This window comes from Mus caroli, chromosome 11 (assembly GCF_900094665.2).
Source record: "Mus caroli chromosome 11, CAROLI_EIJ_v1.1, whole genome shotgun sequence".
Classification (NCBI taxonomy): Eukaryota; Metazoa; Chordata; class Mammalia; order Rodentia; family Muridae; genus Mus; species Mus caroli.
The window spans coordinates 85,582,095-85,653,940 of record NC_034580.1 but is presented as its reverse complement, the minus strand read 5'-3'; the positions used below and the strand labels follow the sequence as shown (position 1 = coordinate 85,653,940).

The 71,846-nt window shown below is 46.4% G+C and overlaps 1 protein-coding gene across 2 annotated transcripts; it reads left to right on the top strand.

Moving 5' to 3' along the window:
- The first annotated feature begins 14,086 nt into the window (after positions 1-14,086).
- Hlf (HLF transcription factor, PAR bZIP family member) lies at positions 14,087-69,652 on the top strand. Of its 2 annotated transcripts, none has more exons than XM_021177294.2 (4): positions 14,087-14,699; positions 16,821-17,156; positions 60,323-60,543; positions 65,264-69,652. In XM_021177294.2, the coding sequence occupies exons 1-4, from the start codon at positions 14,585-14,587 to the stop codon at positions 65,480-65,482; spliced, it is 891 nt and encodes a 296-aa protein (XP_021032953.1). In that variant the 5' UTR covers positions 14,087-14,584; the 3' UTR covers positions 65,483-69,652. The 2 variants fall into 2 exon arrangements, with proteins under 2 accessions (XP_021032953.1, XP_021032954.1); XM_021177295.2 differs by having other exon boundaries at positions 14,089-14,699; positions 65,267-69,652.
- Positions 69,653-71,846: the final 2,194 nt, after the last annotated feature.

Below are 71,846 nucleotides of genomic sequence, written 5' to 3'. Positions count from 1 at the left end.
TGTTATCATCTTCAGAAACACTATTTTGGGTTTTTTGTTTGTTCATGTAGCCCACTCTGGCCTCAAACTCATTGTATAGCAGAGACTAGATTTTTACGCTTGATCCTCCTGCCTCGGCCTTTAAAATGCTAGGATTACAGACATATTCCTCCATACCTGGCAGCTCAACACGCTCAACATTTTTATCGAGTCAGCAAATATTAAGTAAAGTTGTCTTCTGCTTCTCATATCCCCAGGAGTCAAAGGCTGTTCAACAAGCCAAGACTAGGATAACGAGCAACACAGGAAGTTTCCTCTCCATGGAGCGTGGCTGTTAGTGAAAGAGGCAGAAAATAATTAAGCAAATAGAAATTAAATAAGTTCGTGTTGGATAGAGGTAAGTTCCAGGAAGGGATTTCAGGGTGGTGCAATGGTGTGCCTGCCACAAAGCAGCAGATCAAAGGATGTCACTGCTTCTGTGGAACCGTGAAGGACCAGAAGAAGCCATTCACCCAGATAGTTTTTCTTTGTCACAGTCTGGGTACAACCTCTTAAAAGTCCTGCTAAGGAACTTCGAAAAGTAACTTCAAAATGGATCTTGAATCAGACTGTTTCTTGCCGTGTTAGCTGTCACACATGCAACGAAGCTCTCGTTGTTTCATTTGAACCCTTTCTACACAGTATCCACAGCAACTGCTGATGGATAAATCACAGTATGTTGCTGCCTTGCGCATAGCCCAACAATGGGTTTCTATGACAGAGAGTTATTTTCTCAAATTTCTTCTTCCTTTAGTAATGGAATGATCCAGTTTAGGCTGGACACATTTCTCATCTACATTTACAGCAAGTTTTAGCCGTGTCATTAACGTCTGGCGAATGGATGGGTCAGAAACAGGAGGGTGTGGACAGTGGTGAGGTTCTACTTGCTAAAAGAAGAAGACTGCCCTGACTCTTCCCTCAGGTGCTGGCTGCAGTGAGGACCCACAAAAGAGGATGCTGCTGTATGCCATGCAGGTGATGGCAATGCCTGTGGATGATAGACGGAGAAGAACCAGAACTCCTGGCTCTGTGGAGGGGTTGAACCATTTACGCTCAGATTATTACCTAGAGAAAATATTTCTGTGTTCTTCAAATCACTGCCCCTTAGGAATGTGAATGATGATCATATGTGGCATTTCTGGATTGTGAGAAGAAGGAGGAGGAGGAGGAGGAGGAGGAGGAGGAGGAGGAAAAGGCCTTGCCTTTCTTTGCCTCTGCACAATGGTAACAAAATGGTTGCCATGTTGGACTCAGAAATAGAAGCACCATCTTGAGGATGTCAGCATCATTACAGAGTTCCAGGCTGTGTATTTCTGGATAATTACACGAGAAAGAAACAAATTTGCTATGTATTGGCACTTGAGGATATCCAGAATCTTGTGGCCACAGCATCTTCAATTCTGTGTAAATGATGTATTCCTTGTCATACTTCAGTGAAATCTGAGGTTCTTAATTAGATGAAGATTGTGTCTCTCTCATAGGAAGACAATAAAGGGCCTGGGACAAGATAAAAAGGAGATTAGTTCCCTTCTCCGCCCCTGCACATGATTTTAACGCCTGAGATCAGTGTAGCTGAGTTTTCAATGGGGCCCTAATATGTGCCATTAGAAAAAAAAATATTCTTAAAAGGATAGCCTCACTAGACATGTGTGTCAGGAGGTGTTGTGTTATAATCTGACTTTTAAAAGGCTCCAGCTCTTTAGGAAAGTGGATATAGATTATGTGCATAACAGCTGTCATGGAAAGCTTTCTGTCCAATCTGCAGCTGATTTCCCCACTCCTCTCAGAGCGCCTAAAGGAATGAGTGCGGTAGGCACACAGGGGCAGAAGCTTGATGTGTTAGCAACATGTGGCATGGGTGCTTTGCATAGATAGCTAAAGCCGTGGATGTCAAGCCTGCTGCTAGCTCATCAATCAAAAGGCACGATGATCAGAGTCCTAGTTAGGGTGTGCATGGGACCCGGAAGACAGGCTCGACTCTACCTAGCTCCCAACAGATGTTGAAACTGCAGGAGAAAAAGGAAACCAATGGACTTTCAGCTAAATACCAAAATGAGACAGGTGTGTCACATGCAATATTCCCTTTACTCTCTCAAGAGTCCCATTTTGGTCCTAGCTTCATTGATGGGGAAATGGGTTTGAAAGCATTGGCTATTTGATTAGGAATAGTGAACAAAATGGTTGCAAAGCTGGATTCACTTCCAGGCCTGTATCTGGCCAATGTCTGGGATCTCCCAGCTCCAGCCCTGTCCCCACTCTGCCTAACTGTTGCCAGTGACAATGGGAGAGAGGAGTGACAGCTGTGGGTAGGAGTCTGGAGGTTGACATTTCTGTTACTTCTGTTCATGGCTTGGCGCACACTGGGCTCCAGTTGCTTTGTCTGAATATATGGGGTCCTAGAGTTGAGGTAGATGGTCTCTAGAGCCAACACTCAGCTTCTGTAGGAAAGAGCAATGTGTACTCTGTATTTGGCACAGGAGTAGAGCCCCACCTTAAGCATTCTGGACCAATCTCTGCCTGTTCTTGACTTTTCCCTCTTCCTTCCTCATGTCTGCACACACCCTCCCAGCACAGCTTTCCTGTGTGGTTCAAGAAAACCAAGAATTAGGTGCTTCAAGCATTTGATGTTTATTAAACAATTTCTAGAGTCAAGAGCATGCCTTATGCTTGGATGGAGCTGATAAACAAAACTCACCTGATTTCTTCCCTCATGGAACCTCGGTACACTTCAGTCCTGGACATAGGCCACTCAAGAACAAATTTAATGTTTTTTAAATGTATGAATCAACGAGTAAATAAAAAACAGAAGACAGATGGAGAGAAAGAGAGAGAGCAAGAAGAAAGGAAGGGCAGATCATTCAACGGGGTGACCTGTTTGCTTTGTAGATATGAGCTGAGTTCTAGTCTCAGAACTTCCATTAAAAAGGTGAATGTGATCATGACTGCCTGCAGACCCAGCACGTAGGGAAGAGGAGACAGGCAGATTTCTGGAGTTTGCTCTCCAGCCAGCCTAACAAAATAGCAAGTTCAAAGTCAGTGAGTGACCATATCAAAGAAAGAGATGGAAACCTCGCAAGGAACAACATCCAAGGCTGATCTCTGGCCTCTACATGCCGCACATATACGCACATACCTATGCACATAGGTAAACACAGCACACATACATATTTCACACATAACACACCACACCACACACACACACACACACCAGAACATTCCCCAAGTCATGAATCTTAAGAATCTTCATTCAGGGTCCTGCTCCGTTCATTTTTATACCCTAGCTGTTACGGAAGCTTCTGAGAATTATTGTTCACACTTTCAGTTTAGAACCTGGTAATTACACACAGCACTATTAAAAATGACTCCACATGCACTTCTGGTCACATAAAGCAGGCTACATGCAGAGGTAAGAAATATATGGAAAATGAAAATTAATATAGAGTGACTGAAGGCCTGGGGCACGGGGAGGAGGGACCAGAAAGGGGCACGGAGAACTTTAGGGGCAGGGTGGACCTTTTCTATTTTGATTATAGTGATGGTGGCGGCGGCGGTGTAGACAGATGTCAAAACGAATCAAATTGCACGTATGGTTTATTATATGCCAACTAAACGTCAGTAAACTATCAAGGAAGAAGAAAGTAACAACCGGTGTATTTGTTCAACAGCTGAGTAAGCTTGCTTTAGACTTGGGGATAGAAAAGGAAGGTGGAAATTAAAGGTGTGGCTGGGCAAGGAGAGCCAACTTAATCCTGTCATCTCATGTGACAGGAGCTGTTCAAGCGCTCACAGCAGAGTTGAAGGGAGTTGCTGGGAAGATCTTTGGCCATCTAAACATAGGTAAAAAACAAACAGACAAACAACCCCCCCCCAAAAAAAAACCCATCATCAACAACAACATTATCCACAGCAACAATAGCAGTGCAGCTGCTTCAGGGTTAGAGTAGAGTGGGCCACAGTTGTTTATGTTTTTGAGGTTGGTTTTTCTTGGGAAACTGTCCAAAGGAAAAGCCTCACACTTTGGTGTGGGAGTCTCCCTTACCCAACACCCCCCCACACACACCCAACCCCCGGTTAAGGGTGTCACATTAGTAATTTAAATCAGCCAGGGTAAGAACTTTGACGCTTCCCCAACCACCAATGCTGTAAAATTAGGGTTTGCTTACCCAAAGTGCCGGCTGTTGAACAGACATCATACAGATGGGACAAGAGTGTGATAGTTTCTAAATTCATACAGACTGCTTATGGTTCAGGGCTGGGGAGCTGGCTCAGAGGGTAAATGCTTCCTGGGCAAGTGTAAGGACCCTGTGTTCCGATCCCCAGCTTGTGTGTAACACCTAGACATGGTGGAAGGGAGTGGTTGACATCTCCCAACATCAACATCCATCCAGTCTGGACCCGCAAGTGTGTGCATGCTCAGACACACACACACACACACACACACACACACACACACACACCACTGCTGGAGGGAGGTGTTGTTTACAGTCCATACTCTGGATTTCATTTCTCAGACTCCATCCAGATTATGTGAGATTCATCCCTGAAATCTCTACGAGAAGAGTGAATCACCGCAGGGAGGCAACGGCAGGGGAGAGGAACAGCGAGAGGTTCAGAGGTGGCTTTGGCCAGAGCTTTGCTACCAAGGCCAGGCCTGAGTTTGGAGTTAACAGTGGGAAGGGAGCTTTGGGCTAGAGTCCCTGACTTGGAGGGCATCTGGGGGTCATAGCTTCTGGAGAACATCCTAGGACCTGGCCTTGCCTTCCAGGAGGAAGTGGAGGATTTACAAAAGGTAAACTGTGTCTTGTCCCAGGAGAGACAGCAAGGAAAGGATTTGTAACTGATAGTTGGAGGATTAGGGACACAGGAAATGAACATCCAACAGCAGAGAAAGGGGCTTTGTGGACGAGGCAGATAGCTGACTTGAAGCTGAGCTGCCTGTACGTTTGCAGAAAGAACCAGTATCAGTACAGTTCCTTGGTCTTTGGTTTGAATCAGAATAAGAAAAGTGACCAAGGCACTGGAAGAGAAAGGAGAATCATAATCTCATTGTTAAAGTATCTTGGAAAGACTCTGGAGGTGGGGGTGGGGGTTGGGGTGTGTTCTATTGGTGGGATCTTTTTTCACCTTCTAACACACAAAATCCTGAATGAACTAAGAGAAGATTCCACCCGTGGCTTTGCGTTTGTTTATTCATTCAGAGATTTGCTATGTCATAGGCTTGATGTCTTTGGCTGGGAGATGTTACCTCCCCTAAAACTTTTCTGATGCCAGTGACTAAGAAAGAAAATACCAAGTGTTCAAGATCCAGAAGAGGGAAAGCAAGAGTGTCCCTTATACCTTGGAAGGAAACAAGTCTTTGTTGACATGTCCATTTTAGACCTCTTGCTCTCAAAACTGTAAAAGAAAGCTTTCTATGGCTTTCAGACATATCTTCAAGCAAGGCTGGAGAGATGGCCACTTGTTCTTGTAGAATAGTGGTTCTCAACCTTCCTAATGCTGTGACCCTTTAATGTTGTGGTGACCCCCAACCATAAAATGTTTGTTGCTATATCATAACTATAATTGTGCTACTGTTCTGAATTGTAAGGTAAATTTCTGATATGCAAGTTATCTGATATGTGACCCCTGGAGGGGTCGAGACCCAACAGGTTGAGAATCCAGGTTTGATTCCCAGTACTCACGTGGCAGCTTGCAGCCAGTTCCAGGGAATGTGATGCCCTCTTCTGACCATATATATATATATAATATGGTCATATGTATACATGTGTATATATATATATGTACATGTACATATATATACATATACATATTTATATATTGTGCTGAGATAGAGGTATACAAAACACTCATTCACATAAAATAAATCTTGAATGACTGTATATTTTTCAAAAGCTCATGTACCCTATGCCAGACCAAAATAGACTCTTTAAGCAGCAGACCCAAAGATCTGCACTCTGTAGTATTTCTCAGGACTTTGGAACAATCAGGCTTGACAAGGACTGGAAAAGAGAAACTGAGTATGCCATTGGTCTCTCTGAACTCACGTAGCTCAGTGCTGCAAGGTGTTTTTGAAATAAAAATATAAATTTCACAGGCTGCCTGCCATTTTCTTAACAAAATACCCAAGACGATTAGGCAGTGGTATGAGATACCTAGATTATTAGTTATTGGACCTCTGTAACTACGTCAGAGCTGACTGGTCAGCAACTGGAGGCCCTAGGCTACAAACACAGCAGCAGGTCTGGTTTGGATGGGAAACTATGTGTTTGGGCGTGTTCAGAAAGGGATAAGGAAGGAGAGCTGAATGGTCAGGACTAAGCCCCCGCAGGTAAACAGAAACCCAAGCTGGAGACACAATAGAGAATGTGGGAGGTACTGATAACAAACAAGGCTAACCCTCAGGGGTGGAGAAGAACTGACAGGCAAAGGAGGAAGGAACAAACGTCTCTGACTCTCCTGGGAGTTCTCGTTCCTTCAGAGGTGGCCAAGGAAGAACAGTTAAAACTGGAGAGTGAGAGAAAACATCCCTTCTATAAACAGATCTGCCCCAAGTGAGCACAGGACCCAGGCAGATGACCCTAAACTTTGGCACCACCCCCAGTAGAATCTGTGTATAACTAGACCTTCAAGCCATGATCACACGTCTTTTATGCAACTCCCATGGCTGGGAATACAGTTCAGCTGATGGAGTGTTCACCTTGCAAGCATAAGTGTTCAATTTCCAAGACTCTATATGAAAACCTGCCCATGGTGGCAACGCACCTCTAATCCCAGCACTGGTGGGAGGGAAAAGAATATTTCTGGGGTCCACTTAGTAGGGTTCAGGACACTGAAAGACACTGCCTCAGCAAGCATGATTGATGAAGGGGGCCCAAGGAAGGATATCCAGTGTTGCCCTGTGGCCAGTGCACACACACATACATACCACACACACCCACATGCACACACCACACACATATACATAAACACAGTTACATACCACACACATACATATGCACACATACCACACATTTACATACATACATACATACATACATACATACAACCACACACACATACATATACCACACACACATATACATAAACACATATATAAACACACATAAATACTACACACACATACTTAAACCACACATACATACATACATACATACACACACATATATGCCATACACACATCCATAACACACACACACACACAACCAAGGGAAAGAAGTTTCTCATGAATGGAGGGAATCCAAAGATAAGGAACTCTTGAACTGGGGGTGTGGCATGCCCCAGTGTGTATCTCAGGTGAGTTTGCAGGGAGAGAAGGAAGCGGCAGGAAGGGAAGCAGCAAGGCAATGCAAAGGCTGGAGGAAGCTTTTGATATTCGCCCTGCATTGCATCAGCCAGTTTGCCTTAGGTTGGTAGCTGACTTGCAGTGTTACTTTAAAGACAGATGACAATGTAGCATGCACACCTTCAGCAGAGTGCCTCATGGGACAGAGGGTCACAAGCCATAGCTGTGCTTCTTACTGTCCTCAGTTTCTTCTCCCTCAGGTAAACCTTGTCTTCCAGAAAGCTGAAAAGCTTGTACTTGGGACTGTACCATTGCACATGCCTACCCTGAGTGATCCTGCTTCCCATTTCCTGCCCCCAGAACCCACTCCTATCTTCAAAGCCTTCCCCACAGCTGCCCTATGAAGACTGTCAGAGTCTTCAGAGTTGACTCTCCTTTGTCCTCCCTCCCCCACCCCTCCGACTCCCAACCTCACCCCACCCCCACCCCCCGCCATTAATGGTAGATTGCCAGACTACAGGAACCTTATGACTAAGTCTATAGCCTTTATTCCAATCCTTGGGGGCCCAATGAATGCCTAGCCCAGAAATGCCTTCCAGTGATGGTGTGTGCATCCGTAAGACCATGATGCTGGCTGTCGTCTTGAAAGCAGTCCTGTTGAGAGCCCATCCATCTTAATGTTCTCTGCCTGGCATTAACAGATGGGGAACGGTGTGCTTGGAGCCTCATAAAGCAGAGGGAGGCTAAAACTTAGGAATTGCTGCCTCTTGCATGGTGTAGAGTCTGGGTGATGCCCCAGAGACATAATGAGCAGGGAGATGGTAACCTTAGAATGCGTCTGTCATATGTCCAAAGGTCTAAACCACTTCAGGCCACACAGGATCTCTCTGCCTTTGTCTCTCTCCTCAGTCCAGGTCCCTGTGAGGAATGCCCACATCCACACATTTGTTCAACTAGAGAGAAGCCAGCAACACTCTGGGCACCTGGTTGGCACTGCCTCACGTCATTAAGGTCGTTCCAGTCACTTCCTCTGCTCTGATTCCGTGCTTAGTGGAAAGAGCTCTCACAAAGAGCAGCCCTAGAGGGCAGGCAACCCACTGACAAGGGGACAGGGTTTTACTTTCTTTTTAAGTATTGCTTGAAGTTCAACATAAGTGGCCTGCTCCTTAGAAAGAATTCTGGTCTAAAGAAAAGCAGTGGTAGGCCAACCTGGCTGCACATGGGACAGCTACGTGTCTGAGTTAAACCAGCTTGTCCTGGCCTGTAATAAGGGAAGCGATGACCAACGATCCAACAAAGACACCAGTTATAGGCATCATGTCCGTTGGTCACTCATGACATGGTTCACATAAAACCCCAGGAACGCCATAAAGGATGGTGATGATGTTGATGAAGCAAACCATTGATCTTGACTTGAAGGCACTGTGAATGGAGGGTCTTGAGCTCCTTTGTGACTGTAGGCCATGGCTTTATATCTTCCCAGTTTCAAAGTTTCCTAAGCACTAGACTATACCCTCTAGCATTTTAGTCTCCTAGTGATGCTACAAGCCTGATGGGAAAGGGACATTTGTTAATATTTCACTCAGAAAATAAAAACAAAAACAAAATGGAGATCTGATAGATTATCCAAGGTCACAGAACAAGAGTTGAACCAGTTGGAAATTTCATGGGTTTATTAAATGGCCATACGTCGTTTGTTCTCCAGGTAGGGGGAGAGACCATGTGTATTAGAGTCAGGCAGAGCTCTTTTCAGCTCACAACTTGTGCATGTGCTAGCCAGCCACGGGAAAATAGCATTGCTCATTTCTCTAGGCCTCGTTGTCTTGTCTGTAACATGGGACGACGGTGCCGGATACGCTATGCCGTGCGACAAGTCCATGACTGAGATAGAGTTTTAGAGATTGATACTGCGCCAGAATATAGGTTAGGCACATGATAAAGATGCAGCTTCCGCCGCCTTGTTCTCCTTCTCCTCCTGCTCCTCCTACTCCATGCTAAGATGTTACTATGTACTGTTAAGATGTGCCCTAGTGACAGCAGTTACCCAGGTACTAATGTACAATACACCTGGCCCCAAACTGTCTTCTCACTCCATGGGATACACTACACTACATTATTTTCCTTTCGCTTTGCTACATATGTTTCCTTCCTTTCTTTCTTTTCTTTTCTTTTTTCTTTTCTTTTTTTTCTTCCTTCCTTTCTTCCTTTCTTTCTCTCTTTCTCTCCTAAACAATTCCCTGGTCTTCTGCCATGCGTGCATAAGTTCTACTATCTTTAAATACTCCCATACTGAGTGTTGTATTTTTATATCTCTCCTATTATCTGCCACTGATGTTCACCAGAGCAGCACAGGCCTTAGGGAAAGGATGGGGAAGTCTAGTCATTCTTGAAGAGGAATCTAGAGTTCCCCGTACTTGTCTTAATTTTGTTTTCTTCGGTTTGCATATTACTGAGCCCAGAGAATAAATTCTTCATAGGTAAGTTGATTAATTATAATTGTCCTTTTCAATGTTTTGGGGTGAGTTGGAGGCCCCTGGAAGAGGGAAAAGGACAGAGGACCCTTGCTTTGGCAATTCAATGCTTTTCACTGTGGAATTAATTCCCTGGATAAATTGGCAACAGGCTGAACAGGTTCATCTAGAGCTTTGGCTCCACTGTACAATGCACTTTATAATCTTAGGGCAGTCCTCCCAATGCACAGGTTCCCAGGCCCTGGGAGGACACAGGAGCAGGGCAGGCATTGTGCACAGAGCTAAATTTCACAGCTGTCAGGAGTCTGAAGCATAGCCACTACTCACATAGGACAAACCCTCCGCAGACCTTCAGAGGCAGGATGGCTGATTCCCACCACCTGCCCTGTCACATTCCTCTGCATGGCCCCAAGTCATTCCTACTGATCCGTACAGTTAAGTCTCTTGAAAGGACAACAGGTAGAAACCACTGGTTGTATGTACACGCATAAGGGTAATTTCCAAAACCAGAGAAGAGGGCCTTACAGCCAGCATGGAACCTTGCTTTCTATGGTCTGTTCCATTCCTCCCTCTCTGAACCACACACTGAAAGGTTGGAGGAAAGAGAATCAGCAAAGTCCCCCAAACTCTAAGGATGCCCAGTCATTGACCATCGGGACTCAGAGATGGGGCCAGGAAGGAAGAGCAGCCCAGAAATGAACCTCATGAATGAAGACAGACGGATATTGTGGTTATACCCAGCGTAGGACACTGAGACTGAGCTCAGTTTGCTTTATCTTTGCATCTCACATATGAAGCTGCATATATCATTGCTTAGAATGGCCAACAAGCCATACATTCAACTAGTGACTCATTGAACTGGCAGCCACAGGATCCAAGTAAAGTGCTTCTTTACTTCCCTGATGCCTTCATATGTGAAACCAGAATAGCCAGATGTGATAAATAGATCCTCTGGCTGTTGCCAATGAACTACTCCATGTCCTATGTACTCCCTTCCCTCCTTGACTCAGTCTTAGCCACACCCCTAATTTTGAATGATGGGACATCAGGCAAGTAAAGGCTTCAGGGACAGCATGTTGGGGCTTATCTACTTTGCTGAGAAAACCATTCAAGGAAGGCCAACTGAGAAGAGAGAGACCGTGATACTAACTACATGGAAGAAGAAGGAGGAGGAGGAGGAGGAGGAGAAGAAGAAGGAGAAGAAGGAGAAGAAGAAGGAGAAAGATGAGCCATGCAAGCACCCAGCCAACAGAAGACTGGGGTGATCATCTTTTTATGGAATTGTCTGGGAAAAAACCAAACCAAAACAAACAATAGCATGTCATGGAAGGAGCTCGAAAATGGACAAGTGCTGCTGGTAACTTAGGGTGTAGATGCAGGTGAACCTTCATGGTGATTTGCCACTCTGCATTCACTTAAGAATCAGCCTCAGGACTCAAGGGCCACCTTTCCTGGCAAATGGAGAGCCTCACAGAAACCCACAAGGGAACACAATGCCAAGATGATGGGGAGCATCCCTACATCACAGCTCCTACATATGTGTGTCAAGGAATGAACATTTCAGAAACAAGAGCTGAAGCATTGGAAGAGACGGAGTTCCAGGAAGTCTGCTTATGAGAGATTCTCTCCTATAATTAAAATTCTGGAACACTCGTCACACCCTTGAGGTAGAGAAGACAGAGGGAAGGGGGAGTCAATGTAGTAAGGGAATGGGGCTTCAGGTCGCCGATATCCAGAGATGACCAAGACCAATGAAAGTAAATGACATGAACCAACTTCTCAAGGGACTGAGCAGTCAGTCACCAAGCCAGTTTATTTTCCACAATGAGAACTACTTCAAAACCACAGCCTTAGGCTCTCTTGGGGGTTAGGACAATAATTGCTCCAGGCAAGCAGGTTCCTTGAATCAATGAGTTTCCTATGTGGAAACATGGGGAAGAGAGGGAAGGCAGAGAACTCTGAACATGGAGCCCTGGGGCTGTGCTAATGGATCATCACACTGGCCTCCTTTCTTATGCCTGGAATCTTCACCTGTTTCCAGTCAGTGTGCTTGCTCCTCATCTTGTGGATTGGTTCACAGGGCGGTGGAGAAATTAAGTTAAGGAGATGATAGCTCCCCCTCTCTCTGAAAAGAGCATGGAAGCTCTCCTGTGTGTGTGTGTGTAGATTAATATGGGCATCTTCTCTGTTTCTGAGACAGGGTCTCTCACTCACTCTAGCTCACTCATTGCCTAGGCTGGCAGCCAGTGAGCTTTTAGGATCTCCCTATCTCTACCTTCCCAGTGCTGGGATTACAGGCCCATGCTGCTCTGGAGGCTGTTCTCCCTCCCTGCCTCCCTTTTCATGTTGATGCAGGGGAATCCAAGCTTGTATCTTCATCCTTATGACCCAAGTGCACTTTAATCCACTGAATAATCTCTTCAGCTTCCAGCGAGTCTCTTCTTTTCTGAGAAGCAAACCCACTAAAGGGTTGGGGAGTTCATGAGGGGACCACTGGCTCCAAGCTCACCTCAGGCGCTTCTCTGCACTCTCCTTCCAGTAACAGATGCCCACATCAGCTCTCTCTGTTACTGGGTTTTGAAGTCCAGGCTTTGTTTGCTTCTAGGGCAGCCTTTCCCTGGTATAGCCAGGTCCTATCCATCACACCAGCCCCAGCCCAGTCAATGGCATGCAGTGGTGCTCACTGAATGTACACCACATCCACCCCAGAGGCTTGGGGGCTCATGTTTCTGGATCTGGCATCACAAGAGCATCTCAGAATGTCATCTTACCATTCACTTTGCCCAGGTGTTAGCAGGAGGAAATGAAGGCCACGGGGCCAGCTGTCCATTTACCTGGAAACTTCTGCTCAGAGAAAGAGTCAGGGCTACTTATCATGAACTTCCAGTGCCCTTGGCCAGGGACCGGAATTTCCTGAATTTTAGATTTCTCCTCTCTCCTTTCTTATCTCTCATTTTTTTGGTAGTGGGGCGGGGGAGAGGCATCCCAGTAATATTTGCACCCCAGGGACCCAGTCTATGTTCGCAAAAGCCTTTCTGTCTCATTGAAAAGCTTCTTGCAGACCCGTCCCCACAGGTCTGAGGAGACAGCTCACTGCGATATAGAATTAGCTAGACATGGATAAGGCCATACATTCAACCATCAGTACTGCAAAAACCATCCCACATGCTCCTCCACGGGACAGGGGGACTTAGTGCTGGATAGAAATGTGTAATTGGTGGGTGGGTGGGGGGTGGAAAGTGGAAAGAGAAGTGTGGAGATTCGGTTCATGTGTCTCAGTTCTCCTGCCTGGTGAGGCAGAATGCCTACATTCCAATCCATCCACTCCATCGCGGTGTTCTCCCCCACACCCTCAGCACCAAGGTCAAAAAACTGGCCATTCCACAGCTTCCAATAGGCCAGAGGGATGTGCTGCAGCCACAAACAAGATTCCCCTAATCTTTTAACAAAGAGTTTACAAATTTATTTTAATTAGTATTCAGACCTTCTAAGTTAGCCCAATTACAGCCATGCTGGGTCTTTTAAATACTAATATTCATTCCGTGTGTAAGTCTCTCCTGCCATCCTTCCATTGCAAGCAAATGTCTGTCTTGTTAATTCCCTCGGACAGCGTGGGAGACAGTTCACTTCAGTCAGCAGCTCCTGTCTCCATTTCTCGTTTTTGCACATTGTTTAGAATTCAGGAAAGTTGATATTTTAGGTTGGATATGCAGTGGGGCTAGAAGGAAAGTACTAAGCTCACCAGGAGCGAGGAGGAGAAATATCCAGAAGTCATTCGCTTCAAGTCTATCCAAAACTTGTCCTGGGGAGCTTTAAAAACATTGCTAGCCAGGACATCGCCGGGGGGGGGGGGGTGGTGGTGGTGTTAATTTAAGTCCAGAATGCCACTTGGCCATCTTTTTGTTTTTTCTTTTAAAATCAATTTATTTCCACATTGCAAACCACTGACACGAATTTCTCATTGTTCTGCTCACTCTGGGGGGCGGGGGAGGAAGGGCTCGCACGCAAAAGGAATCAGGGTGAGAGTTAGCGCGAGTTATTCCCAGCGCAAGGCAGTGAGTGAAGCAGGAAATCTGGCACCTGCGCTTTTCGCAGCCCACCAACGCCGCAAGGGCCGGAAAAACAGCGCGTGCGGCGATGCTACACACGCAGCCCTGGGGGGGCGGGGCGGATGGGCGGGGCAGATCTGGGCCCCGCCCCTGCACGCCTATCGGCGCGCGGTGCGGGCCCTGACGTCACTCTTGTCAGGGCAGCGGCACATGGACTGCCTGATGCGCTGAGCCCGGCGCCGCGGGGCCGCGGAGCGCGGGGAGCAGCGGCCGCGGCGGGGAGGGGGGTGGGGCGGGACAGCACAGCCTGCGGTGCTCGCGCGAGGGGCCGGGGCCCGCGCTTTGCCTTTTCTGCTCATCTGCAGCCGTCTACGTTTTTAAAAATTCTCTCTTTCCTTTTCCCCCCCTCCCCTCCTTGCAATTTTGAACATTTTGCAAGACTGAGTGTTGGAGGCAGGTGAGAAAGCATCCTGCACTGGGTCGGAGGAGTCCGCGGCGCTGGATGCGCCTTCCCTGGACTGTCGGCATTGAGAACACGAAAGTTTTTTTTTCTTTTTCTTTTTTCTTTCTTTTCTTTTCTTTTTCTTTTTTTGATATTTGTATGCTGATGTATTTACAAAGACAGAAGTGATTTTTTTCTTCCTTGTCTGCACTGTTTTTAAAGCGAGTACTTTTGGTTGGCAAAGGACGGAGGAAAAAAGGCTCATCAACATTTCGGGGCGGCGATTGGCCTTCTTTTTAAAAAGACAATTGAGTGCATCACGATGGAGAAAATGTCCCGACAGCTCCCCTTGAACCCCACCTTTATCCCGCCTCCCTATGGCGTGCTCAGGTCCCTGCTGGAGAACCCGCTGAAGCTCCCCCTTCATCCTGAAGACGGTGAGCGTTGCCTCGGCAGCTGGGCTCAGGGAAGGGACTACACTCCCAGGGACCCCCCTAGTCGGCCGGGAGGGCACCAGCATCTTTCTTTCCCTCGCCTTGCCTTAGTGAAATTGGGAGGCTCACTCCCTCTTTCTCCTCAATGCAAAGGGGATCCCTCCGGGGCAACATTTGAAATAGCGCTGGGAACCTCGCCGTCCTTTCTAGGTCTGTCCTGCAGCGCAGGTGACAGGTGAACTTGACAGGTCAGGATTGCTGCTTTGAGTGACAGGGTGTGCGCTTGCCTGGGAGACTAGTGTCTCTGGGACTGGAGAGGAGAAAGGGCGGGAGGTGGCTGGTTGGAGCCTGGCAGGGGGGTGGGGGGTCAAAGTAAATGGGGGTTCTCACTCGGCGGCAGCCTGAATATTCGGATTGTGTTACTGTTTTGTGTTGTGAACTCACGCGGCATGAGCGGAGAGGCGCTTTCTCCCGCAGACCCGCAATTCACAAAGCGGGGTGGGGGTGGGGGGAGTGGTCTGTCGGCGGGAAGCGGTGCACGCCTCCAGCGCTGACACTTTCCCGGTGCTCTCTTCCCGGTGGGAGGGGAGAGCTGAGCAGGCTCACGTGTAACCGCGTGCAGGAGCCTCCTCTGGCTTGAGCCCTTTCTTGGTAAGTCTCAAACCTTCTCTAGGCAACCGTGGCTTGGAGCTGAGGAGACGGTAGGGGGGGGGGGTATGGTGGGGAGTGTGGAGGGGAGGGGGGAGTAGATGCATGTGAGACCTAGCTGGGAACGCATCTGATGCCAGAACGGGTTTGTGTTTTGGGCCGGTGCAGTTTCTTGCCTTTGGTGTTATCACAGTGACAGAAGCAAATTATGCTGCTCCTGCATAAAATCTTGAAAAGATTATTTGGCTGGAAATAGCTTCGGGGTGTTTGCATCAATTTCCCTGGGAGAGAACGCCTGTTGCATTGCGAGAGTTGCTGGTGCTTGATTGCGCGTGCAGACCGCCCCCCACCCCCAATACCCTCCCGCACTGTTTCTTAAGGAGTAGCATTTGGGAGAAATCTGCGGATGCGATAGGCTTTTGTGGTCGATGTTTTAAAGCCCAACTCTAATGAGACTGCGGAGGAATTGAAGATTCCAATGGGTGGCGGTGGGGCTACGTTTCTCTAATGAAAAAAAAAAAAAAAACAAAACAAAACTCAAATTCTGTAATCCCTGATTCCACCCACACCTGAATATTGGCAAAATGCAGACAGCTCGGTAAAGACCAATCGGGGGTGCTGTATTTCCATGCAGGAAATAACTGCAATCTTGCCCTCAGAGAGTAGAACCCAGCACCTTTGCTGTAGTACTGCCTTGTGATGGGGTGCATAAATGTTTACTTTCTTTTTGTAAATTAGGTAATATTTAAATGTTTGGGGGAAAAGGAAAAAGAACCCACCTTCTAAAACAGACTTAGTCCTCTTGAGGGTTCTAAGCGAATGGATGAGTTCGAAAGTTCTTCACCTCTACCCTATCACCCCGGCCAGTCCCCCCCTCCCCCAGTCTCCTTCTATGGTAAGATCGCACCCTTATCTTCCTTGTTAATGGGGGATAATTGTAGGCTTGCAAGTTTATTGAGATAATACATGGAAAGGAATAACGCAGAAACAACACAGTATTAAGGAAAGGTGGGGGCGGGGACTGCTTACTAAGACTAAGCTTGCATCCCCTGGTTTGTAAGTCGGAATGACCTCAGATTCTTGCAGTCATCACTTTCTGAAAGGTAGAATCATACCAAGTTATCGGTGGTCCCCTAAAAAAATCCCATCATTTGTATATACTCTCCGGTGTTATTTTCCCAGTATAGATTTCGGTGACTTATCCCTTCAAATAACACACCAAGGAAGGATTATTCTCTTGTTTTCATTCCAGATCAGTCGGTAGCCCCGTCCTGTCCTACAGACCAGAAAGCTCTTTCTTTCCAAAGTAAATAGGAAGATGTCGAAACTCTAGATCCACCAGAGACAGCAGCCAGAGGCCTCGGTGCCCCCAGAAGTCATTTTGTAACCGATGGCAGGAAGGCTGGTGACAGACTGACCCCTTTTCTTTTCTGTTTTTAAAAAAACAAAGCTCACCTTTCCCTTTTTCTTCTTCAGCATTTAGTAAAGAAAAAGACAAAGGAAAGAAGCTGGACGATGAGAGCAGCAGCCCGACCGTCCCCCAGTCCGCCTTCTTGGGACCCACCTTATGGGACAAAACCCTTCCCTATGACGGAGATACTTTCCAGCTGGAATACATGGACTTGGAGGAATTCCTGTCAGAGAATGGCATCCCCCCGAGTCCGTCGCAGCACGACCACAGCCCTCACCCCCCTGGCTTGCAACCAGCTTCCTCCACGGCGCCCTCGGTCATGGATCTCAGCAGCCGGGCCACAGCGCCCCTCCACCCGGGCATCCCGTCTCCGAACTGTATGCAGAGCCCCATCAGACCAGGTAAATTCTGGAAGGTTCACTCGTGTTAGATGTGGGGGACAAGGCGGAAGTGGGGCGAGTGAGGTTGGCAAGAGTTGGAGATCTTAACACACATTTCTAGAGAGGAGCCCTCTCTTCCTGTTCTGAGGAGCCTTCCTCCTTTAGAGCATGCGTAGCTCTCACCTGCAGAGCCAGTTAGAATACTCTATGGACCTGCCCTTAAGAAGCTGATGTTTTCGGTGCCTGGGGTTTGAACCCAGACTTCATTTTAACCAAATCCCAGGGGAATTCTGAGTGCTTGATTCGAAGGCTATATAGTTTGTGATACTCCAGCCTGGAGTTAATGAATGGGCTAATGGGTTAATGTAAAACAAACATCTATCCTATCTCCTACCGCCTTCTCCTGGTCCCCAAACACAAGGGTAATAGAATCTCGCTGGATAATTTGGGTAGACCCCAGAAAGTTAACTCATATCCATTCTTCTCTGGCCTAAAGGGGTCACTATGAGTAGACATGCAGGGCTGTTCTTTTTCTTCTTTCTCTCTTTCTTTTTCTTTCTCTCTCTTTCTCTCTCTTCCTTCCTTTCTTTTTTCTTTCTTCCTTTTTCATCTTCTTCAGTCATTGACTCAGACCAAGACTGTAAGTAAATGCAGGTCTTCCTATTGCCTGAGGCTAAGCCTCCTTTTGCTTAGCACCCTGTGTCTGTGAGCCAATCTTCCTTTATATGGTTTTCAGTGTCATCCCATATCAAGGCTTGTGCCCACATAAAAATCCAGCCATGGTGGCACATTTGTAACCCTGGTGCTAAGGAGGTGGATACAAGAGGATCTCTGGGGTTGGTGGACAGCCAGCCCAGGCCACTCAGACACACATGCACCCACATGTACACACACTCCACCACCCCCCCCCACACATTCAAATGGGCTCACACATATACACAAATAAATGACGAAGAATGTTGAAAGAGACGACATAGAAACATCACCGGGAAAGAACTATGCTTTAAAAACCCATTGCCAAGTGGGCAGGGGTAAGGCCAGACTAAGGCAGCCCTGGATCCATATCATTCATACGCCGTAGCACAAAACAAGCAGGAAGACAGATCATTGTATGGACAGGTAGCGGGAACAAAGATTCATACGGATAAATTGACAGGAAGGTCACTGATCGGAAGGCGCTTAGCTGCAGGGAAAGACAGCAAACAGGACAATGAGAGACTTGTATTCACAGTTTCTGCTGAACTCTGTGCCCTCATGCAGAAATTTCTGTCACACGCAGAACTGGGAAGGAACTGAGAGGAGGGAGGAAGAGAACCCCTACTTTAATAGGTTAACCTGGAGTTCAAGTTCACCCTTTCATAGAACTCTGGGCTTTCAAATCTATTTTACGCCATCTCCAAAATCCACTTTAGTTGCCACAGGCTCTATTGGAATGAAGCTTTAGCCCCCAGATATCCCCAGAGGCGACATCACCCTCTTGATGTGAATTAGATGACCTGCTACGAGGAATGTGTAGTGTCAATGTCTTTAGTTTCTTCACTGGGGGAGGCAGCTAGCAAAATACATAGCCTCTCCACGCCAGATGTAATGATGTGTCACGGGGAGGGAGCAGAGTCCCAGAGAGTGGTCACCGGCATTCCTACATCCTATTGAGTATCTAAGTGACTGTAGCAATGACATAACCTCTTGGAGCCTCACTTTCCCCTTTAATAGGTAGATATCGTTTCGATTTGATGGGGCTATTTTGGTAAAGATAGATAATGTGCCAAGGTCAGATGGCTAGCTTCGGGTGGTCTGTTCATCTGAATGGTTGTAGCTGTCGCTAACTTTTACTTGTATGACCATCCTTGTCACATGAAATAACTTCCTGAAGCCACTAGATATGGTTACTCAGCCTCCCTTGGAGAGAAACAATAGGAGATTTTGTCCGGTGAGCATTGTCTAGGGTGTTCCTATTGAAAGTGAAAAAGTAGGATCTTCCAACTTGAGGCTCAGTCATTTATCAAAGCTCCTTAGAGGCCAGAGTGGTCTATGACTCAGGTGATGCTGATTCCCCAGTCAGAGTTGCTGTCTGTAGCAAGGGACTCCAGAGTGTCTGAGTAGCATTTTATTAAGTTATAGAAGATACCAAAGGATCTGAAAATAAGCCCTCCACTTAAATATTCTTTAAAATGTAGTAGAATAATATTGCAACACGGCTTTGTTCTTTGAATTGAAAACCAAGTGATACTCCTGCAGGAAAAAAAAACAAATCAAAGCTCTTTTTTCAAATGCCAATAGATTAAAAAAATTTGCATTCTGTCATTCATACAACATTGCTTATGATAAAGATTATACTGAGAAATGAAATTTTAGGGCCCTTGATGGATGTGTTATCTCAAACAAGCCAGAAAAGGGTGAAAGTTCTTGACCATGCTGCATAGCTCACAGGGGTGACCACAGTAGAAACTCTCAGTGAATCTTGCGGAAACGGAGTCTTCAGAACGAAAGAGCACAGATGTAGCCAGGGGCATTCTGGGAACTGTGATTTCAGTCTCAACTGAGGTCTCTCAACCTTGGCATTCTCCCTTGAGGGTAAGTCTTGTGGTGTGTGGCCTTGTGGACTAAAGGAAGTTAAGGAGCACGTCTACTCTTTTCTTTAGATGCCAGGGACACCCACAACCCAGTTGTGGCAAACACAAATGTATTGAGTCACTTCACGGTGTCCCCAGGGGAGTAAAATCACTCCTAGCTGAGAATTAATGTCCTGGACCTTCACCTTGGTCAAGCAAAATCTAGACTTAATTTAGGCTACTATCCTACAGAAAGGCTCTTCATACCCTATAATAATCTACGGCGAATGTTTTGAGACAGTTGAGAGACATTGGGTTGCCAAGAAAAAAAAAGTCATATATTAATAAGAGTGTTCTGCGCTTTTAGGGGATAGAATGGAGTTACCAGGGTAACCAGGGGGATAATAATGCCTCCCAGTTCAAACGTTTGCCCTCAACGGCTTGCTCAGTATGCGGCTTTTGAGTTATGCTCAATAGCATTGTGTCAATAGTGCTGCCTGTCTGGGTGAAAGGTACTGTGGGAAGCCAGACTGAGAGTTATGCAGAATGAGGTCTACCTTAAGGGTATCTTGGAATGGCAAGGCGAGCATAGTTGTGCATCTTGGAAACCATGTATCATGACTGCTCCCCCAGAGAGACCCTTTCCCTATGTTACACATTCAGATCAGATTCCTCCATGCAGGTGTGTGATCAAAGAATGACCCAGTATCTACAGAAATGAAAATGTTCCCACAGACCTATGCTAGAGACGAGTTGAAGGCTCTGGTGGGGATAATGCCACGGGTTGTCCTGTCCTTGAGGGGGAGGGNGGGGGGGGGGNCTTGGATGCAGGGACTCCAGGGTGTCTGAGTGCAGCACCCTGGCTCTTCCCAGACCAGCAGGAAGGTAAGACTCATTCTGTAGGTTTTGGCATTTGCATGTCAGATTGTATCAGAGGTCGTGGGGAGAGCATGCTCCTGGAGGTGGTATGCTGGGTACTAGGAAAAATAAGAATCTGTTTGCCCTAAGACTTGAGTGACTGCTTTAAGGACAGCTGTCCCTTTAGGGAAAGTCATCTGTAGCAGACAAAGGCAGAGATATTTTTAAACCCTGTGCTTATAAAGATGGATTTGAAACCATTTCTTCGTGTGTGTGTGTGTGTGTGTGTGTGTGTGTTTAAATAGCTTTTGGGTGCTCTGCCACTTTAAGGCCCAGATTCAACTGAGAATTGAGAAGGGTTTCTTTTTCAGTTCTGAGCCCAGGGACTGGGCTATGATGGAGGCCAGGCACACAGAAAAGTGAAAACCCTTCCATGTGGCCACACATAGGAAGAGGAGGACATTGAACAGATGGCAGTGAGAGATGGGGACAGGGGTACTTGCTGTAGGTTTGCAGCCTGGAGTTTGTGTCCTCTTCCCGCTTACTGTCCTTGGTGGTAGGGCTTGGACATGGGAGGGGATTTCCAGCTGTGGGATCTGCTTAATGATGTGGGGAAGCTCTGTGCAGGTGGATTCAGGACCATGGGAAGTCCCACAGAGGAAAACAGGCGAAGCTCACTTTAAGGATCTGCAGGTCATTTATTTTCCCGCCCAGCACATATCCACCTGCTAGCTGAGATCCCCATGAGTCATGGTGAGATCTATACCACATCGAGAATCCTAGGAGTTTCTACTGCATTTGGATCAAAGGAATCCTGAGGGAGAGAGAGGGAGGGTGGGGAGAGAGAGAGAGAGAGAAAGAGAGAGAGAGAGAGAGAAAGAGAGAGAGAAGAAGAAGAAGAAGAAGAAGAAGAAGAAGAAGAAGAAGAAGAAAGAGAGAGAGAGAGAGAGAGAGAGAGAGGAGAGAGAGAGAGAGAGAGACCAGTTTATTCTAAATGTAGTCTCTTAGATTTCCTTATCTTGTCTACCATGTCCTGGGAGGGGACAGGCTTCTCCTGTTCTTATGTCCTGGTTGCTGACATATACAGAATAGCAATCCCTTGCCTGTGACAAGAGATATTTGGGGAGGAAAATGGAAAGCAAGACATCTTGGTGATAGGAATGCAGGCTTGGGGACAGGAGGCTGAGATGTTCATGCTAGACTCACTCTTGGCTTGCTAGCTCATTTTGTGTTTGCTTTTATTTTTTTTTTAATTAAAGATTTATTTACTTTATGAATGTGAGTACAGTCTCTATCTTCAGGCACACCAGAAGAGGGCATCGGACCCCATTACAGATGGTTGTGAGCCACCATGTGGTTGCTGGGAATTGAACTCAGGACCTCTGGAAGAGCAGCCAGGGTGCTCTTAACCGCTGAGCCATCTCTCCAGCCCCTTATGCCTGCTTCTTAACCTCTCCAAGCCTCAGTTTACTTAGCAATAGAATGGAGGCTACAAATGCCATCCTCTCCGTGGAGTTTCATCAGGCTTAAACAGGATAAAAAGCGGCAAGATACAGTGTCGCTTCCGGTACAGGAAAGCTCACTGTCCTTATGAGAGCAGTGACAGGGTAAAAAAAAAAATGGCTGGGTTCCCTGTCCCCGTTCTCCATTTTGGGATTTGTTCATCGAGTCCTCTTCCCTCTGCAAAAATAGGACATGCTTCTTTTTTTTTTTTTTTCCCTCCCTCAGCTTGCCCAGCAATGATTCTTGTCACAGGTCTGACCTTTCTCTCCCTCCTTTCCCAATGTTAACCTAGCAGTATTGCCCCTGGCTTAAAGACTCCTATTCTGCCTGTGGGAAAGAACCCAGCATCCGCCCCCCACCCCCACCCCCAGCTCTCCTGGGAGATGTGGACACCCTGGCAGCCTGCCTACAGGACTGTGTGCTCCAGGCACGTGGCCATGTCCTGTGGAGCTTGCTCCACTCTGGGTGGCATGCTAGCTAGCTTGTTCCCCCCTCCCCCTCCCTTTCTCCCCTCCCTTCTTCCTTCTATTCCCAGGAGAATTATAGCAAGTGCCAGTGAGCAGTTGTAATCCTGACCCTGGCATGATGAGGAAGCTGAGCTCCAGAGGAAGAGATAGGCCAGGGAAACCTGTTCTCTCTGGCAGCATCCAAGCCAGCCCCTAAGCCTGGCCTCTGGCCTGCCTCTCAGAGGCCCCATCTCCTCTCTTTCCTGCACCGTGGCTGTGGGCAGGATTCCTGGAGGCCGGCTGCTGCCAAGGGTCTTGGCAGAGCATTCTCAGTTCAGCGCTGTGCCTACCAGACTAGAAAAATAGCACTAGAAAGACAGAATTAGGTGGAGGAGAGGAAGAGGTGGTGGGGGAGTCGGGAGACAGCCTGGATGACATCCTAATACAAAGCCCCAGAGGGTGAGGAGACCGCGATGATTTATTATGTGTCTCTGATACCTCGCTTCCAACTAGCGCTAATCACTTCTACCCAGGAATCATTTTTTATGTCTTAGCAGTGAAAACGAAGGGGAGAAGGAAGACGGAGGAAGCAAAAAGATGGAAAAATGCATTAGCAGCAACCAAAGGGTGGAGAGGGACTGTGGTACGGAGTTGGGCTCAGCAAGATCAGGCATGCAAATATTTAACCATTTTCATTTCTTGTGTTTGACATTCATAACCCCTGTAAACATCCTCACCTAAACCGAAGAACACCCGCTTTTACCATAAACTTACATTTCTTAAGATAGGTGATAGCTCACCATACATCTCGCGTCTCAGGGATGTCCCGGGTTGAGATGTGAATATCTGCATCCAAGGCAGCAATAGCTTCTAGAGTCTGGCCTCCCACCAACAGAGCCAAGTATGAATCCTGATATGAACACTACTGGGCTCCCACTTGCTCTCAGGTAAGCCATTGAAGTGATGGGAGCGTCTGTGTTCCCATCTGGAATTCTGGAATAATTATAGGATCTTTTGTGTAGAGCTGGTAAGGTCATGTGAGGCAGTGCGTGGTAGTGCATAAGCACAGAGCCTCATGCACAAGAAGTACCCCTAACAGCCACTGCGAGCAGTATTCCCAATTGCCAGGGGCTGTCACTCTTTTAGAGGACTGAGAGAGGTTTGATAACCATCCATCCTCTTGACCAGAGTTCAGGGCCAGGGCTGGACTTCTCCTCAGCTTCTCTGGTTACCTGGCCCCCACCCTAGCCTCTGGGTGACCTGTCCTCACTCACGGGATTAAAACCCGAAGCAGGCAAACAAAAGGCATCTTGAAGTTCTTGCTTAGATTTATCTCCTGTGAGCTATTCGCTAGTAAACCTTTCAATGCCGAAGCCTAATTTTTTTTTTCAGTAAGTTCTAATATGGGCGCTTGACCCCAGCAGAGAAGAGAGTCAGGAGGCGTCTTATGATGTTGGGAAAGGAGAGTTTTGGTGATTTTCCCTGGCAACCAGCAAAACCATTTATTAACATTTCAAAAGATAAGCCCCCTCCCAGTTTTCTTCGATGGTGTACATCCTTGGGCTTCCTGAACCTTCCTTATGCGAGGAAAGCCCAGGAGAGACACCAGCGTTTCCCACAAGTCAGCTCTGCCGCCTTTCTCTAGGGCTAAAGGATTAGACTGGAAGAGAGAAGGGTGTAAGATCCCCGGAGCAGAATGGACAGGCCCAGAAATAGCACCTGGCTTTGCCTTGTTTCTGTTGTGCTCGTGGGGGAAGGTAGATGAGGGGAGGGAGGATTTTGGTGTCTACAGAGGGTGGCCATTTCAGAGGGAAGTTCAAACTTGCAGGCACACAGAGAAGTGCCAGGACAGACTGTGTTCTCAGTGCCAAGTGGCCAGTTTATTGAGACCTCAGGTGTCTATTGAAAAGAGGGAGGTGACACGTTCATTTCGTAGGCACGGAAAACATTTGAAGCTATGGAAGGGACTGGTGCCAGCCCTTGCTCACAGAGCTCACAAGGGAGCAGCCATTGCTTAGGGCAAGGGTGCCCCAGGCCTGACTTCCTGGAATTGCTGAACCCAGTGGCAGAGGGGAGTTGGGGGCAAAAGAAGTAAGAGAGCCAGGTTAGAGAGAGTAGGCAGTGGGGAACAGAGCTGTAGAGGCATGAAGCCCACGGTGTGCTTAGGCATCGAGGTACAGACTGAGTGTGGCTGGTGCAGAGGGTTGAGTTCCGTGGTGGTTGGTGATAAAGGCAGCTTCATGTATGCCATGCTTCAGAGGCCGAGCTGTGTTCCGGAGGCAGTGGGGAGCCATTGGAGGTTCACGAACAGAGAAACAGTGTGTGAACGATTCTATTTGGGTTCAAGGTTAGAAGGGAAACATTTTTAGAAACTTGACAATAGTTTCCTCTGGCAAACTAGGATTTCCTTATTTTGGAAAGTAAACTCTTCCTCCAACATCAAACAGATTTTTTAAAAAAACAACACAATGTTCTGATTGATCGAGATGAAGTAATTGAAAACATGGGGTTTAAGTTTCACTTGTAAAGCCCGTAATTTTGGTGATTGGGGGAAGCACTCTCTGGTGGGGGAGATAGTTGTAGGGATTTGAATGGTTTAGAATTTAAATGTCCAAAAGCAGAGCTGGCCTCATAGGAGTAAAAAATAGATTTTAATAAACTCGGCCCACTAGTGTTCATTGCTTTTAAATGCCTCTATTTTATACGGCTCACTAGGTTTGCAAACCAGTATGTTGAACCAATATTCATGAGCTTATTTGTGTGTGTTTGTGTGTGAATATGTGTGTGTGTGTGTATGTGTGTGTATGTGTGTGTTTGTGTGTGTGTGTCCATGCAAGTGTTGGAGGAGCGATTGCCTGAACGGTACAAGCCGTCCTTGATCATAAGGATTAACTGTAGCAGTAGTTTCAAGCTAAAAATACTTATTCAAGTTTCTGGCCAGGTTATTAATTTTACTTCAGAAGTGAAGGGATCATCACTACTTCATGTTTGCTCCCTTCTCTGAAACCAGAATGAATGTACCTCTTGCTTAAAGCCTGCATATGTATGAGGGAGGTAGGGTAGGGATTGCTAGAGAAGGAGGCTTGGTGGGAGGTGAGAGGCGAGGAGATGGGAGATAGCTGCTGAATGGTACATACATGAAATGAGTCTGCACACTAGTGTGGCATTCCGGGAGACTGGAAGATTTACGACAACCCCAAAACCAATTTCCTTAAATAAAAAATCAACTAATGAAAGGCAGTTGTACAGTTTCCCTTCCCGCTGCATACACTGGACAGTCTCAGGGATGTTGGCAGAATCCAGGCTCTACCAGAGAAGACGTCATATAGCACATACGTCTCCACTGGCATGCTGTGGGCACAACTTCTGTGACTGACTATAGATATGAAAATTTTCCAAGATGTTCACATTCTTTCTCCAACTTTAACAGATATCATTGCCATCTGAGAACGCCAGCTCCCCAGCCTCATGTTCTTACCTGAAAAAATAATGACTGGTCACACCAAGTCCCTAAAGGGTTCATTTTTAAAAGTTGAATCTGCAATGTTTCTTATTGTTATTATTGATGCAAGAATGCTTCGGAATGTGCAGGTCTTCTAATGAGGTATGGTCTGCGTCTAATGGAAACCCCTTGGCATTCCACTCTCCCCTCATAGACCTGAGATTCCTAAAAACCAATGAGTATGGGCTCCAGAAAGATGCTCATGGGACCTGCAACACTAACTCTTCTGTGACAGAATGTTCTTGCACAGAGTGGAATTGCATAAATGAATCGGCAGAAATGAGCGCTTTGGCAGAACTCCTTGAGTGGGGAAGAGAGATGTTTGCTCTTCTAATTAGCTCTGGGTAGCAGTCTGCTTTGATGTCTTTGCTGAGGAACCCAGACAGAGGTCTCCTTACAGGTCTGTTTGAGCTGCCACACTTTTAAAAAGTGTATGTGTGTGTGTGTGTGTGTGTGTGTTTGTGTGCAACAAGATGGAAGTCAGGCAACAAGCCCAGAAGTCATCCTCATGAATATAGTCCACCTCCTCTGAGACAGTCTCTTGTTGGCCTGGAACTCATCAATTCAATTTTGCTAGACTGGCTGGCCAGGGATCCCCCTGTCTTTGCTTTGCCAATGCTTGGATTACAATCACACACCACTGTTTTTTTGCTTTTTGTTTTTTTGTTTTTTTCAATGTGAATTCTGGGGATGCATCCCAGATCCTCATGTCTGTGAGATAAACACTTTACTCAGGCCCAAAGCCTGCCACTCTCAGTAGGAAGGGTTAAGGATGCTGTCCAGTCATGCACACCAAATGGCTCTTGAGTTGAACTGAGTGATCAAGGAAAACAGAAAATTTGCCAGTAAGGGAAAGGATGCCATGGGGCTCTGACCAATAGGAAGCCCTTTGTAAACCAGATGAGCAAGATCACCCAGGTACACCATAGTTAGTTTACCCAGGATAGAGATCACCATACCCCAAGGAATTATAGAACTCTCTTAAGGACGTGGGCAAAGAAAGCCCTGTTCTTGCCAATGAAGACTCAGTTCACCTTATTCGTTATGACAAGGGCTTAAGACCATACCTTGTCTTTTGTTCCAGAGAACTGTGAACCAGAGGAAGAAGTGCTTTCTAAGTCAATTTTATTGTGCGCGAGCACGCGTGTGTGCTGCATGCAAGCCCGTGAGCATTTACTGTGTGCCACAGTTTGCGCTTGGAGGTCAGAGGGTAGCTTTCCTTTTCCCGTGTTCGCCCTAGGAACACACTCCTGTTGTCAGACTTGGCAAGTGCCTTTACACAGTGAGCTCTCCTGCTGCTGAAAAGCCCTGGAAAGATCCCAGGGGGAAAAGGTAGAAAAGTAAGAAAGAGGAGACTGTGGGGAGAAACAAGGCCTGGGTAGACTTGCTGCAGATGCCGGCTCCGCAGTGTGGACTTCATACAAACTGCATAGGTTTGGTTTCATTACAATGGAGGTCTTTATACTAACCCACATTTTCAGGGAAGATGAGTGTCACGTTTCTTCATAGAATCCAGGGTTTAAATAGCCANCAACATGCATGGGAATGAATGCTTTTTAGAAAGGGTTTTTTTTTTTTTTTTTTGGTTTTTCAAGACAGGGTTTCTCTGTATAGCCCTGGCTGTCCTGGAACTCACTTTGTAGACCAGGCTGGCCTCGAACTCAGAAATTCGCCTGCCTCTGCCTCCCGAGTGCTGGGATTAAAGGCGTGCACCACCACGCCCAACAAGAAAGTTTTGATCAATATAAAAGTACATTTCGTTATTAGCTTATGAATGAAACTCACCCAGCTAGAGAAGGCCAGCTAATAGTATCCAGTTTTATTCGATCCCTTAGATGTTTTGGGTGTACTGTAGCTGTGGGTATTTTATAAACTAGGCATAGGGAAATGTTTCAGCCTGCTTATGTCTGTTTCATTTGTTGACTTCCAGTTTATCTGGCTGTAGCATCGCATTGACTTAGATTTTATGATCATTTGCTCTCCGACCAATGATACTGAAAGAATTTATATTCTTTGTTTTCGTATGTGTGTAGTATGTACATGTGTCCATGTCTCTCTGTGTGCACATACACATGTATATGTGTGTACCTTCCTCTGTTGCTCTCTACATTATGATTTGAGGCCGGGTCTCTCAGTGAGGGTGGAGGTCACTGATTCTGCCAGAGTTGCTGAGCGCTGAGTCCCAGGGTCTTCCTGCTTCTGTGGTCCCGGTGTCCGTTACACGCCTGACTTCTCCTGTGGGTACTGGGATTACTCGCTTGGTACCTTGTGCTGGCATAGCAAAGGCTTTACCCACTGAGCCATCTCCTTTGCCATTTTATAAAGAAAGGTACTATGAAAACATAATTTGGGGGCCACATTTGACTTGCCAGAGCAGGAAGTAGCCTTTAAGGACTTTAAGCAGGGGCATCTACATTGATGTTCTTAACCTCACATATGTGTTAGTCGGGTCAAAGACCACCGGATACAGCTGTTTCTGTGATTGCACTTACCCCTTTGCCCGTTATGATCTCCAGCTGCCCCTCGAATGCCATTTTCTGCTTCTATTCCAAAATGCCAAGTAAGTACATTAAAACTAAATAGGTGATTTGTCATCAGAGAGGACACCATAGACAATTTCCAGAGACAGTGGTTTGTTTGTTTGCTTTTGTCTTGAATTTTGCTAATGAAAACTCATCTGTCAGAGCATCTGCTCCGTCTTCCCCTTGTATGAAGAAGGGATTGTTAAACTTCTGCCCTTGCCTCCACTGCTCCCCAACAGTGTAAGGCTTCTGCCTTTTATTTCCTGCATTGTAAGGGAATGGAAATAGCTACTTCCAGAACTCCTGATTTGTGCTCTACAATCCCTATCTTTCTTCCCCACTTCCCCATCATTACCTATGGATTCTCATGGGAGAATGCAGCTGTTCAGGAGAGATGCTGGCTGGATACTATTCCACACCAGTTGGGCCAATATATGGAGGAAAGGCTTATGAAGGGGCTGCGAGTGACCATGAGTGCATTTGCACCTGTGGAAAGATGCACACGTTGGCAGTTCTAGCCCTTCACAGACACCACCAGCTTTCCTGAGGAGTTCCTCTAATCAGCATAGTTGGCAGCTGCAACTTTTCTCTGTGTCCTCTACCCTGCCATCTGACAGAGTGTAGACAGGAGAGAGAGGTCCGGGTCTCTTCACTCTTGAGCCTTTCAACGTGATGGAAGATAATGGGATATTCTCTTCTGCCTTCCTTTTAGGGGCACCTTGGAGTCACAAAGGAGGGAGATGGTTGCTCTCTTGTTGGGTGGGGGCTGTGACACTCTTAATGGGAATACCAAGTAGAACCATGGGTTTCCAATGCCAGCATCTCCACTGGTCCCTTGCTCCCTTTCTTAGGAACCTCTCAAATACTATTGGGGAGCACCCAGACAGACAGAAATGTGACCAGGAAAAGCACCGTCTTTGTTTTCCTCCCGCAGTAGAGATGAGAGGGTCTTGTCATATTTCTTGGTTTCTGTCATGTGCTATACATGTGGATAAGTAGGGTGATGTAAGGCTAACAAGCAAGTCACATGGTATTGCGGCATCAAACCTAACACGGTGCTCCCCTCTTAAGATTGATATTTCATCCCAGCTAAAGTGCCCAGAGCTTGTCTCCCATTCTCTTCTTTTATAAAAGAGTAGGTACCAGCCTCCTAAATTTAAATCAGCTAAACACAGTATGGAATCATTGCCATGTGCATAAGGCCTTTTCTTCCTCCTCTCTCTCTCTCATTCTCTCTCTCTCTCTCTCTCTCTCTCTCTCTCTCATTCTCTCTCTCTCTCTCTCTCTCCCTCTCTGTCTCTCTCTGTCTCTCTTTCTCTGTGTGTGGGTGTGTGTAGGCACATGTAGAGGCCAGAGGTTGACCAAGGTGTCTTCTTCAACCACTCTTAATTTATTAAAAATTTCTTCCCTCATATATTACATCCAATCTCCCCCATCTCTTCCCCAGATCCATCCCCCCATCCCTACTCCATTTCCTGGGACATCAACCAAACACAGCATAACAAGCTACAATTTGAACAGGCATATAATGTCACATCAAGACTGGTTGAGGCAACTCAGTAGAGGGAATAAGGTTCCACAGTAGGCAAAAGAGTCAGGAACAGCCCCACCCCACCCCCACTTGCAGTTAGGATTTCCTTGGGATCATTGAGCTATTCAGCCATAACCTAGGCCACACCCCTACAGGTTCCTTGATTTCCCAGGTTCCTCCGAGTCCCAGTCAGTTGATCCTGTGTTCTGGTGTGTCCCTGACCCCTCTGGTTCTTCCAATCCTCAGCAGGACTCCTGAGCTCCATCTAATGTTTGGCTGTAGTGCCCTGCATCTGCTCCCATCAGCCACTGGTTGAAGTCTCTCTGGTCTCTTTGATGGTGAGTCTGCTAGGCCCCACTTTGCTGAGGCAGGGTCTCTTCTGAGCCTGGAGCTCCCCAGCTTGGCTACTTTAGGTAATCAACTTGCCCAGTGGGTCCCATTTCAAGAGGGGCTGATGTGCCTCTCAGGATTTTTTTTTTAATGGGGTCACTACTGATCTGAACTTGGGTCCTCAGGCTTGAAGACTGAGTGCTTCATCCACTAAGCCATGTAGTCCAGTAGCTCTCCATGACACACTTAAGCTGGGGTGTGTGTGTGTGGGGAGAGGAGTGCTAAGGACTTCATGTAAAATGTTGGTGCAGTGATTCTCAACCCTCCAATGCTGTGATCCTCCAATACAGTTTTCCGTGTTGTAGTGGCCTCCAATCATACAATTATCTTTGTTGCTGCTTTATAACTGTAACATTTGCTACAGTTATGAATTTCAATGTAAATAGTTGCATTTTCCATGCTCTTCTGGGGGTTCACCAACCATAGGTTGAGAGCCACTGTTGTAGAGAACTCACTCATACTAAGCATAATAGTGGTTCTTAGAAGTTAGTCTGTTCCTAAGAGGGTGGAATGATGGGATGGCATTACCAAAATATGTTTTCTTTTACTCTCCATCAGCCCTTCCATCTTGACTACAGGCAGCTTAAAAATGAATTGGGCATACCTTAGTGGCCAGAAACCATGGCAATCAGGATGAAATCACTATCAAAGCAGAAATATCAAGCTTTGATAAAGCCATCCAGGGAAACATAGTCCTAAGAGTGTCCACACACTCGTCTGGACCCTTATGCCACCAAATTAGACTGGGTTTGAAATCAGAGCTCTTGCCGGAAGCCGTGAAATGTTGATCCCATTCTAAGCCCCGGTCTTCTCATCTAGACATGGTGGCCTGCTCACAAGATTGCCATGAGGGTTAAGTTACGTTAAACATGATATCCGTGAAACAGCCTGGGGCTGTGCCTACTTAGGAGTTGCAACTGTCATTTTAAGTCAGAGTCAGATGTTTAAATGAGACTCTCTAACATGCATTTGTGGCTCCTTGCTTTGGAGTATCCGCTGCAGGCTGCCAAGGCTGAGTCTTCACAACTTACCCAATACTTGCTTGGGGACAATGAAGAGATGGCATGTGTAGTTTTCCCATGTGACTAGTTCACAAGTATCCTCTCATGCTAGCTACTTGTCTTAGTTAGGGTTTTATTGCTGTGAAGAGACAACATGGCCAGCAACTGTAATAAAGGACAGCATTTAATTGGGACTGGCTTACAGTTTCAGAGGCCTAGTCCATTATCATCATGGCAAGAAGCATGGCGGGAGTGTCCAGGCAGACAGGGTGCAGGAGAAGGAGATGAGAATTCTCCGTCTTGATCCAAAGGCAGCAGAAAGGGACTGTGTGCATGTGTGTAGCTTGAGCATATATAACCTCAAAACCCACCTCCACAGTGACCCACTTCCTCCAGCAAGGCCATACCTCCTAATAGTGCCAGTCCCCATGGGCCAAGCATTCAAACGCAGGAGTCTGTGAGGCCCAAACCTGTTCAAACCACCACAGCACCTCTCTGGGTTTTACTTCTATGTCTATAAAATGAGAACAATGTCTGTTGTCCTCGTGTATGTGTTACAGATGTTAGATAGCCAATTAAAAAGTGGACCAAACAAAAACTCAATGCAAAGTTCAAATTGGGCTGGCTTTATTATTTCTACGGGATCTGAAACAGCAACAGGGAAAACGTGTGACAAAACCACTTCAAAGGTAGCTGTAGCCACGAAGAATGAAGGACTTGGAGTCAGCCAAGCTAGGCTTGGCAGGGGCTGTGGCAGGATGAAGGTGTGTGTTTTGGGACAGGTGACCGCTATACTCAAGGTCCCCACTGCTGTTGTCTGTGAAATGAAGGTACTGGTTGTAGCTTTATGACTCTGTGTGTTAAGACTCCTAGGAACTATGAACACTATTTTTTTTTTCAAACATGGGGCTAAAAAAAAAAAAAAAAAACACACAATTGTTTTTTTAAAGCCTCCTGGAGTCATGGTGCCAAGGAGGTGGATTGAGAAGCTGACCGCCTGCCATTCATAAGAGATTATGGTGTTTAAAACGAAAGCGTCAGTGCCAGGCGTTTGACACCATTTGAGGTAGGCAGACAATTAAAATGGGTTGAAAGCAATGATTCTTGATTCTGCATGAGAACCGCTGGTTCCTTCAACATTCCAGAGTGACTCCGAACCTCACTTATCTGTCTGGAATCACTACTCCGAGGGTTGGCTATGTGAGCAGTGGTTTGTCAGCCAGACAGCATACAAGACAGTGGTGTGCGTGTGAAACACCCCCAAGGCCACAGCTACCTCTTTTGATGACAAGTTTTTTCCATCTGGGCTTTAGCTCCTTGGTGTGTCTGGATGCCGGCTTTCTGGGACTGTTCATGATGTAAGTTTCAGCTCATAGTCTAGAATGTCATCCTGAAAGATGATGAGGCTCAGCCCTGATCCATGGAAAGAGTTCTGGGATTAATTAGTAATGTCTGCCATGCTTAGGTGTGGCAGGACCAGTGTCACATATGTGCTGTCCCTTCAAGGCAGGTTGGGAAGCTCCTTTAGGGATATGTACCCTTCACCAGGCAGGAGATCAAGGATTGGGGCCAGTATTGTTTCCGGTGTCCTGGAAAAATGTTTTTCCAACCCTCTGGCAGGTTCTGTTTTATTCTCTTGGGGGAGGCTCATTCTAGTTAAGTGAGCAGACAGAATGGAAGAAAGGAAGTCTGTTGATCCAGCTCCACAGTCACAAGACAGGAGCTGCAAGATCAAGAAAGCTGGGAATTCTACCATGTAATTCCACAGAAACTCCAATGACGACCAGGCAAGGTGCCCCCTGGCCCAGCAGAGGCAACCACAGACCACAGACCACAGACCTTGCCGGGCTGTGGCCAGAGGTCATGACTCCAAATTCCCTGGACACAAGTTCCTTGGTAGGCATCCAGTGATGGCCCTGGAGACTTTGCCAGTCTGTTTAAAATGGGGGTGCCTCTCAGTTATCTGTGCCGAGGAGCAGAGCATCTGAGGTCTGTTTCTTCCAGCTCTGGAATGCGATTTATGCTTTTGTACTGTTGATCTGCTTTCTCCAGTGATGTTGAGTGGTTCAGATTTAAAAAACAAAAACAAAAACAAAAAAACCAGTGGAGAGGGTGAGGAGTGCTTTTTTGCAGCTCTTAATGTGTTTTTCATAGCCAGCCAAATGTCTCTGAGCCATCTTCCTTTAAGCCTGTGAATAGGTACCAATAGGATGTCTACACCTGTGTTCTATTGTGCTTTTACTACACGCTCTCTGGGCTTCTGGTCACTGTGTTACAAGGGGTGGATTCTGAAACGTGCTCACGGGCAGTGTTGGGAAAAGGGGCCAGAGGCCACACACTGTCTATGAAGAATCTACGAAGGACCTCACCCACCCACAGAGTAACCCCTGACTTCCTTTGTTCCTCCAGCTTCCTGTGTTTTCCAGTGGCTGCACTTGAGCTCTGCATACAATTAACTTTCAATTATCCCGAGGCTGATTAGTCCGTTTGCAGATTAACCCAGGTGAAGGCTCACCTGGGTCTGCGAGGTGCTCTTCAACTCAGTCGATCTGATCTTGCTGATTAATTAGTTGGTTATGGCTGATTGCCTGCTCAGGGAGCCTGAAGCACTGGGACTGGGCTACTCAGAAGAGGGGAGGCTGATGGAGGGACAGCTTTGTCTGAGCCTGTTGAATCTTTAGATTTTCACAGACAATCATAGAAAGCTCCAAATTCTCTAGCCACAGCCCCTGAGAGGTTCAGATGTGCCCTGGGGTCCCGCTGCCTGCCGCTCCACCTTTTGTTTCAACCAACACATTTTGCAAATTGGGGGATTTAAGTTGACCACAGGGTGCTGTGAAATTTGAAAGGCATTGCAATTAGAAATCTAATATGTTGAAAGTAGGCCCAGTGTACAGCAAAGGGGGCTGCTGTCCCCCCTCCCTCCTCAGTCTGTTAACTTCCTCCAAACGTGTAGACTGACAGCCCCCCTCCCCCAACACCAAGCACTCCATCCCATCAGAGGTCTGTAGAGGTCAAAGCCATGGTGATAACTGGGGGTGGGGTGGTGGTGGTGGTGGTGGTGGTGGTGGTGGTAAAGAAAGGTAGGTTCCAGAAAATTCTAGTCTTCCGAAGTTTAGGATGTTCATGATGTAGATCTCGTTGTTGTTCTCCCTCGCAGAAGCTGACCACCTTTGCCTGAGTCTCCCTTGGGTGAAAGAGCAGAGAGATATTTACTGGCCATACCATACACAAGGTCAGAATAAATTCTGTAACCTGCAGTCAGTCTTTCACCATGTTAGGGATCATCTCAGTTTGGGCAACAGATAACTCCAGTCTTATGGATAAACTTCGAGAAAGTGTCCATTGAGGACTTGGATGTGGGGATCATGGGGGCTGGGGGAGCACGTGAACACCATGTTTCATGGGGTTCTGTAGGTGACCCCTGACTGCTTCAGTAACACTCTCTGGAGCCCCCCGATGTGTCTTCCCCTCTGGGTTCTCATTTCACAATTCCCAGACCTTCATGTCATGGCTTAGTTAGCACCATCACCTCTTGCTAGCCAGGGCCCTGGGTTTCTTTGGTCCTTCGTGTTTTCCCAGGGCAGTCAGTGTGTATGTACAGTCTAGAGATCACATTCTATTAACACAAAGAAATCTGCTTGGGCTGCCTGGTTTTGCAGTCACGTGGAGAGCAATGTGTTTCTTTGGTCCGCCAGCCTGCAGCTCTCTGTGCAAAATACAGCAGAGGGCTGGGCACTGGGCCAAGCTTACATTTCACTTAGGAACACACTTTCGAATCACTCCTTGGCAGAACATCCCCGGTGGTGTCTATTTGGGGAGTAAGTTAGAGAAGTGTTGTTTTTCTCTCATGAGTGTCAGGAGATAGGACCTTCAGAACATGTTTTATTTTCCCTGTCCTCGCATCTTCAGGGTGCCCAGATAGCAGTGGGATCCAGGAAAAGGCAGCAACAGCCGCAGAGAGAAAGCCCCCTTTTGTCCCTAGCTGCCCTGCAAAAGCAGGGAACACAGCCCTGGGCTGCCAGGGATGGAGAAACTTAAGGCCAGGGTAATAACATCAAAAGCAAATTTCTGCATCTCAGGGGCAAAGGAGCTACTCTCCTAGATAAAGCAACATTGTTGTCCAAATCTTTCTTTCCAAAAGATCTGAGACTTTCCTAAGGTTGGGCCTCAGCCAGCCAGCGAAGGAAGTTACTCCAGCGAGCCTTTGGAATGGCAAATGCTAGAAAAATAAACAAACAGACCTCTTCCATTCCCTTCTCTCTTCCTTGTCTATTTTTATAGCCCCCTCCCTCAACGCCCCCCACCGCTCCAACCCCGGTGTTCTTTAGCCCTCTGCATCACCCTGCCTGCTCCTTCCAGACCGTTCCCTTCCCCACTTCCATCTTCTCCGGAACCACATTCACTAGTCGTCCTTCTGTAAAACAAAATGCCTAACTTCAAAATGAGGGCTCAGGAGACAGGAAGTCTAATTCGATCTCTCCCTGTTGCCTCCTCTTGTTCTCTTGTAAAGTCGACCTGAAGCCTACCTGAGGTTGAACAATGAGGTTGCTTTGGGAATTTCGAACCTCCTTGAGAAAGATTAGAATGTAACAAGAAACATTTGCTGGCGTAGTCAGGACTTCTCTTTTCCTAATGAGCTAGAGCCCTCTCTTGAAAAGAAACTTTGTACTTATCATCATCCCTCTGTCCCATCATCAAGCTTTGCTCTCATTCTAGTATTTGACGTTTGGGAAGGCTGGGCTTTCTGTCAATACTGTGTGGCCAAGCGGCAACTGATGGGGGCATAGAGACCCTTCTCCGGCTGCTGCCTCCTGGACCAAATAGACACTGGGACCCCACCCCGCTTGGAGAGGATGCCTAGACCCTCAGAGCCAGGCTGCAGCTTCCTACGGTCAGCTCCTGCTGAAACTGTTGCTTTCTTTGTAGAATGCAGGTGACAGGGACCCATCCACCGCCTGGAAACCTGTTGGTAATTTGCTTTAAAAATAATGCCAGGTTCTCACACTGGCTGCTGGGTGCGCTAACTCAGCAGGGAGGGTTAACACACTCAGCAGGGAGGGGAGAGAGCGTTACTTCACAGGATAGCACTATGGGGAGGTTAGGTAAGGTTACCAGAGAGATGAAGTCACCTTGCACCTTCCAAGAGATCTGCAAGTCTTGAGGAATAGCTAGCGGGAGTTCAGAGCCACGCCCCCTTCCCTTTCTATATCCGACTGGGATAGTTTGAAGTCCTGTTTTCTTTTTGGAGGAGGCTGGCGATTAAGCACACAGCTCCATACATCGCAAGCATGTACTTTGCCACTGTGAGCTCCAACTGCAAAACCATCACTTTTTTTTTTTTTTTTTTGGTGGAGGATTGGAGGTTGGGGGTGGGTGGGAGCTTGGCAAAGTCTCTGAAGGAATGAATGGAGAGTCGGTCACCTTCATCAACATCAGGTGTCGATTTTCCACTGTGACTGTGTGGATTCATTTCTCAGTATCTTAGGCATGGTGAATGAATACCTGGCTAGTTACTGTTTGACACCTAGGGAAAGACTCTGGACTTCTACCCCCCCACACTTAAGGAGTGTTTTCCGTATGTAATTTCATTTTACAAATAACAGCGTATATCTTTGTAACATTAGGACAATTATTATTCAAGACTATGCCTGGACTAAGAGATTCAGTCGTCAAGGTTGTAAGACCTGATTGTTGAGCCTTTCCTCTCATCGGTTGGGAAACTTTAAGCTCACGGGATTTTTGCCTTTTGTATAAGGAAGGATTTGTGGAAGTTGATCCAGGTACCCACAGCTCTGGACACTTCCTAAGGAGATGTTGTCAATTCTTTTGTCACTAGGTTTCTATCACTAAGACTTCCTCGCTTGTTTTCCACCAGAATAAGAAGCCAGGAAACATTAGTTGAATGAATGAATGATGTCTCAAAGATTCGACTTTGTCAGAATGACTTTAAACAGATGCTTGGGCTGGCAGGATTTCTTTTCCGACGTAGTGGGTACAGCTTAGCCAGTGAGTCTTGGAGGAGGCCAAGTGTAGCCTCCCTCAGCTGATGCCGTGACAGGCTCTAGGGATCTTCACTCACAGCACCCTCACAGGCTGCTTTTCTTCTGTGTCGTTTTCATGTGATTGGTTGTATAAACGGGCAAGAATGAAGAGACCTTTCAGAGTAGAGGATCTAGATGCTTTCAAAGCCAGCTGGTAAAGTGCTTTTGTATCAGAAGCATACGAACTCAGTACCCCTAATATCCATATACAAAGCTGGTGCAGTCATACAGGCTTGCACACACACACACACACACACACCATCACGTTACATTTCATTGATTAATAGATGAAGGTAAGCATGTCTCTACAGACATGTTAGTTGCAGCTTCTTTGTGTGTGAGATTTGACCGTTGACGAACTGGTGAGTCTCCCCACACCAGTCACCGGTTGCCCCTGAACCAGAACTGCTGAAGAGAATCCACAGCACAATCAGACCAGGCACTACTGCAGCGTTGCCCTAGGTAAGAGAGCTACCTGCATCTTCCCAGTGCCCTACACTCTATCTATCCATTCGGAGCCTGCCATCCATCCCATCCCGTGCATGCATGCCAGAGTTGTTAGTCTTTCCCATACTCACCATGCCTCGGTTTATCTGTGTGTTAAAGAGAGGAATAGCCTTCTTACCTCTAGCTAGAAGTGAATCATAACATTATCCAATCGATATTGCAGACCCGTGTGAATCAAACTACAGGTCCAGCCTTAAGAACTTTAGTTTTTATGAAAGAAACGTGTTTCATTTTGAAGACCAAACTGCAATGACTCCACCTCTGTTTCCTTGAGTTTTAATCTATCCTATACCTGCCCTTCCATTTTATCAATAAACAAGCCCAGTTTTAGCTAAGTTTGTGGAAGTCTACATGCCCTTTGTTTATACTGTGTGAAAGGGCAAGAGGCGGATTGGCCTGGAATTCTTCTGTGTTTCACTATGGGATGCAGAAAGACTCTTGTCTTGAGCCATATGTAGAGACCCTCTTCTCAGTGAACCAGAGGAGTGGATGTATAAAGAAGCAGAGCTAACTTCACAGAAGGGCCCAGTGCAGACTCGAGACACAAGAGCAGCTTTTGCCCAAGTGTCCTTAGGATGGCAGTGGAAGGTCCAGTAGGCATGATGACTACACTGGACAATAGCCGGTCACCGTTGTGCTCTGCAGATGGAGGACAGAGCTCCCCCCCAAGGCATCCCCCCACGGCCTGGGAAATCCTTACTCTGGCAAGAAGCTGTGCACCCTCTGATCTGAATGTTGCCCTTCTATCAGGCAGCAGGAAGAAAAGCAACAGCTCCTTAGTTGCCATCCCTTCCTTTCATGCCTATGATAGGTCGGGCCCTAGGCTACACAGCTTCTATGTGTTATCTCATTAAACTCCAAAGCCACCCCTGGGCACTCGTAGCACTAGTATTAGATTGGTACTGTTATCACTGTCCTTTTACAGATGATGCCCAGAGAAAGGGGGCACAAATGGTATAGGCAGCAGTTAGCCGGCAGGGATGGGATAGGACTCAACACCACCATCTGGTACTGCAGCTCTATGGTAGGCCACCACAGCCTCCTCCACTCTTCAGGAGAGGGCTCTTTGCATGCAGAAGATAGCAGAATGTCAGGAGCCATCGGTGCCCCTGTGCCCATGGGATGGGATGGTGGCTACTAGCATCTGGGAGCCCGAATGTGGAGGGACAGAGAGGAAGATATGTTTTGTACTGGCTGCATCTCTAGAGACCTAGCCTCTCTTTAACCAGCTCCCAGGGTATCTAATTTTAAAGGACAACCAGACCAGCTTGCAAAACACAAGGTTTATGTTTAAATCATGAAGATTTAGTTTAAAAGTGAATTCTGTGCTTTGGTATGACTCTCAAAGCCTCCATTCCTTCTGACATACGAGCAGCAGAGAAACCCTCAGAATGCAGAAGTCAGCAAACAAGCAATGGATAGGAAAGGCCCAGCAGGAGTCAGGGACACGAATGATGCTGTGTCTCTGAGGCCGCTTGTGTACAGCTCCCAGCAAAGTCAAACAAGTCCCAGGCCCCACTGCCCCATGCAGCAGTGGATACCTGCATATAGGCATAAAATCCTCCATCTTTCATGAATACGTTCCCCTTGTATAGACACGTGCACATATGTCTTTAGGGAGCCACACACATGAATATCTGACTATGCTGGGAGTCATCTGTGGGTTTAGCCCTCAGTAAGCTATGGGGAGAAGATAAAAGCACTTCCTTGGTATTCCTGCCCATCTGTTTCCCCAAGGCACACCTAGGTTCTTTCTTCCCAGATACACACGAATGAAGTAGTCTCTTCCGAGATGCTTACGGGAGGAGGCACAAGGCATCAGAGCCTTCATTGGTAAATATTAGTTTCCTTCCCTCCCTGTGTATAAGGCGAGTTGTACTGAGTGGATGAGGCTTCGGCAGCTCAGAGAGCAAAAATAGCTCTGCCTGTGAGGATGTGGTCTCTTTTCCCCCCAAGTGTGGACCAGATGTCAGGCTGCCGGGTGAGGACTCAAGGAATGTGACAGCTTCCTTCTGCAGGGCTTCGCTGCTTCTCTCCAGATGGAAGCCTCCATTCCCCATTCCCATGTGAGTTTTTGGATTTGAAAAACAAGTACAAAAAAAAAAAAAAAGATGGTTCATGAGCCTTGTCCTCCACCAAAAGCACGTGTGTGTGTGTGTGTGTGTGTGTGTGTGTGCATTTTAGGTATTACTCTCAACTCAGAGACATGGCTACCATGCCATCTCCCCTGGGGCTTAGTAACAATGAAAAGGAATGGAAACCTATAGCCTGTGAGTGTTCATTTTTGAGTTGCTCATATTCGTTTTTTGACCTCATATTTACTCAGAGCCAACTGTTTACCATGCACCGAGCTACGTGTCGACAGTCACAAGAGATCGGGAAGATGTCATCCTTTGAACTGATAAAGCCCATGAGGGGCAAAGGAGATAAATTATTGTAAATGGAGTCTGACCAGTGGTAGAAAGAAGCTATGCAAAGAGGGACTTAGCAGAGGCGATTCCCAGACCCACCCCCAACTGTGTCTTGAGGAATAAGCAAAAATGGTAGCAGTAGACAGGAAGGATTTCATACGTGACTTAATGAATTTTTCTCAACTGGTATTAGCAGTATGCCAGTAATTTGTAGGAAAGTACCAAATCTGCACCAGGGGATCATAGGCAAGGGGCATTCAGGGTGTTATAGGACAGACAGAAGAATTGGGTGGTGGTAGTGGGGGGAACCAACCCAAATATTAAAGTGATGGTTAATCCTCAACCTGACTGAATCCCCTTATCCACATGAGGAAAGAATTTGTGGTACAGTGTAGGACCTGTGTGAGCACGCTCAGGGTGGCAAAACATGTGTCTCAAATGTGGTGTGTTTAAAGAAGCTGTTAGGAGGTTAGGGGCGGCATAATTGATATGATTTAGAAGTTGCTGTGGCAACACACCTACCTCTAGAGAGTCAGTGTCTGTGGGAAGACAGGCAAGCTCATGGCTTTTGCCCTGGACTATCCTGTGCCTTGCTATTGCCTGCTGTGGGCCAAAGGTCTGGACAAATTCAAAAGAACAAATGCCCCACGTGGTTTGTTGCAGCCAGTCTTTGTGAAATTGACCCTGGAATAAGATAAAGAGGTGGTTAGTAAATCAGCTACAAGGTTACGGGAAAGAGTAAGGGAGAGAGAACCTGGGCTGGCTTGCCAACTCTTCAGGAAGCATCTCCTCATGTTGGGAAGCATGGAATCGCTTGTAGATTTCCATGAAAAAAAGTAAATGCATATGACCTCTGTGCATGTAAACTGCCTGTGTTATAATACCCATGTTATAATGCCCGTGTTATAAGCAGTAGCACAGAAGAATGCTTTGGGGACATAAGTAATGCAGACTTCAGAATGGCAGAAAGATTTGGGTTAATGAAAAATTGGCCATAACAAGTTTAAAAGACCTCAGTGACTGCCTCGGTGGCGCCACCTTCAGGCAAATCACTGTATAATGTGGTTGGAGGCAGGCTTTGGTTTGTGAGCCCTTGATGCAGAGGCATCTTTGGCCACCTTAGTAATTCTTCACTTTGGCTCTACACTAGGATGACTAGTGGCAATTCTTGACATTTTTGTTTTAAAATATTCCATTACAAAAGAAGGAAGCATCATTGTTAAAGTCAGAAGTGTATGACAATATAGCTTGAGTTCTTACAGTCTTATTTCCAGACTAGTTTCCTACAGTCTCTTGCATTCTCTTCCAGAGAGTTCCTTTGATTCTGTAAGCATATATATATATATATATATATATATATATATATATATATATATATGGGTGTGGGTGTATATTGTGTGTTTGGAGATATGAAAATATATGTATGTATATTTGCATGTACCTGGCACATGCTGTGGTACAACTTGCCTCTTTAATATCTGTTGGAGAACTATCCATATTAGCACATACAGATCTGCCAGCGGCATGGAATCCCGTTGTTTGGGTGTTCTACAGTTCGTCCTTGCTTCTAGGCATTTAGATTGGTGTCTTCCACAGATGCCGTCGTTCACGTTTGTAGTAGACCTAAAATTTAATTCCTAGATGTGGAAAGGCTGGATCAAAATGTGTAGGCTCCAGAGGAACTGAACTTAATTTACACTCCCACCAGAAGCATGTAGGGAAGCTATTTCCTCTTTCATTGAGAAAAAGAAATTGGAGAGCCCAGGCCACATTTTCAGATCTTCTGATTGGGCAGGGAGAGGTGCTGGATATAGGGGTGACCTCAGTGTTCTTAAGAGCCTTGCGGGTCAATCTCTAACAAGGTGGAGACTATGAGCCATGGGTAGTTACTTGATCCTGTCCTTTGAGATCCAAGCAGCAAGATCTCATGCATGGTTGTGAACTGGGCAAAACAGAAAGATGTGTATCTTCCGAAATTCCTAGTAAGCTGGACACTCCCATTGAGATAGACATGGAATTAAATGAGTCTCTATCCATAAACATGGTATATTGAAACATCAAACGCCAGAGAAGTCCCACCAAGGTTCTGTTTGATACTTTCCCCTCTCCTTTCTAATTATTTTGTCAGAATGCTTTTCTTGTGTAAGGAAAAGTTGTGGCCTCAGATTCCTTAGAAGTAGTTTGTAGATGTTAATAGTTAACAATTGTTTTGGTAGTGGTATGAAATGTCCCAGATGGGTGCCAACCTTGGCAGCTTCAGAAACTCAAGGTCTCCTCTTTCTCTTGCTTAGGTAACTCAGATGATTGAGAGACAGAGAAAACACCAGCCACCTTAACAATCACAAGTTACTGTCCTGTGGGCAGCCCTGTTTTAGACAAACATCACCAGTTTTCAGTTCCTTGATCCTGTCCTTTTCGGCTGTGCCATACCATTTTCTCCTGGGAGTCTGTCCTCAGAGCTGCTGGAAAGCCCCTTGCTTTGCAGCCTGCAGCTCCCCCCCCCCTTTTTCTCCCTGGCAGTTCGCACTTAACACACACCTAGCACACACACATAGAGAGACAGACAGACAGGCAGACAGACAGACAGAGAAGACACACTTAACACACAAACACTCATAGACACACAGACACACGCTCCCAGAAGTGGGCAAAGAGAGAGGAGAAGCAGAGACAGACCACTTGTCTTCACCTTAAGGCAGATCTTCTCTTCCTTCCTCTTCTTCCCCTTCCTTCCTCTTCCCCTTTCCCCTCCCCTTCCCTTTCCCCCTCTCCCTCCCTCTCCCATCCCCATCCCCTCCCTCTCTTTCTTCTTCTTAGTCTTCGTCTTCATCTTCCTTTTCTTTTTCAAGCTGGGGATTAAAACCCAGAGCATCACACACGCCAGACCAAACCTTCCTTGGCACTGCGTTACATCACCTGCACAGCTCTATTACTGTTTTGGAAACGGGTCCTCGCTAAGCTGCCCAGGCTGGACCTCAGCTTTTTATGTAGCTCAGCTGAGCCTCAAGCCTCTGATCCTCCTGCCTCAACCTCCTGAATAGCTCGCCAGGGTTACAGGCATGAGTCACCATGCCCAGCTTCTGAGGAAACAGCCCCCTGCTCCCAACTACCTAGGGTTTTCCTAGAGTTCTTTCACTTCTGTTGTGATAAAACTGTCCAAAAACAACTTCAGGAAGAAAGGGTTTATTTAGCTTAAAATTCCAAGTTTTAGGCCATCACTGCAGGGAAGTCAGGGCTGAAACTTAAACCATCAAATCCACAGCCAGGAACACAGAGAAAATAAATATGTGTATCCTTGCTTGCTGCATTCTCCTGTCTTACATAGTTCAGGATCCCCTGCCTAGAGAAATGTGCTTCCCACAACTCAGGGTGGGTCTTCTTACATTAGTTAACAAGCAAGACACCCCCCTTAACCCACAGACATGTCCACAGGGCCTCATCTCAGCGGTTCCTTAGTAAGATTGTGTTCCCAGGTGATTCTGCGTTCTGCCAGGTTGGTAGTAAAGTAAGCCGCCAGCCTAGCATCTTCTTACAATTGGTTTTCTTTTCCATTCGCTCCTTCCCATGATTAGGTAAGGGTTGATTTTGATGCAGGTTTTTTGTAGGAAGTTCTAAGTCCAATAGAATGTTACTGTTGACTGTCAACACTGACAATGACAGACAGTGTCTTTCAACACACCGGAATGACAAAGGGGTCTGGGGAGTCTGTGGGATGCTCTTAGTCCATGCAAATGGGACTTCATTTGATGCACAGTCCCAACGGGCATGGGCCAGAGGAGCTGAAAGGGAGCCACAGCATTAGTGACCCAATAGCCTGCTGATAACTTTCTATCTGTCAAGGCGCACATAGACCTCACCTCATACCCGTGAAAGAGGAGAGCAGATTTTTGTCCCATGAGGATTTCTGCATAGACTGCATCATGCAGAAGCCAGATGGGTTCAGCTTGGCTAATCTTAGTGCAAGCTGGGAAATTTCAACTGAAATAACACATTTCTAAGAAACTGTCTGGTGTGGAATATTATGTATGTATAAGAGAGTGGCATACCTATAGCACAAAGTCGAACTACTTATTGTATGCTCAGGTATATGTAGGATTTGTCTGTACCCCTCTTTCCAGTGTAGTAAGAAAAAGATTTGACAAGTCCCCTCATTTTCTCCTGCTTACTATATCAATAGCTATCAAACAGTTTTTCTGTCACACAGACTTGAATTTATTTAGAAAGTCCCAAGTAGGCCTTTCCCCCAAATCTTGGCTTGCATCTGAATGTAAAACTCAGATGTATCCCCATGGCTGTTGATTTAGGTAAAAGCTGTCTGTGATGGACAGGAGACCCTCCAGTCTTCCCTTTCCTACTGCCTCAGGGACTGATGATGGAGCTGTTGCTTTTTCGTGATGTCCTACCTGCTATGAAGAAAGCATATACCCAGATCCATAACCAGTCAGTCAGCACAAGAAGGCTTGAGCACTGAACATATGCACAAATGAGACACTAACGTGCCCATCACTGAGAGCCAAGACTGGTAGCCTCGGAGATTGTTCACCTTGAGATCCTGGACACATGGAAACCATTTTGTTCAGGTACTCCACAGAATGAATTCAGTTTGTCCTCTGAGATCCATACGCCTGACTAAGCATACCGTCTAACAATCTAACAATACATGTTTCATAATCCATCAGAATTACCAATAACAAATAGGTAGAGGGAGAATGGCCATTATTCTGTGGTATTTCCACAGCCTACAGGATAGTGGACCATAGAGGGTGTCTCTGTAGGCATTTGGCTTGCCATTCTTTCTTCTTCCATAAAATCACTTTCTAGACCTAGATACAATACAAAGGAAAAGATGAGATCAGATTATTAGGACGTAGTTTTAATAGGCAGTATAAGGATACAGGTTTAATAGACAGTATAAGGATACCTTTACCAAACTAGGATTTTCAGCCCAAGAAGGTGTTCTTGTGAGCACATCTTGGAATCTTCCCGTAGAGATGCGGATATCTAACATCACAAGATACATGTGAGAGCCCCAGCGGTCCTGCCTTATGCAGGAGCCCTGTGAGTGCTGCTTGAAGAGAATTGTCTGACATTAGCTGTTGGTGTTAGGGAGATCTCTGATGGGCTTCTGTGTCAGGGCGTGGAGGTATGGAAAGAAAGGAGTGTAGAGTTAGCCTTAGTTTCAAATATACCCTCTTTCAACTCACTTACCATTTAAGCTCCTGCAAAGTACTTAATCTGTTCAGTTGTATTGTTTGTCTATTTGTTTGGTTGGCTTCATTTTTTTTTTTTTTTTTTTGAGACAGACTCTGGCTCCTAGCCTGGAATGGTCTTAAACTCCCCGACCTTCTTGTCTTTACTTCCCAGTACTGGGTTAGGGGGCCGAATCTCCACAGTCAGCCTGTATTGTTTCCCACATTTCTTTGTTTGTTTGTTTGGTTGGTTGGTTTTTGTTTTTTCAAGGCAGGGTTTCTCTGTGTAGCCCTGGCTGTCCTGGAACTCACTCTGTAGACCAGGCTGGCCTCGAACTCAGAAATCCGCTTGCCTCTGCCTCCCGAGTGCTGGGATTAAAGGTGTGCGCCACCACTGCCCAGCTCCCACTTGTTTAATGGCGGTGATATCATAGGTGCTTGGTTCGGAGGCATGCTAACTGCTCATTAGTGAGCAGCAGGGTTGTCAGGTGGATCTCTCTTTGGTCAGTTCCATTTATGTCTTGTTAAAAAGCTGGTGGCTGTTTCTAAGCACTTCACACTGAGGCTCCTCCTCTGCCAGAGCCTAAAGGGTCCCCGTTCCTTCCCCAGGATATTTGCATTGACTTCCTCATTGCCCTGTTCTCTTCCGAGAGAGGCCCTGAAATCAGCACATCTGTAACTGGTTAACATTGCTCTTCAGATGTCTAAATCTCCCTAGAAACCTGAGGTGCATGTCCGGGAGGCTTCTCCATCGGGTATCCATGGGCACATGGGGCCATTAGAGGCCTTTCCCTCTGGATGTGTTCATTCTGCCTATCTCCCCTGTCAGTGAATGATAACACCTATCCAGGTATCCACGCTAAAACTCACACTCATCCCACATCAGTAACGAGTCTCACCCGTTCTGGTCCTCGGCTAACCCCACCTCCGTGCCAATATTCATTTTCCAGAAAAGAGCCATGCACGTGACGTTCTTGCTCCGATCTCCCCCGCTGGCCGGCATTTCCTGACTGGGGAAATCTGAACATCTCTAACTATATCTTCTGCTCTCAATCCATACTCTTTGCCCCTCGGCTCCAGCTGTTTCCTTGACTGGAGTATGACTTCGCCTGTGTCTGGAGGCTTCCTGTGTTCTGTTCCCTCTCCCGGCTTAATCTTCATGTTTTTACTTTCTGGCCGGTTTCCAGACTTGGCCTAGAACCGATGCCAGCTCTCTTTGAAGAGCCTTCCCGGATGTCCTGTACTCCCTCCAAAGACATAGATTAACAATCAACTTTTCAACTGCAACCTTTGGCTCTTTGGACAAAGTTCTTTCAATCACTTCACAGCCTGTACACTAATCACCTGTGTACTTACGAGTCTCCACAGCCAAACTGCATGTTTTCTAGAGTTCCCTCTTCTGCTCTCAGAGCCCCATCTACAGTAGGCACCCAACAAAAGGTTTTGAAGTAAATACATGCTTTTATCACCAAGCATGTGTTACTCTCCTATATAAGTTATGGCTGTGGTCTTGCCTGGAAAGATTTACAATCAAGTTTGAGGACTGGTAGTTATTTTAAAAGTCAAGAGTCATTTACAGTGATACAAACTCCAGGTTGGCATATGTGCAAAATGACTTAGCTAGTATTCCGAGAGAAATCAGCGTGCCCTACTGCTTTCTACTAAAGTTGCCTTAAGGGGAAACAGAGGCCTGGGATCAGGGCTTCTTAGTGGTCGGACAAAGAGAGATGCTAAGATGTAAAAGCCAAAAGGTTTGCCTCGGGCAGATTGTACATGGCAGGGGCCATGTGCCTCACCACGGAGGTCACCTACCACCAAGGGCCTGGGGCTGAGAGGCACTGGAAAATTATGGGCTGCTTTTGATCATGGTAAAGATATCCTGAAGGGAGTACACTGGCAGTTCTGTGGGTGGATGGGATCGCTTCTGGCAGAAAGACATAGTAGAAACACAGCTTGATTGTCCAAGTCTTATGTGAACGGGCCTGCATCCAGCCCATGACCAGAGCCCCAAGCACGGAAGAGAAACTACCCAGAGCTTGCTATTTAGTTACTAGACCTAGGAGGAGCGTGTCTAACCTCTCAATCTTTAATCTCGATATTTCAAGGGTCAGGGAGTCACCCCTAAGGATCCTGTAACTGAGAGGGTCTTCGGAGTCCAGACCATGGCTCTTTTCGCCATACTGCCTAAGAGTAGATGTTAAACTTTAAAGCCAGACAGCATTGAGAAATACTTTCAGGCATGAGGAACCATGCAGGAAGGGTGAATGAAGGTCAACAGGAGGCTGGAGCTGGTCTGGGCTCGAACACATCCAGGCCTGAGATGCCAGTGAGACTGGAGAGCCTGACTGGCAACCTGCACCTTGGTTATCACTCTCTGTGAACTTCAGGGTGGGAGAGGTGCAGAGAGCTCTTGGACGGAAACCAAGGAACGAGATTGGGGCAGCAGGGTTGGGTGTTCATTTCTGGGTGCCAAACTTGGAGCCTTGTGCAGGGGAAAATGTGCAGCTCTCTTTGACATGCCACAGATGTACCTGAATGCGAGTCATGTTATCCAGAAGTTGAGTTTTCAAACAATCCTGTTTGCCTTCCTCTGTTTTATTGAATTTGGGCCAGGGGTCGGCAGGGGGCAAGGCTGTGAAGAGCACTGGCCCCTTTGTTTGCACTTAGGTCCTAGGTTAAGAGTGGATGAGAGCAAACAGCGTCTCTTCCTTTGGTCTCCTGTTTCACGGCCCCCTTTCTAAATCCAACCCAAAGGAGAGCCTTCAGTGTAATAACTAATCCTGGCAGCACTTTGTAAACTGCGGGTTTCAAATGACTAGGCCTGCACATTTCCACCAACTCCAGCAATTAAAGAGTCTCCGGGGACCTAGGCAGTGCTGATGCTAGTGGTGGGTACTGCTGTTGAAAAAAAAAAAAAAAACCGGGAAGAGCCGCTTTCTGAAAATAGACTGCAGGTATGGGACAGCTCATTTCCCGGCTCGATAAGGAGGTCGCCCGTCCTAGGGGGAGTCAGGTAGATTGCTTACTGGTTCAATTTTTTCCCACCAGTAAAATGTACCCACTTAGCCTTACCCATTTCACAGGGTTGGCAGGGTGGGCAGAATGAGGTCATCGATGGGCAGTGGGTACCCAAGGAGGTCTAGATGTTCATGCCGAGAGCAGAAGCCTTCCCCTCCCCCTCCATGGAGATATGATGGCACTGACAGCCTTCAGCACTTTGCATACCACAGAGGGCCTCTCTAGTGGGTTGACTGTGGTCTGTCTGTCTTTCTTCTCACTCCATTGGCCCCTTTGGCTTGCCCTTTGTTATGTGCAGTTGTGGAAAGGCAGTCTGGACTGGCAGCCTTGGGAAGAGGGAACTGGCTGATCCTGTTCAGAGGAACTGCTTTAAGGCCACTTTGCAAAGTTTAAGCCAGCCAGCAATCTGAATTCACCTTTTATTCCCCAGGACTTAACCTCACCCTCGCCCCGTCTCTACGTAGTTCCAGGTATTGGAGTGGAGTGTGGGACGGGGAAATGGTGCCTGACAGGGACAGAGAGAGCAAGCCATCTTGTTTCCCATCCATGGCATCTGGCGTCTGTACCCACCTCTGAGGCTTTGAAGCTGCAAGATCCCAAGCGCAACTCAGGCTGGCGTTCAGTGCTGTTGGCACCGTGAGTTCATTTGTGGCCTCCTGAAGTGTTATTACTGCTTAGAGAAGCCACAGAGTCCTACATGCTGGCTTCTGCCACTCTGTGACACCCTCACCCCAACCTCCAACCGGGTCTGGGTGAGGTTTTCAGCTTAGTGAAGAGCAGTTAGAGGGCGCTTTGTTGTCCTCTCCTCGGGGACAAAAGCGGGAAGGCCTAGGGCCACACACACTCTGACCTCTAGTTCAAACATCTGTTCCTTCCCCACCCGACTGGCTTCTGCCAGGCTGTGGTTGTGAGCTCTGGTCCCACCACGCAGCGGGTTCAAGAAGGCAGATTTTGCTGACAGCTCTGGCAAGAGGCCTGATGACAAATACCCTTGGAACGGGAGGCCTTGCTAATCCTCCGGGCCAAGCTCCTGCCAAGTTAGAAGCTGCCAAGTCAAGTCAGGGCCACTCTGAGTTCTGATCCACGGCCCCAGGGCAAAGTGCTTGTCCTAGGCACGGGGTCACACTCGGCAGTGTCTAACAGGCTTAGCAAGGCTAGCACTAGAGGAAATGGGAGCCAAGGGCATGGCAGGAGAGAGGTTCAGACTCCAGACCTACCCAGGGCCTTCCCTCTTGCTGTGGTCCCATGGTTCCAGGGGAGGTGAGCAGCATTGTCTATTCCCCAGGCTGCAGGTGAGGGGACGGGACTCTTGATTATAGAGGGACTGGCCTGAAGCTTTAGAGCTCTGTGGGTGAAAAGCCCCGATCTGTCTGTATTTTTGATGTGCAACGTTCCCTCCTCTAGAAGAGGTCCCAGAAAAGGGTCCTAGTTGGGAACGAGAGCCGCAGAATGGCCATCTACCCACAGGGAACACAGTCACGCTACTCATAAGGACTCTAGATATAAAACACTTCTCCCCCATGAAGTGACCTGTAAGCCAACTTCTTTCCATCCAGTAGGTGTGTGATGCCTGTTGAGAAACCCTGTCTTCTCAGGGGGTGGGGAGGGAGGATTGACTGGATGCATAGAGGTTCTCTACATAAGCTTGTATGTGAGGGGCCACAGTGATGCGGTGCTGGCCCGGCGCCTCAGTGGTTCTCTTGTCAAATGTGGTCCTGCTCTCGGCACGAGTTTACTCTTCTGGGTTTAGAGCAAGGAGGAGCTGAAGCAGAGACACAGAGGGAGAGAGGAACAAAAGACTGTCCTTGCCCCTTTGTATGACCAGCTCTTGTCTTACCTGTTGGGTCCCGAGATGTGCGGATCTGAAGAGGGCTCCTTTTGCTCCCCTGCTGCCAGGGTGAGAGAGGGTAAGGTAAAGGAGAAATCATGCATTTAGGGTCTGGCTGGCTAGTGCCTGAGTCCCCACTGACTTGAGTGACTTAATGTAAGTAGTCTCATCGTCTGTCCTTTCTCTGTTACTTCCCTAAAACAAGAGGCTGTGTCCCTGAGCAGGGCAGGCTGATAATTCAATGCCGTTCTGTTCAGAGGACCCTTAGCCTATTCATGATACAGGGCTGCTCCTGGCTTGCCCTGGAGGCAGGACTAGGATCCGTGGCCCCAGCAGTGGTGTATCTGCTGGTTGCAGAGTGAGGAAGAGGAGGCGAATCTGACTATTGTTGGGCATGCCTGGCAAATGATGCAGTGTTTCAGAGCTGATTCTGCGCCTCTGCTTTTCCATCCCTTTATTTCCACATCTGGAGACTGAGGATGCTAGTAAGTCCACCCTCGGAGAGCTGACGTGGGGATTTAACAAAGGAGCGAACCTTTCTGAGAAGCCCGAGGGAAGCAAGGGTTCCACCTGGTTACCCTTCCGGTTACGAACAGTGGTCGGTACTCACTACTCATGGGAGGGAACACCACACATCTGCTTGCCCCCAGGACACACTGCGCCCGTTTCACACTGGTTAGAGCAGAGCAGCTCCCTTCCTGCTGTCCACACACCAGGGCTCAGATGGGGCTACAGATTTACTGCTCACCCTTATTTCTGCTGACAGCCTGTTAACTCCATGAACAGAGGTGTTGGATAAAAGCCTGGAGATGAGAAGCACCTTTACAGTGGGACTTTGTTTGTATTTAGTCTTCAGGCTTGAGAGTGAATGCTTCTTGGCACCATGTCTGAGTATGTTTTGCGGGGGGGGGGGGGGGGGGGGGGGGGGGGGGGGGGGGAGAAGGGGGGAATATGTGTGTGAAAAGAGGGGAGGATACATATATAAACACACACACATAGATAGATAGATAGATAGATAGATAGATAGATAGATAGATAGATAGATAGAGAGGCAGGCAGGCAGGCAGGCAGGCAGGCAGGCAGGCAGGCAGGCAGGCAGGCAGGCAGGCAGAAAAAGCACCCGGGATCCCAGGCTCAGGACACTTAAAAACATGGAACTTTAAAATAAGCTTTTAGTTGTTGGGGGAGCAGAGTACCCTTTCCAGTATAATCTTAGGCTAAGCCTTTTCTTTCTTTCCTTTTGTTCACACACACACACACACACACACACACACACACACACACACACACACACACACACACCATGGTGTATATGTATATGAAGGTCAGAGGAGGATGAACGGCCTGCAGTGTTGCTCTCAGCTCACTCTCCTGAGCTAGACAGTGAGCCCCAATGATCTTCCTGCCTGTGTCAGCCTCAGTACTGCGGTCAGAGCTTGTGCAGGACCAGCTCGGTTATTGTGCCTTAACCTGCTCAGATCTGAAATCATCCCCTTGCTTGTGCCACAGGCTTTCTTACCCAGAGAGCCATCTTTCCAGCTCCAAGGAAAACCCTTTTTGTCTTTTTCTTTTCTCTGCCTTTAACTCCTCTCTTCTCTCCTACAGCCTCTCTTTTTATTTAATCTGCATTTCTTCTTTCATTCACTCCTCTGTCCCTTCTTCAGTTTCTTCCTTCATCCCATTTCTTACATCTCCTTTGGCCCCTTTCTTCCTGCTCTTCTTGCTTTGTAACTTCTTGGGTGGTCTTCCCCCGGTGACATTTAGCACAGCTCCCTGCAAAACAGATATCCAAGAAAAATGTGCCCACTTTAAAAAAAAAAGTCTTAATTTTTCAGATTTTTGAAAAGTAAAGGCACCCCTTAGAAGCAATTTGAAGGCCAAAGTAGGAAAAACTAGTCCCCGTTTCAGTGCTACAGGAGGTAATAGTGTGGATGAATAGTAAGAGGAAACCCAAGGGTTAGATGGGCAGTGGGTGAGCCTGAAGTCCATCAGAGGATTGGAGCGGGAACAAAAATCATGCAAGGGAGCAGGCAGGGAGTGGAGGGGGAGAATGTTGTAGCTAGGGACTGTACTAAATACCCAGGCCGGAGGCAGCTAGTACATGGGTGTGTGAATGGACAGGAAGGGCTAGTGTGGGAGGGGAGTCTCCAATGTTGTCACAAGGTGATGGAGTGATTCTGGAAGCTTCGAGAGCAGACCTGCCTGAATGTCTGCTTGCAGAGTGTCTTCTGGCTGCCATATTACATGATTAGCCAAGGGTGGAAGGACAGAGAGAGAACAGACAGGACGACAGAGGTTGCAATAGTTCAGGAGAGGGATGGTGATGGCTTAGAATTAGGGACAAACCTGCAAGTGAGTGAGTGGGTCTCTGTGATCCTGGAACGTACCTTTTACATTTGTGGTTATAGATGGACCTCTCCCCAAGTTCTCTCCAGTTCCTGTGCTAAACATTTTACCTGCGTACATTGTTGAATTCATTGTCACAGTCTTTTCTCCCTGGCTGTTCAGCCAACACTCTGACATCCTTTTGTATACAAGGAGACCAGAACTCACAAAGAACTATAAGATCATCTCTATCTCTCTCCATCTCTTTGTCTATCTCTGTCTCTCTGCCACTCCTCCCCCCCCCCCCGTGTGTATGTGTGTGTGTGTGTGTGTGTGTGTGAGACCGATCATTTCTTTTTCCAAACAGATTTTGATGGGGTGTGGAAGAGCTGTTAGTTTTGTTCACTTTTTCATGAGTGTTCTGATATGTACACTCATGAAATAAGTAATTCATGAGTAATATACAAGTGGCAGAACTGGAATTAGAAAGAGCTTAATCATGTCTCCATTCTCAGTCCAGTGTTAGCTACTTAACCCCCAATTCAATGGGACTGGGACCATAAACATCCCCACTTGAAGTAGCTCAGTTCTTGGAACAGTTATCTGCTGCCTCGAGAATGCTAACCAGTCACAAAAACCCGGGAACATACGCAAGTAAGGATTTATGGTTCAGGCAAGTGCAACTCCTCTGAGTCAGGCAGTGGCTGTTCTGGCCTTAGCTGGACCCACACTTTCCAGGGGAGCAGGTGATTGAGCTGATCCCCTGGCCTCTCTAGTGCCCGTCCTTCCAGCAGGCTCGCCCAAACGCGTTATGGCAATGACACACACGCTACTGACAGAGACAGGCTCCTTCATGGTGCCTTTAGGCCTGGATGCAGAAAGCCAAAGCGCTCTTCCCATAGTCTCTGGGCCAATGCAAGACAGGAGACAAGCCCAGATTAGAGAGGCTTGGAAATAGATCATGCCTGAAATTGCAAAGCCACATGGAAATGTTGTGGGCCGGGGAGGGATGGGACCTCGGGCCACTGGAATGTACCCACACTTGTAGGGTGTTTGTTAAAGGAGATAGTGTCCTTTGCCATCAGAACAGACACCAGCTGACCTGGACTCAAAGTCTGGGAAGACCCACACTTTTAGGATATACTCAGGAGGCTTTTATTTAATCTCTGTACATATTGCAGCCTCTCCTTATTGATCCAGAAATATCATGATAGTCCCCCAATGGACCTCTTATATGCTAAAGGGATTTTCAGGAACAAGGGTGTTTTATATTGAAGCAGGCAGGCTATGAACCCTGAATGTGGTTTTCTCTTGAAATCTGGGAGGTTCCAAGAGAGGAAAAGATGCTATTAGGACCATCTGGGATCCAGGAGATCATAACAAACAAACAGACCTCAAACTAATGAAGGAGAGGGAAGAAGCAGGCAAGAGAGAAAGACCTGAGACTAGGCTCTGGATCAGAAGGCTTTTCACCAGTTGGATGGAAAGGGGTCCCTTCTGACCAATGGACAAATCACATCCTCTTTTCCCAGCCTTTCTTTCCTTGTTAAATTTTGTTTACTTTTATTTCATGTGCATTGGTGTTTTGCCCGAATTGTATATCTGTATCTGGGTGTCAGATCCCATCGAAATGGAGTTAGAGACAGCTGTGACCTACCATGTGGGTGCTGGGAATTGAACACAGGTCCTTTAGAAGAGCAACCAGGGCTCTTAACCACTGACTCATCTCTCTAGACCCCTGTCGGCCTTTTTTTTGATAGAGGATGATTTCCCTCAGCCTGCTCATGCTCTTGAGGGACTAACACTGAGTGATGATGATGTCTTTGTCTCTTTGTACATCACTGCTTTAAATCTAATGCCTGTCCACTGGAATGGGAGCACATTAGAAGGGTTGCAGTCCCTGTAACTAGCTTTGGGGACTAAATAATAAATAAAATGGTTATTTGTTACTTTAATGCAGCTGTAGTTTAAGAACACAAACCAATGACCTGAGCAGACTGCTGCTATCCCCATTCACTGAGGCCAGATAATCAGCTAATTGGACAGGGACTGACACGTTCTTATGAAAGAAGAGGAACAAGGAGGTTTTGGCAGGCCTGCAAGGTGACCAAAGTGGAGCCCAACTTTGGGTCTGAGGTGACTTCGAGTCTCTTCCCAGATTTCCATAGGATCTCTGTTCTACCTTTTTCTCTGGAATCCTCCTTGGCTCTTCTGTAAATGAGGGTCATCATGAGGCCAGTAGAAGAAAAACACAATGCCTATCAGACTGCTGAACCCTCTTAGTGGGGTTGAACCTGCAGGGTTTAAAGCAAACCTCAGAGAAACGTTAAGCTTAAACATAACAACTACAGGGTCGGGGTGGGGGGCACACAATTATCTTAACATCTTTTAAAGTGGTGAGGCCTCTTCTGGTTCCATATCCCCAGTGCACTGAGCCACAGCTAAGGTCACCCCTATTGATTCTTGGGTGCCTCCCTCGTCCCGGCCATGTCTCATCCTGGAGATGTCCCCACCACCACCTCCACACCCCCATCAGTTGCAGGTTTCCATTGATTTTCATGGTCATCTAGCCATCTTTCATGTCCTTCTGCACACCTGATCTTGGATCCCCCATTTCCCTCCCTCCCAGCTCCCACCTTCCATCTGCCCCTTATGACTATTTTATTCTCCCTTCTAAATGAGATTCAGGCTTCCTCAATTGGGCCTTCTTAGAGGACAAAGGGAGGTGGAAGGGGAAGGGGGAAGGGAGAAGGTGGAAGGGAGAAGGGGCAAGAGGAAGGATGGTGGGATGGGGTTGACCAGGAGGGAGTGGTCAGTGAGCAGGCTGCAAAGTGAATAAGTTAAAAACGATTTAAGAAAAATAAAGAGGGTGAGGCATTTGAGGAAATTTAATGTTCTTATTTCTGATTTGAAAAACAACTGCCAATACAATAGGGGTGGAAGTCCCTACCTCTGAGACTGTGACCCTTTGGGGTTTTACAGTGTGAGGTTTCCACAGCATCTTCCACTGACGTGGATTACCCATTTTACCTCATTCCACCTCATATTGCTGATGCAGATGATGCTGATACGGTGAGATTAAAGCTCTTCTCTTTGAGAGGAAGAAGCAGGAATTATAAGCATTTGAAGCGAGCTGGAACTAGCCCTAGAGGTGGATGATAAAAGTACTTACTAAAACGTTAAGAAAAATCAGACTTGCTAAAACTGTTAGAAGCAGGATGGGGGTGGGGGAAGTCGATGGCTTTGAGCCTGGCATCTCAAAACCTGTCACTTCCTACATACCAGCAAAAACCAGTTAGGAAACAGAGGAACCAGTAACAGCTACTATAGAGCATTTAAATTTAACAAACACAGCAAAAATGTGACAAGTTAAGGCCACTATAAGAACTGAACTTTATTTTTTTAAGATCCCCATATAAAAATGGGATATTCAATATGTAAAGATAACTCCGCCTGCATGGCTCACTTGCAGTCTTCACCCAAAACTCCCAAAGAAGATTTTAAACAAAACTCAACAAAGGCATTCTGAAACTCCCCCCAAAGGTGGTGTGTGTAGGAGCAACCACAGACATCCTTTAGAAGTACTATAGTGGGGCTGGAGAGATGGCTTGGTGGTTAAGAGCACTGACTGTTTTTCCAGAGGTCCTGAGTTCAATTCCCAGCACCCACATGGTGGCTCACAACCATCTGTAATAGGATCTGAAGACCCCTTCTGGTGTGTCTAAAGACAGCGATGTACTCACATAAAATAAATAAATAAATCTTTTTTTTAAAAAAGAAGTACTCTAATGAAGACATATCTTGTTCTGTCAAATGTTAAGGCTTACCAATATTAGTCATTAGAGCCAGTCATTTGGAAAACGTTAGTTAGCAACTTTTTTTTTTTTTTATGTTGTACAGGAAAGGAAATTCTGAGTGAGTCAAATAAACCCGTTATAGCTGTAATACAGGATTATATACCGATATGTGAACATATCGTGTACATATGTCAGATATACAGTTACAATGGAAAATCCCTTAGTGGTGAAGCTCTATACCATCATAAACAGGGTGGGAAAACCTGTTCGGTGTAAGCTGGATAAGAAGGCAATGAAGTTTAGTTTTAGAGTTGGATAAACACTGGGCTCAGGGAGCTAAAAAGTGCTTGCCACTGAGTCTGATGGGCTGAGTTTGATATCCAAGACCCGCCCGGTAAAAGGGAAGAACCAACCCACACAAGTTGCCCTCCGACCTCAACGAATGTGCACAAATGAGCTCCCACATATAACTCTCAAAGGCTCACAAAATAGATAAAATATAATAAAATTACCTTTAAAGTACAAAACAAATGCCTATCTTTTTAAATCTTTCTGAGAATTTCATATATATATATGTATGTATATATATATATTCTGTTTATATTATCATTTCTACACCTCCCTCTTTTCATCCCACTTCTCCTGTGCCCCTCACCCCTCAAATTTATGACCTCATACTTAATTATATGTGTAATATTTATATTTAATTATATAAAAGTATATTTGATTATGGCATATATTATAATAATAAAATAATTATTGGAAATATTACATATATGTATATCCTGCTGAGACTGTTTAATGTTGTTCCAATGTATATGTGGTTAAGACTGACCACTTAAGATCGGATAAATTGCTAGTCCCTGGAGAAGATTGATTCACTGTCTCTCAGCAGCCATTAAGAACTAACCTGTAGCTCTTCATCTAGAGGTCGAGCCTTTTAAAATTCCCCCATCCACATTGGTAGATCAGTTGGTGGTGTCACTGTCAGCTGAGATCTCCTAAGTGTAGCTTCCCTACCATTTATAGAAGACCCTATCTCATAGCAGACATTTTGATCCTCTTGTCAACTTGCTCTTACAATCTTTCTGCCCCCCCCCCCCCCACTCCTCAGTGTTCCCTGAGCCTTTGGTGTAAGAGCTGTGTTGTAGATGTCTCCGTTGGGGATAGATAAAACTAGGAAGGGTACACAGTACACAGAGAAGAACTGACTCCTGCAAGTTCTCCCTCCCCCCTTTCACACACACACACACACACACACACACACACACACACACACACCCCTAACAAACTTACATAAAAAGGTCGGAGAAGAGAGGGAGGGATGCCTACGAACTGGTCAAGGAAGTGGTGATAGGACATTAGGTAGTATTGTTATCCAGTTCAAAGATACTTCCTTCATGAATAATAACATCCCTATTTGATGGACAAGAGGTTCCAGGATGAAATTGTATTATCGCCCTCCAGTACAGAACTCAGCAGTCCTTAGAAGTTGGAGCTATGCAGCAGCTTGGCTAATGAGAGAAACCCCATCACCTGCCAATGCCTGGGGTTTGGGGGGGGGGGCTTCCTCGTTGGCAGGCAGTGCACAAAGAGAGCTCAAAGCAGAGAAGGGACCTAGAAGGTCATCTGGGCCATTTATTTTTCAAGCTCCCTCCCAGGCCTTTTCAGAAACAGGCTTGCAGGGTTTCAGTTTCGCTACAATATAAGCAATGGGTAGCATGGTTCACCCTGGGGTAGATTTTTAATGAAACCTACAGATTTCTTCCTACACGGGGGCCTAGCTCTGGCGAAGAGGAAGAAGAGGAGCCGGGCCAAATGCAGCTGAGCTGTGTCCTCTCATTTATTCTCCGGGCATGAAAGGAGCAATTGTACAACTCAGATGAAACCAGAAGTTAAGCTGCAGAACTCCCGGCATAAACATTTGGTCTGTTATTAAGTTCACTCTCACCAGCAAGACAAAGAAGCACAAGCCACCCATTGTTCCGGGGATGTTTGTGCAGTCCAGTGGCTTAGTCTGTAGAGGGTTCAAGTAGAAGTTAGGTTGTCTCCATTATGCCCTTTCTGATCTGCTCAATGCTTTAGTTGAATGTGCCCCTTCTCAGCATCCGTATAGCCACTCTTACTTGTGGGCGTGGTGCACCGCAACTGCTTTGTATCTGACCTGTCTCTACCCGTGGCCCCTTCAGTCCATCTTACCCCCAAGAGTCTTGTTCTAAACTAGCCGTTTGCCACTTCACTCCTCAAAATTCTCCTGTGACATTCAGTGTCGTTTGGTCTGTTATATCCCCACACCTGGGGCCAACAGCTCCAGTAGTTTTACCCAAACTCATTCTGTCTTCTGGTTCTGGGTTCCAACAACTGATGACTATTCGTAGCCAACTGGATGGATGGGGATGTAACGCAGTGGTGGAGCACCTGCCTGCAGTGCTCAGGACCCCAGGTTCTATCCCCTGGGAGCTGAGGAGACGGCTCAGTTGGCAAAGTGTCTGCCACAAAAGCATTAAGGACCTGAATTCAGATCCCTAGCGTCCATGTAAAAACCCAAGAGGGAGAGAGGGGTAAAGACGAGCAGATCCCCAAAGCTCACTGGCCAGCCAGCGTAACAACATTTACCAGTGTCAGGTTCAATGAGAGACACCATCTTGAAAAATGAAGGTGGAGCGCAGTTGAGAAATGGCACCTAGTGTCTACCTCCTGCCTCGTAGGCATCTCTGTACACACACGTGTGCACGTGCACATACCTACAATGACAGGTACACACACACAACAACCCAACACGCACAGACACTGACATACTTGTGTCTATCTGCATGTTGCACCTAGAGTGCCCTTTTGTGGGTGACTGTCTCAGGATGCAGCTCTACCAGTGCCATCGGTCACCAGTGCCATCGGTGGGATACCCTCTACCACCACCCCCACCAACCTCTTTTGTGTTATGTATGGGTTTCTATACTCTGGATGCACCTGAGATTGATGTCCATCCTATAACCACTACACCCTACCCTAACTGGCTAATTCTAGGTCTGTCTCTGTGACTTACCCAGGAAGCAACCTGAAGTGACCACCTTGTGACTCAATCCATTACATCATCCAGCATGCTGGGTGCGTAGCTGATGCTCCATGTGTATCTTAGAGTTACAAACTGCTGTGACAAAGCAGTTCCTCATTGAAAGACGTCAGGGAAGGAACTTAAATAGACCAGGAACCTAGGGGCAGGAGTTGATGAAGACCACGGAGGAATACTGCTTACTGGATTGCTCCTTAATCCTTGCTCAGCCTGCTTTCTTAAACCACCCAGCATCACTAGCTCAGAGGCGGCGTCAGCCACAGTGACCTGAGTCCTCCCACATCTATGGTCAATTTTAAAACAATGTACCACAGTCTTGCCCTAGGCCAACCTGGTGGACACATCTCTGTTGAGGTTCCTTCTCCCCAATTGACTCTAACTTGTGTCAAATTGACATACAACTAGTCACAGCAATGCATATTGATAGGAAAGTGGGAATGTGTGCGTGTTTTAAACTTTCTTGATCCTGTTTGTGAACAAGTACGTATGTGTCTTTGTTTTGCCCGATAATAACACGAGTCGATCATGTTCTGCCTTGTTCTTGGAAAAACAGTGAAGATGAATAAGGACCAAAGGCAGCAAGGTCAGAACAAGTGGAGTGAAGACTCCAAACACTCCTAGAGAATTGCCAAGTGGCTCTGACCTGGGTGGCCTTAGAGTTGACCCTAAGTTAATACTCCCGTGTTTTTCCAGGCCAGCTGTTGCCAGCAAACCGCAATACACCGAGTCCCATTGACCCTGACACCATCCAGGTACCAGTCGGGTATGAACCAGACCCGGCAGATCTTGCCCTCTCCAGCATCCCGGGGCAGGAAATGTTTGACCCTCGCAAACGGAAGTTCTCCGAGGAAGAACTGAAGCCACAGCCCATGATTAAGAAAGCTCGCAAAGTCTTCATTCCCGATGATTTGAAGGTAAATTGGAACTGGTAATCAGGCCATGGGCAAATGGAGAGTGGGATCATGGGAAACTAAACAGGTGGTTTTTGGAAGTCTGTACGCACACAGAACAAAGGATCTGAGAGGTCCGAGGATATTTGTTGGCACGTGACTTCCTGCCACAGTACTTCCTCTCTAGGAGTTTTCTGAAATACGCTTTCATGGCTTGAGACTAATCAGACTTAAGGAGAAGCAGTCAAAGATCCGGCGATGTTGAGTCCCCGAAGGAAGCAAATTGGCTCGTCTCTACAAGGGATCCCATGGGAGCCCATGCATCAAGCTCAACTCTTTTAATGTTGCAAGGGGATGGAGGGTGGGGAGATGTTTTGAGAAGGGCGCTTGGACTGGAATGCAGTCTTTTGAGGCTTATGTCCAGTGTTCATTGTTGCTTGTTAGTAAGCTCTACTGTTTTTCCCTGGGTGCCTTAGGGACCTAACAAGTCTGAATTTCCCCTTGCATATTAATGACTCTGGGTGACCAAGATGACATATTGTGGGTAGAGATGATGGATCCATTGCTATTATCTGACATTCACTAAACAGGTAGTTGTGGGTGGTTTTTTCCTGGACTGTGTTGAAGGGGATATGTCATTTATCGGGAAACAGAATCACCTGTTTTGTTCATTCTGATTCATTTGCCTTAGGATGCAGAATATGCCCGAAACTCTGCCAGCATAGAAGTACTTATAGTTATCCATTTCATAGGACTTTTTCTATTTATGCTTCTTTCCAATCATGAGAACAATAGACGAGTGCACATAGTCAACCACAGTTAGCCCTTTCCTAACACCTGGTCCCCATTGCCCATCCCCCAGTAGGCCTCATGTGTAGACACACTCCATAGGGAAATGAGAGTTGGGGACATCGTGTGAACTAACATAGGCCAGTCTTTCCTCCTTTTTATATCTAGAAAGAACACAAGAGGCAGATGTACCCAGAGGATCTAAAGCATGCCTGTTACCCTCACCTCTGAGAACTCCTGAATTGCTCCAAAATGGGCGAGAGTCACGACTGAACTCCAAAGTTATCACTTTACAGTTGAGGGTATGGAGAAGCAGGAAGGGGAATGGAGGGGAACTTTACTTTTAGAGGAAGATAGGTTCTAGACAGGTCGCTGTAGCGTGACAAATCCAGACAAGGGGCCCTGGCGTAACAAATCAAAAGCTGCCACTCTTAAGAATCAAACCCAACAAAGTCTACAGGAAATGTACCAGAAAACCCGGACTTCTCGGGGCTTCGGTGGTTAGACTCTAAGGGGCCACAGGATCAGGTTTAACCTGAATAAAGTACCTTCTTGCCGTTGGATGCCTTCCAGGGTCTTGAGTTCTTAGCAGTCTAAGTCTGTGTATTTCAGAGTTTTATCTCTTCACCCAAACCATGAAGCCTGTTCAGCCTGGGCCTCTTCTTGACTGGGATGTGGTTTGACAGGATACTACCAAGGAGTAGATTAAACTTGTAGCCAGACCTTCAGAGAATCTCCAAGTTTGCACGTTTGAAGAGTGAGCGTACTTAATGGCCCGTGTACTCTTGGCAGCAAAGAGGCCGTGATGAACCATCTGGGCTGGAATCATATGTATTGCTGCTGTCATGGCTAAGCCTACCCTTTCCCCATGGTGGGTAGGGAGCTGGCAGGAACCTTCTCCTGCAATGTGCCTGCCCTCGGAGGTGGTTTTCAATTGCAGGTGAAATCTCAAAACACAAGTCAGGAGCTGCTGAGAAGCAGGAAGAAGAGCTGTGAGGGTCTCTCCCTTCAGCAGAGAGGACTGAGCCCAGGGTGGGTGGGAGACAAGGTGTGTGTGGCTCTCAGCACTGATGGACAAGTAAACCAGAAATAGAGTGGGGAGGAACCTACCAAGAATGCTGTTCCCCACAAGTGCTTAGCCTTTTCTCCGAAGCTGGCCTTCTGGGTTAGCATATATACTGAGGGAGACCTGAATGAGGACATACTGGTATTCCTTGCTGATAATGCACATCACATTTATTTCTTACCACTCTTAAGGGTCATTCATTCACTTGGCAAACAGCTTTCAGAGGCTCAGGGGATTCTAGTGTTTGCCAACATCAGCACCGCACTCGATCTCATAGAAATTCTAGTCCATAGAGAAAAGGGCAGTGTCATCTGTTAGAGGTAGGTGATGAGTGGGTCCCTGAGTGAAGGTCACTGGGAAGCCAGAGGGCATCAGCTCTGGGCAGGTACAAGATGGGCCATGGGATCCAGTGTGAACTCCATCATTCCCACTAGAGTTCTTGCCTCCCTGTCTCCAATCAAAAAAACGAAAGGAGGCAAGCTGGTGCTTCTAGACCAGGATATCCCTTCTCCCATCATTCCCATTTTCTCCATCCTTTCTTACAGCTCTGTTCTTTGCTTCCCTCCTACTTAAGAGTCTTTTGCTAGCTCGTCTGCCCATGCGAGCAGGTGAGGCTGGGGAGGAAGGCACTTTACAAGTGATAAGAATGCTAGGAAGCCTGAGCCAGAACTCCCAATGAGAACTGAGTGTGAAGAGTTAGTTGTTACGTTACGGTCAATTGGTGACTCATTGGCCCTTAAAGACCTGGTCAGAATTGTCACAGAACACCAGAGTCATTCTACCACTTCCCAAGGCTGTGCTCATATATAGCCTCACCTCCTGCCCTCGTGTGCCTTGAGCGTTGGCTCTGATCCATTCGGACTCAGCCATTCAGCAGAACGTTCTTGGAAACCGTACTCCCGGGCATATTGACAAGTGTGGTAAACTTCCTGGTAATAACTATAAAGGGGGACAGAATGGAGGAGGACACCCAAGTCCCACCAAGAGCCTCCATCAGAGCTGGGTGCTTCACTGCTGTGCAGATACCTCCATTGTGTGATGTCACTGGGGTTCCCAGGACCTCCCAGCCATCCTCCCTTTCTGCCCTTTCCACCAGCGTTGAGAAGCACAAACAGCAAATTCTATCAACAACCACAGCAAGCTCATCCAGGCATTCCCCCAAGGGCTCCCTCTTCCCTAAGAAGAATTTGCAAACCAGCTGTTACAAAGATGCCCTTTTGATCCCGTTACACATTATGAAATGTATAGAAATCTCGAGGCAACTTATGAACAAAGGATAGTCTTGTGACCAGCAGGCAGGAAGTGCCTTCACACACTTTCCATCTCACACATGGTCTCCACACAAGGTGCATGTCTGCTGAGGAGAGTGGACAGAGGCAGACCACTGATCCTGATCTTTGTTTTGCAACTTTTGAGCTTCACCCATGTGAGTGACTTCCTCCAGTGCCAACTGTCCTTGGAGTCTTGAGAGAGGGCAGGGATTAGCCTCGCCTACCAATTCGATATGAACTAAAGTATCAGCTTTGCTAAGACAGAGATATTTGCTGGAGCAAGTTGATGATACAAAAGGAGTTGCAAAAATTCCGTTTTGCACCGTCCCCTCTGTGGATTAAGAAGATCCAAAAGATCCCCCACAGTCCACCTAGGGAGCTTTTCTTTCTTTTGGTAGGGGGAGCAATGATGGAGGAAGATATGAGAATTCCAGATAGGGTAATTGAAACCCAGCAAGTAGTTACGCAGGAAATTAGAATACATTATTTAAATGTTAGCCATTGGTAGGAGTACATTGAGTAATGAAAGCCAATATATTTTTTTAATTTCTGTTTTCAATTACTGAAGTGCACATAGCCCTTATGTGACATTCTGATAGCTCAGGATATAAACTAAAAGGGTGGCTGAGCCTCCTCGTGTGTGTTGGCTCACTGGTTTGGTCCCCCTTATAGTTGGACCTATATTAGCCACTATAAATCCATCTGGCCATGTCTGTATTAGTAAAGTATAATGTTAGTCAAACTGTGATGGACATGCATGCTCTCCAGCAGATTGCTGTCGTTTCTACACATATCACAGGGGATTACACACATCTTTGCAGTCCCCACCCCATCTCAGGTCTTTATTTTTAAAATCCGTAGAGTATATCCATATGTGACTATGATGATGTAGTTATCAACCCTACTATAGATGATTCGTTTTTTCTCATTTTTGACTTTTGCAAATAATTTTATAACCAAGAATGCATCTGTGTCTATGAACATGGAGAATGCTAGATGAAATCATAGAGGTGGAATTGCTATAGCAACATTATATTCATTAAGATAGATTGTAGAGAGACTTGGCATGGTGGTGCTAAGGAGGCAATGGCAGGAGGATCAGGAGTTCAAAACCACCCTTGGTTACATAGTAAGTTCAAGACTAGCCTGGGATATGTAAGACTTTATCTTAAAAAGGGGGTGTTAGTTAATTTAAAATTTATATGTGTCGACTGTTGAGAGATAGCACCATATTGCCTTCCAGTGACACAGTCCCAACTTAGAGAAGCCTACATGTGTACTCATGGGATTAAAGTAAGTTAAAAAAAAGTTCAACAAAGAAAGTGAAGAAAATTGGAATGGAATTTAGGGAGTGTGGTGAGCCTTTGGCATTCAGCTGAACTCTCCGCTCTCCCGTACTGGCACACAACTGCGTTGGGCAAAGCCTGTTGCGACAGGTTGGTCCTTTCTCTAGGACCAAAGCCATGGCTGGCAGACCATACCCTCAGACATGTAGAAGCTGAAAAGGAAGGAGACAGAAATGAAGAAACCCAGGCTGGTGTCTCAGCACACCCCTGGCTGCCACCCAGTGCTGCTGAAACCTAATATCTTGTTTCTTTTTCCTTCTGTAACTAATGAGCAGGATGACAAGTACTGGGCGAGGCGCAGAAAGAACAATATGGCGGCCAAGCGCTCCCGTGATGCCCGGCGGCTGAAGGAGAACCAGATCGCAATCCGGGCCTCATTCCTGGAGAAGGAGAACTCGGCCCTCCGCCAGGAGGTGGCTGACTTAAGGAAGGAGCTGGGCAAATGCAAGAACATACTTGCCAAGTACGAGGCCAGGCACGGGCCCCTGTAAGATGGCATTTTTGTGGGCTGGCTTTTGAATAGATGGACAGCTTGTTTCCTGTCTGGTAGCACCACACCCAAACCAACCTTTCTGACATCAGCACTTTACCAGAGGCATAAACGCAACTGACTCATATTTTGGTGTGCATCTGTGCATATGTATGTATGTTTGTGTGTGTGTATATGTGCTTATGGTCCCATGTGTGGTCAGCGGTGTGCATATGTGAGCGTGTGTATGTGTGTATTCCTTCACACTTGTCGTTTAAAGATAGTCCTCTTGTTGTCTTTTAGTTCCAAACAAGAAAGGTGCCATGTTTCTTATTCCACCCTGGAGACTCCCATGGGGTTTCCTCTCCTTCCTTCTCCCTTCCTGCCCCTTTCTGCCTTGCTCCATGTTCTAGTGATCTTACTTGGCCAGGGTCTGTGTTGCTTTAGGAAGCAGGACCCTGGATCTCAGTCATCAAGACCATAAGCTCTTGTTTCTGTTTCAGCCATGAATTACCATGCTGGAAAGGTGCATAGCGTATACCCTAGCACTGCGCTGCAGCTGAATTCCTTCATAGGTTGCCCCACTTCCCTTCCCCTTTTCCTCCCTACCCTTTCTCGTTTTTTTCCTTTCAGTTTTGGTGACACTTGTCTTCAAATTTAAAGTGCTGTTTAGATTTAGTAGAGTCCCATATTTACTTACTGCTACCTACTAAGTTTCCTTTTAATTCCACCAACCCCAGATAAGTAAGTACCATTCCTTATAGAACACAGAGTGTGTTTTGCACTGTCTGTACCTAAAGCAATAATCCTAGTGTACGCTAGAGCATGCTGCCTGAGTATTAACTAGTGGACGTAGGAAAAATTTTTCCCTACCTAGGAATTTCACTGTCTTTTTAAAAAAAACTCAAAAATCAAGTAATGCATTTGTGCATGACCAGAATATTCTCAGGACAGGGAAGCAGAGGGCAACGGATGGCCTACGAATGAGGGGTTAATTTATCAGTATGTACGCCAAAAACATAATAATAATGCATCTTGGAGAAGCCTTTGCCACGGTGTGCTTCGTCTTGCGTCTCCCCTTCCCACACCCAGCCCATTCCCACTTTTCTAGTCCATTCACTTTCTCCATTTCCCTCTTGATATTCAAAACGATTGACTTAAGATTCAGTTCACCCACTTTGTTTTGTAATATATATTTTTTGTGGGGGGACGATAAAAGCCCTCCCTTGACCTCCCCACCCCTTGTGGTGTCCTTTTGAATGCCTCACAAATGAATGACTCCGGAGCCCGTGTTTCTCATCCTCTGTTTGCTTTTGAACATATGTGCGCCTATCAAGTGGACTTCTGAAAAAAAAAATGAATGTAAAAGACACTGGTGTATCTCAGAATGGGATGGTGTTGTCACAAACTGTGGTTTCTCCGATCAATTTAAATGTTTACTATAGACCAAAAGGAGAGATTATTAAATCGTTTAATGTTTATACAGAGTAATTATAGGAAGTTCTTTTTTTGTACAGTATTTTTCAGATATAAATACTGACAATGTATTTTGGAAGACATATATTATATATAGAAAAGAGAAAAAAAAGGAAAACTATTCCGTGTTTTAAAATTATATAGCAAAGATATATATTCACCAATGCTGTTCAGAGGAGTGCTTGGGGGCTTTTGAAATCTTTAATATTTTAAACCTATTACTGACACATCAGCATGTTTTCTGCTTAAAATTAAAATTTTATGACAATACTGAGGCTTGCTGTGACGACTCCTGCTCCAACGCTTTCTTGTTTCTTATTAGGTCTCAGAAGGAAGTCAGTTAACGTCACCCAAAAGCACAAAACGGGTTTTAGTCAAATATTTATTGGATGATCCAGTGTTTTTTAGGAAAAGCATCTGCCACATAAATGTTCACTTCAGGATTCTGAGTCGTTGGAATGGAGTGTGGCTGCCAGAGCCCCAGATGATTTTGTTCGCTTTCGGCCTGTGTATCTATCTCACGCAGTGTAAGGTTGACCTCGGTGCTATGTGTACGGCTTAGAGTTTGATAGCTGTTTTGACTTTAAAGATGGCTGTTATTTTGTTTCACTGAGTTGTATAATGTCAAGAGAGTCTGCTGTTTCTTCAAAGGCACATTTTTGTGCTCGATTAAAATCCCCTTTCATCCATGGATGTTTTCCGGTCTCCTGCCTCCACAGTACCTGACTTCTCTGCAGATCCAGTGATCCCCTCCTCACTCCCTCAGCCACTCTGCTGTCTAGTGTCACAGTTCTGGAAAACGAGACCTGTAGGGTTTCTTCCCAGGTTCCTGTTTCATTCCACGGTGAGAGATGAGAGAGTGAGAGAATTAAAATACATTTTGCAAGCAAATTACAGATTAAAAAAATGCTTCAACCATGTTGTATAGAACTGAATAAGAGATAATTCAGTAATAGCCATGGGACAACAAAGAGTTGGTCCTTTTGAAGATAGAAAAAGAGGGGGACTGCAGAACTGATCAATGACAGTGCTCGCCAGGGCAAAGATGAATACTTAAGGAGAGAAGTGTTCAAGGGTTGCACTGTGGCCCACCCAGACACATGGAACCATCCAGTAGTCGCTGAAGAAAAGCATGCCTGGCCTTTCTTGGAATTGTTTTTACCAAAAGAACATCACAAATGTTTTCTGCAGAAGATATAAAAAGATCATAATAAAACTTATTCTTTTGTATACCAGGAAAGGTTTTAGGAAACCTACCTCATTCAAAACAAAACAAAACAAAACAAAAAAACTCAAGACTTTGGAATCTCCACAGGTGCCTTATCTGTAGGTAATTATCAGTCCCCCACCCCCAGGCTGATTTCTCTTTGCCCCTGGATATTAACTAGATGAGAAAATGCCATCCAATGCCCTGAGAAGCTAGAACCCAGGGTCAGATGACTGCAGCAGACCATAGCCATTAGGAAGTCCCATTGTCAACTGTCACCATTTCAAGGTAGGCATCTTTCCATGGTTAATTATTTGATCATTCCAAATGCATCTGAAATGTTGCATGCCCTGCCATTCAGATGCAAAGCACTTCCGGGTCAGGTCATGTCTTTTCATTAGTCACATGGATTCTCAAAGAAAGTTAAAAAAAGGGATCAGGGTTTCTCTCTGCTGATGCTCCCCTGAGGGCATGGGAGGGCTTTGGGTGGCAGTCTCCAACTCTAGAGGGACTGGTGCTTTGGGTCATTCACAAACCACATCAGGAATGGCTGGGCCAGGCCTTTGTCTCGAAATAGAACAGGCCTTGAAGGGACCATCCTTTGTAGAAGAAGGAGAAGAATGGGCCTATGTTTGAGAAGGGCATGATGGGACTCAGTCACCGGGTGAGGGGGGAGCCAGATAAAAGAACCCAGAGGTTCTTTCTAACCCATTAGCTTACTGTGGGAATTTACACTGAGTCTAAACATACCTTCGAAAGGGCTACAGCTCGGGTCTGGATGACCTGCCGTGAGTTGTAAGTGACAATGTCTCTCCTGTCCAAGGATGAAACGACTGATGTTGTGTAAAATACAAGGAATACTTTGCTCTTTCTAAAAGTTTGTTCCGTTTTGCCCTTAGCATTCCTTTAGAAAAACTCAAAACTTCCTCAGAGTTAAATAGTGAGGTCCTCAGGCCACTGCCTGTGGATCTCAGACAGCTCTGTGTGTGGCTTGTCCCCACCGGCTGGGGTTGGCTTCCTGCAGCTGACTAGGCTGAGGTGTGATGCCCTCCCTCCCTGGGTACATACCTTCTTCTCTGGCTCTGATTGCACTCGGTTCCTACTGAGGGCTCCTGAGTACAACCCTCTGGGGAAGCCACATTCAACTCCAGGTGTTCGGTAAAAATCAGTGTCAATAATAAATGAACAAAACTTGTAGGTCTTGATGGACTGAATTTTCAGTAACTACAGTTAATGCACTCTTGCCAAAATCTGTGTTGGGGAATGTGTGTTTGTGTATGGATGTTTAAGTGGAGACAGAAAATCTGTAATTTTTTTTAGCACCTCACCAGACATAACAATTAGGTATTATCCTTTTGACAACACCACAAAGATTGCATCTGTCAAACAGGCTCAAGTTAACAAGAGGTTAGTGTAATTGTATACCATGATATTGCTGGTATTTATGCTGTCAAGTCCAAAACTTCATTTGTTCTTCTAAATGTTTAATAAACTAATTTTTTTCCTTTTTTCATGTATTTTTTTTGTGACCAGCTGGCTACCAATTGATTTTGTTTCTATCACCATAACCGAGAGACCATTTGCAGAGGTTTGCATAGATGATAATTATGCTGTCTAATTAGTAATAAAGTATCATTTATTGATAACTTACATACTAAGTACTTCACTACACACATGGAATATTTTAGTCCCAAAATAATAGAAAGCATACAATGAAGTTATGATTTTTATACAGCAAGAAATGACAGGAATTGCCAACTGGGCAAGTTAAGAAGCTTACCTAAGGGGGTGGAGAACTGACTCAGAGGTGAAGAGCTCTGGCTGCTTTTCCAGAAGACCCAGGTTCGATTCCCAGCACCCACCATGGCAGCCCACAACTGCCTACAACTCCAGTTCCAGGGGATCTGGTACCCTCTTCTGACCTTTATGTGTACAGACATTTATACAACCAAAACTTATCAGTACATATAAAATTTAAAAATTAAAAATAAAAAAGTGTTCTTAAAGATGGAAGTGACAGAGATCACTACTGATCTATATGCCATATAGACACAGAGCTCAGAAGCTAGTCTGGGTCTATGTTCTTGTTGGGTAAACAAAAATAACCCAAGGACTTATAGGGGCACAGATCAATCGATTAGAAGCTGATTTGAGTTGGGACCCAGAAATCTGAATATTTTTAATGCTCCCAGCTAACTCCCACATATGAATAAGCTCAGATGACCCTCAAGATCTGAAGGGGGATGGTTCCAGAACCTCAGCAGTGACCAAAAATCCGTGACACTCAAGTTCTTTATATAACATGGTGCGGTGTTGCCTTTGTAGCCTATTAAGTCTAACTGATGCTATAAGTCACCTCTGAGGTGCCTCTGCCTACTACAGTGTAAAGTGTCACGTAAGTGGATATATCTATAGGCAATGATGAAGATGGGAAAGTCTGTACGCATGCAGCGAGGACACAATTGTCCCGGAGCCAACAACACAGCACACAAGAGCAACATCCAACTTGAGACTTCATCCAGGACGTCTTCAAGCAGGTCCATTTACAGGAAAGAGATTACATATAAGGGCTGCAAGAACGTCTTTAAATTGGGTCCTTGTACATGCACTCCTTGGAAATTCTTTGTTCTCCAACAGGTCTACCAATTTGACAGCTGGTTAAAAGTAAGCTAATCTCTGTGCACACTCTGGTTTGTCAAGTGTTCCTCGAATGCTGAGCCGACCAACCAGTGAAGGAGCAAACGGCAGATGCCTGAAGGCCTTTGTGTTCCTTCTAAGTCCTCAGACTTCCCAGGTCTTCACCTTCCCACTGCCTCAAAGTTCAGATTCCCAGAAAGTCTATACAACACTTAGCTTCATAATTACCCTCTCCAGCCCCATCTTTTGGACAGCAGCTAATTTGACAGGGCTTCAGTTCCTTACAACCAGTTCTGGCTAGCTGGTAACACACACACACACACACACACACACACACCACTTGGCAGATCTATAAATTCCCAGCCAAGATGCGTTACTCACTCATACTGTCCAGCCCCCACCCCTCTTCTTGGACTTTTCACTTGATAGATAAGAAGCCTCTAGAATGAACTGGCTCAGGATTAGTGTCCTCTATCTGGCCTTTGAAAATCAAATGACTAGCAGGAAGGATACAAGGAAACAGAGAGCCCATTTAGCCACTCTGTCCCTCAGGCTAAATCCCCTTGTAAGGCTTCTCTTTCAACTGTAACAGAGAACAGGAAGTGGATTAATAGCCCAGCTGGTATCCATCCATACCTGTTTTGATTCGACCATGTAATGTCCATCACAGGCTAATGGTTTGAATTTGGTCACCAGCTAGTGATGCTACGCTTGGAGGTTTCAAAACCTCTGGGTGATGAGACCTAGAGGGGGGATATACAACCCTGGAATGGATGCTTAGAAGTTCTGTTTCCACCTCCGCATCATCCCCCAACCCTGGCCCTACCTGTCTGACGCAAGCTTCCCTCTGCCAGGTGCTCCTCCTGCCATATCACAAGGACCAAATGACCATGGGCTAAATGCTCTGCAGCCATCAGCCAAAATAATTGCTACCTTGTAAGCATAACATACATACATATGTAAGTATGTGTGTGTGCGCGTGTGTATGTGTATGTATGTGTATGTATGCATGTATATATATATATATATATATATATATATATATATATATATATATATATATACT

Coding starts and splice junctions, on each gene's coding strand:
- Hlf (XM_021177294.2), top strand. CDS start 14,585: ATGGAGAAAATGTCCCGACAGCTCCCCTTGAACCCCACCTTTATCCCG. Junction 17,157..60,322: donor GCAGAGCCCCATCAGACCAG/GTAAATTCTGGA, acceptor GTGTTTTTCCAG/GCCAGCTGTTGCCAGCAAAC. Junction 60,544..65,263: donor TCATTCCCGATGATTTGAAG/GTAAATTGGAAC, acceptor GTAACTAATGAG/CAGGATGACAAGTACTGGGC.